Source organism: Camellia sinensis, chromosome 11 (assembly GCF_055761805.1).
Source record: "Camellia sinensis isolate YWXY chromosome 11, ASM5576180v1, whole genome shotgun sequence".
NCBI lineage: Eukaryota > Viridiplantae > Streptophyta > Magnoliopsida > Ericales > Theaceae > Camellia > Camellia sinensis.
The window spans coordinates 165,653,686-165,725,774 of NC_138971.1; the positions used below are offsets into that span (position 1 = coordinate 165,653,686).

A 72,089-nucleotide genomic window follows, 5' to 3' on the forward strand; every position below is an offset into this window, starting at 1 on the left:
AAGACCTTGATTTCTGCTTTGTGGTTTGTAGGAAATCAAGTATTCAACCACATTCAATAAAAAAAAAAAAAAAATCCCGCACGTGCGGTATTGTGCACGCACATGCGGCAACATCTGAAAAAATCAATGTTGCACACTGCTTAATAAGCAAGTACGGAGAGAGCCGCGTTGACCACGCCGCATGTGCGGCTTGACTCCCATACGTGCGGGACGCCGATTTTCAAAAAAAAAAAAAAATTAGCGAGGGGTGAAATCGCAGCACCTGCGGCCGGGGCCCCACACATGCGAGAAATTTGGCAAAATTCAAATCGCACACTGCTTTAAAAGCAGGTGCGTGGGCCAAGTGCGGGAATTTTGGTGTGAAAAAAATAATAATAATAAATAAATAAAAATAAAAATTATTATTTGTTTTGTTTTATTCTTATTATTTTCATTTATTTCATTTTTAATTTATTGAAGTAAAATAAATTCTAAATAAATACATAAATCAATTTTAAAAATAAATCAATAAATATACAATTATTTTACTTATAATTTATATATATATATATATATTTAAAAAAAATCATATTTTATTATTATTATTATTATTTTATTTTTATTTTAATTTTTTTCCTATTTTCTATTTTCGTACCAAAAAAAAAAAAACTTATCTGCACAAGTTGACCCTCACTTTCCCAACTCTCTCCATCTTCCTCATCATCATCCTTCTTCTTCTTCTCTCTCTCTCTCTCTCTCTCTCTCTCTCTCTCTCTCTAAACCCCACACACACCCACAAACTCCACCAACGTCACCATCACCAACTTTTCTTTTTCTTTCTTCTTCCTCACCACAATCATCTCACCGCCGGCATCACTTCTCTCTCCGTCCGACGAACCTCCGGCGACCACCATTTTTTCCGGCGAACCTCCATTCTTTTTCTCTCTTTCTCCACTTTTTCAAGGTAATTTTTTTCCCTTTATGTGAAGATTTGTGGATGTAGGAATCAATTTGTGGAGTTTTTGATTTTGTTTTCATTTTTATTTGATCTAGTGTTTATCCAAAAATAAAAAATAAAAATTGCTTAGCCATGTTTGTTGTTAGTTGTTTCTTCTTTCTTTTATTTTATTTTGTTTATTTAGCCATGCAGTAGTACACTAACTTAGCCATGTTTAGTTTGTTTGTTTATCTTTAAAAAAAAAAAAAAAAAAAAACACACACACAACACCAGAACCACAATCTGTCTGCGTATGAAGAAGATGAGAGCCGCACGTGCGGCCCTCTATGGTGCACGTGCAGACCAAGCTTAAAAAAAAAAAAAAAAAAAAAAAACCTCATAAATAATGGTACTAACAATAATCCTAATTTAGTTTTTTTTTATTTGTTATATTTGTTTAAGTTAAATTGCTTCGTAGTGATTCTGGTTAGTTTAATTAGTTAGTGGAATTTGGTTTTATTTTTATTTTTATTATACTTGTGTAGTTAGTGATGTTATTTTTATCTTATTCTATGATGTCATTATTCATATAATTATTAAGTAGTTTAGTTTTTATTTTATTTTATTTTCTGAAGTTTTATTTAATTTTCTTCTCTTCAATTAAATAAATAAATAAATAAAATGTTTATTTTTGGTTGTTTTATTCTTTACTTTAGTCTATTTTGTAGTTTAGTTATTTTATAGTATAGTTAATTTAATTCAATGTCATTTTACTTCATTTATTTAATTAATTTCGTTTTTATATATTAAAAAAAATTTAAAAAAAACAGTGAGAATTGCATGTGGTACATTAGTGGGCAAACTTGTGCTTTCATATTTTATTTTATTCTCATGATTGGTTCCACGGGTTTGTGTCTATTTGCCTTTAGTGTGTGCAGGATATGAGTCGACGTGTATCTGCTCGGGCCTCCAAGAGGGCCAGAGGTTCCACCTCTTTGGCGCTACCACCGCCACCGTCACCACCACCCTCGCCAACACCACCGAGTGACTTGCCCCGGCCAGAATGGGCTTCACGCCCTCTTCACAAGCTCACGCAGTTCAATATGCTATTTTTTCAGCGTGACGCAGACACTACTTGGGCCGTTAAGCAGCTCTGCCTCCGGCAACAGTTGGGCATTTGCGCTGTGACAACGCCCACTTATCCTCGTCTGGTATGACTATTCTACCAGAACTTGTATGAGACACCCATCGCGGATGGACTGCTCTCTAACATTGACGGTCAGGCTGTCCACATCACCTCATCCATGATTGCCACAGTGTTGGGGTTTCTCGCCAAGCCCGAATATCAACCCTTCCCGGAAGTTGAGGATCGACAGCCCATACATAGCCTCATCCAGCAATACTTCCCGGGGGCCCACGATGACCTCAGTTTCACATGCTTGCGGCGGAGCAAGCTGCCTAGCCGCTTGCTATTCCTTGATTCCGTGGTCCATAAGAATGTCCTTCCACTTGGGCATCGAGCTAAGCGACGATTAGAGTTTGTTCGGGTTCTACACGGGTATCAGCATGGCTATCAAGTCCCGCTTGAGCATATCATCTAGATGCACTTGCAGAAATTTCTACGGGAGGCAGTTCGGCCTGATCCTATGTAGAACCTAACTTGGCCACTACCATTTGCCAATTTGTTGACACTTGTGTTTGAGTTGAACCACCTCCCCATTGTTGAGGATCAGGAGATTGATAGAGTGTATCCGACTTTCGGCCAGCGAGAATGGCAGCATAGCATATCTCGCATCCGGCAGCCGGTTGGGGCCCCAGTTGATGAGGCCCAGGACCCCGTACATGACCGCCCAGCTCATCTTGTTCCCCCAGTGCCTCCCCAAGGGACCCCACTCTACATGACTCACTTGGAGTACTTACAGCTTCAACACTCTGTGGATCAGGTCCACAGTACTCTTCGTGATCACCACCAGAGTCTCATGGAGTTGCGCACGGATTCTTAGGCGCATTGAGACTACACTCAGTCGCGCTTCGACCAGCTACACGCCGACAACCTCGCCATCCGGCAACAGGTTCAGGATGACGCCTTTGAGACGCGCTCTTTGATGCACGCCTTGTTTGCCCAGCATTTCCCGCCCCCATCACCACCAGCTTCCCCGTAGTACCCGCCTGTATATTGCTTTGTCTCTTTTATTTTTCTTTTTATTTTTATTTTTTTTTAGTTCTTTCTTTTCTTCAAAAAAAAAAAAAGTGTGCAGTGTGTCTATGTTACTCTCTGCCTACCTAGATGTGCACCTACAATTCTTGTAATATTCTCTCATTTCTCTTTACTTTTCCATTAAGGACAATGTCATATTCAAGTTGGGGGATGAGGGTTATATTTTCTTTTGTACATTTCTATTTGGCTCATAATTCATGCTTATACCTGTTTCACTTGATTGCATTACTTCACTTGATGTGACTTTTTGCTAGTAGGGTGATGATATTTGTGTATGTTAATTGGAGAGCATAGTAGACTTGTATGAAAAGATTTATTGGGTAGATACTTGCATGCGATGTTTGCACGAGGAGAGTTGTCTGTGTTTGTGGTATTAGTACACTTGTCATGAGTATGCCTTAATTCACATGAACACACTATCATAGCGGTGATCTTTTTATTATAATCCCTGGTGTACATCATTGATAATAGCTAGAGTTGCAGAAAAGAATAAATGAGGAGCCAAGATTCTTAAAAAAAAAAAAAAAAAACACTTGACTTGTTTGGGTTCATAGCCTTTTTAACTCGAGTTATTAAGTCCGTAGGGGTGTTTCTACACCTAATGCCCTAAAACCGTCTGGTTTGGGAGTCATTGGCCCAAAACTTGCTACATGGGTTGATTAGAAAGCTTAATGGATCAAGACATTGCACAGTCATAAAAAAAAAAAAAAAAACTTTTGAGAATCTTGGCTGCAGTAGGTTAGTTTTTCTGTATATGTTGGGTGTTATTATGAGTTACACTGGGCTATTATAGTGGATAGTTAACTAATATGGATGTTGCACTTTACATCGAGGGTACTCATGACTTGTCTCCTAGCATGCACAAGTATAGGGAACTTTACTTTCGTATTAACTGAATTGTGGTTTCAACTCAATAGGTTCCTTCATGCTTGTCCACTGTGCCTTTAATGACTCATGATGTCTCAATATCACACTGTAGTAGCACATAAGTTGATTGTTAGGTGGAGTAGTGTGGTCATTTGTTGTTGAGTATATATGAATATGTTAATGTTTGTGGGTATCATTTCTGGAAACCCTCATGAGACTTTACTCGTCCACTTGGGGTAACCTTGTGGTTTAAAGGCTTGTTGCATATGCTAAATGCAACTGTTTTCCCACGAAAGAGGAAATAGATAGATTTTGTTTAATTTTATTTTATTTTACTTGCTTGAGGACTAGCAAGTAGTAAGTTAGGGGATGTGATTAAGGTCGAAATGTACATCATTGAGGCCGTTAATTAGAATCTCTTAACTTCACTTGCTGGTCAAACTGTATACTTTATGTATGTTGAATGTCAATCAGGTTGTACATCGTCGGAGCATAAAATGGGTAAAAAGACAGAATTTGGACAGAGTTGACTTTCTCGCACGTGCGTTGACTTTTTCTGGGAAAGTCAAAGCGATGTTTTAAACCTGTTTGGAAGGGAGTAGAAGTATAAGAAAGCAAGGAAAATGCTGGAAGAGGGTTCTGAACTTGTTTTGACCAAAAGAGAGAGGCTAGGGTTTGGAAGGGAAGAGAAACAAAAAGCTTCAAGAATGTCTCCCATGGTGGTTTCTTCTCCATCTACCTCCTTCCACTCCTCCATGACTGGCTAGTCTCCTTTTCTAGGGTTTTGATGAAACCCTAACCATGTAATTATTTAGTTTTATTTTGATTTTTAATTATGTAAAGGTTTGAACATTTGTATGGTGATTTAGAATTTTCTTATATATATTTTTCATTATCTCTTCAAATATTTGACTTTCTGTGATTGTTAAATGTTATCCATACATGAGTTTTCTATTCCTTCACATTCAAGGTATGAGACGAACCATGCTACGAGGAACGAGTCGTATCACTACCTTAGTTTAGAGTGAACGATTCGTATTACTTGAGATGGTTCGTGCTCGTACATTGAATGTGATGATCTTCTTGTTAAATGCTTTGAGCTTGTAGTTGCGAAGCATTAATCCGTTCAAACCATAGCATAATTGATTTCAATTGGAAACCCTAATTACGTGGCTAGTGGTGGACTCTTTGCCCTAGTTTTTCCCCCAATTCAGTAAACCCAATTTCATTTATTAATGATAATTTAATTCCTTAGTTTAATCTATTTGTTATTAATTTAGGCAATGAACAATCAATCTTTTTATCAAAATTAATTTAGGAATTTAACAATTAAATTAGTTTAATTTCACAATTGTCCCTGTGGATTGATACCTGGACTTGCCATTATTCTAAAAGAATTTGGTGTAGTTTAGTATTAAATTTTGGTGTGTTCAACGACCCATCAACGGCTTTTCGGGTGAATTGTCCAACCGATTTCGGGTCGGCCACCGACGGTCATGAACGGATGTGCTTCGATTCTGGGGCGGTTATTCCTTTGTTTTGTCGGGAATGTCATCTTTGTTGGAAATGGTAGAAAAATTCTAGGTAAAACCAGAATTTTTTTCTCAAGTTTGGTCTATTTTTTAGGTGGGCCCCGAGCGTCGATTTACTCGGGTCAAAGTGGTAACGTGTTCTATGCCGCGTTGTGATTCACGTGGTATATTTGGTTACTCAAAACCATTACCGAGTGAATGGGAAATTGAAGCCAAAGTGTGCTCCATGGAAATGGAGTTTTTGTGGAAATTCCTTAAGGTTGTAAATTGGCTTGTCCCACATTGATTTGGTGGGAAGTTTTGAAAGGGTTTATAAGGCTTGGGTTAGATACTTGGGGTGTGCCCCAAGGGGTACCCAAGTGTTTTAGAGGGAGAGGTTATGGGCAAAATGGGCTAGACCCATTGGACCCAAAAATCACCACGCGTGCGCGCGCCGCCGCCGCTATCCGTCTGATGGGGCTAGGCTAGGCTGGGCTTGGGCGCGGGTGCGTGGTGTGTGGTTGGGTTGGGCTTGTTCGGCCCAATATTAATCTTTTTGGGTCAAAAACATTTGAATTTAATTTTATTTTTTGGTAAAATAAAATCCAGAATTCAAATTAAACTAGTTTGGATTTACTGTTCAATCCAAACAGGGCCCTTCCCGTTTTCAAACAGAATTAAACTGGTTTGGATTTACTGTTCATCCAAACAGAGTCCTTCCCATTTTTTATCTGTTTGAATTATTAACCCAACAGATTCAAATCTGTTTAAATTTGAAACTAACAGGTTTCATACCTATTCAATTCAAAACCAAAAGCCACCTTTACATCTATAAATAGACTAGCCTCCCATTTGGATTTCACTCCAATTTTCGTACTCCATCCTCTGCTTTAAATCTCTGCATTTTGCTGCATTTTATTTCTAAAAGAAAGAGTGTAAACACTGTGTGTGTTCGACGAACGATTAAATTGTAGTGCTGCTTTTATTCGTTGATAAGATCATTTTATCCTGGGAGATAGGCGTCCAAATTCTGAAAGCACCGTGGAGAGGACGAATCTGTCTTAAGATTGTTGGACAATCTTCACTGTATTTAAAAGATTTAATTCTATTGTGTACAAAACAACAACTAGAATTTAAAGAAATAAAGAAAATGAGAGAATTTATTTGATTACAAAAATCAAACTTGAAATAATAAATAAATAAATAAATAAAGATTTTATTTTGATACAAAAACAAAATTAAAATCTGATTAAATAAACAAAAACAAACAGAATAAAAATTAAACAACTTACTTGGTTAATTTCTTTTGAATAACTATCTGATCAAGTCCAGTGTTTAACACTGTGTCCTTAAGACAGATTCGTCCTCTCCACTGTGCTTTCAGAATTTGGACGTCTATCTCCCAGGATAAAATGATCTTATCAACGAATAAAAGCAGCACTATAATTTAATCGTTCGTTGAACACACAAAGTGTTTACACTCTTTCTTTCAGAAATAAAATGCAGCAAAATGCAAAGATTTAAAGCAGAGGATGGAGTACGAAAATTGGTGTGAAATCCAAATGGGAGGCTAGTCTATTTATAGATGTAAAGGTGGCTCTTGGTTTTGAATTGAACAGGTATGAAACCTGTTCGTTTCAAATTTAAACAGATTTGAATCTGTTGGGTTAATAATTCAAACAGATAAAAAACGGGAAGGGCTCTGTCTGGATGAACAGTAAATCCAAACCAGTTTAATTCTGTTTGAAAACGGGAAGGGCCCTGTTTGGATTGAACAGTAAATCCAAACCAGTTTAATTTGAATTCTGGATTTTATTTTACCAAAAAATAAAATTAAATTCAAATATTTTTGACCCAAAAAGATTAATATTGGGCCGAACAAGCCCAACCCAGCCACACACCACCCACCCGCACCCGCGCCCAAGCCCAGCCCAGCCCGCCCGACCGACCGGACGAACTGCGGCGGCGGCGCGCGCGCGTGTGGTGATTTTTGGGTCCAATGGGTCTAGCCCATTTTGCCCATAACCTCTCCCTCTAAAACACTTGGGTACCCCTTGGGGCACACCCCAAGTATCTAACCCAAGCCTTATAAACCCTTTCAAAACTTCCCACCAAATCAATGTAGGACAAGCCAATTTACAACCTTAAGGAATTTCCACCAAAACTCCATTTCCATGGAGCACACTTTGGCTTCAATTTCCCATTCACTCAGTAATGGTTTTGAGCAACCAAATATACCACGTGAATCACAACGCGGCATAAAACGCGTTACCACTTTGACCCGAGTAAATCGACACTCGGGGCCCACCTAAAAAATAGACCAAACTTGAGAAAAAATTCTGGTTTTACCCAGAATTTTTCTACCATTTCCAACAATCCCCCACATGAATGGAATTTGATGACAACGGAAATGCAACAATATGCAGACTTTAACGAAAGAGTATAAGTCGAAAATATCTTGCATCAGGATAGGTAGTTTTCGGCCTTGAACCTTCCCTAGTGATAACCTATCGGACTTACTGGCTAACCAATGGACGCGATGCCTTGAATTGTTCAGCCGTTTGTGTAAGCCAAGACAATAGATTTCACACAAAATATCTTCTAACACATCGCGGTTCTCACTGTTGTGTTCATTTTGGCCTTGAACGCGCCTGGTTTTCATAAGTGTTTCTAGAGAATTTAGCCTTTTCTTTCTCATAAAACCGGCCCCAGTGCAACACTCATATAGGTGATTCTTATTGTGAGTATCTCCTTATACTCGTCTTGATTTTATACCTTAATCAAGATATAAGTAATCATTAAAAGCAAAGCTTATCCTTATACCCCTGCAGACAACATATGTTACAGATATCACTCTCACCATAGGAATAGGTAGGAATTTTAATCCCTTGGTGATTTCTGGCGAGCCATACATAACTTAGTTGTCCCTTTGAACTTAGTTCTTGGGATCTCCAGTCATATAAGTAGGGTTACTAGTATGACGACTCTTATGTAATAGGCTTTAATCCCATCCCCTTTGATGAACTATACACTAGCTCTTTTGTCAAACCTTTTGTTAACGGATCCGCAATATTCTCTTTAGATTTTATATAATCTATTGAGATTATTTCGTTTGACAACAATTGCCTTACGGTATTATGTCGACGACGAATATGTCGCGACTTACCATTATACATGTGATTTTGTGCCCTACCTATTGCAGATTGACTATCACAATGATTGCAAATAGCTGGCACAGGTTTCGGCCACATTGGAATGTCTTCTAAGAAGTGACGAAGCCATTCTGCTTCTTCTCCTGCTTTGTCCAAAGCAATAAACTCAGATTCCATTGTGGATCGTGCAATGCAAGTTTGTTTCGTGGACTTCCAAGAAACAGCAACGCCTCCTAGAGTAAAGACATATCCACTAGTGGATTTTGAATCTTTAGTATCCGATATCCAATTGGCATCACAATAACCTTCAAGTACTGCTGGATATCGAGTAAAGTTCAAACCATGATCACGAGTAAATTTTAGATATCTAAGAACACGAATAATCGCTTTCCAATGGTCTTCTCCAGGGTTACTAGTGTACCTACTCAATTTACTGATAGCATAAGCTATATCAGGACGAGTGCAATTCATTAGGTACATTAGGCTTCCAATGATTTGGGAGTATTTTAACTGAGACACTGTACCACCTTTATTTTTCGATAAATAAAGACTGATGTCTACAGGTGTTCTAGCTAAATTCAAATCATCCTTGATAAATTTATCAAGAATTTTCTCAATATAATGAGATTGAGATAATGCATATCCGTCAGATGTTTTAGTAATTTTCATTCCTAATATAACATCTGCGACCCCCATATCTTTCATATCAAATCTTTTGTTAAGCATTTGCTTAGTTGATTTGATCATGTTTTGACTGCTTCTAATGATAAGCATGTCATCCACATAAAGACAAACTATGACATATCATTGGTCAGTGCTTTTAACATAGACGCATTTGTCACATTCGTTTATCTTAAACCCATTAGTAAGCATTGAATGATCAAATTTTTCATGCCATTGCTTAGGTGCTTGTTTTAATCCATAAAGGGATTTTACAAGTCGACAAACTTTCTTTTCTTGCCCTGATACAACAAACCCTTCGGGTTGTTCCATATAGATCTCTTCATTTAGATCACCGTTTAAGAAAGCTGTCTTAACATCCATTTGATGTATTTCTAAATTAAACAACGCTGCTATAGCAATAAGCATGCGGATGGATGTTATTCTTGTCACAGGGAAATATGTGTCAAAATAATCCAGACCTTCTTTTTGTCTGTAACCTTTAACTACAAGTCTTACTTTATACTTGTCAATTTAACCATCTGCTTTCATTTTTCTCTTGAATATCCATTTATATCCAAGAGGTTTAGAACCTGGTGAAAGATCCACCAATTCCCAAGTATGATTTTGCATAATGGATTCAATTTCATTACTAACAGCCTCTTTCCACAAAGGTGCTTCAGGACCTGTCATTGCTGCCTTAAAGCTTTGAGGTTCATTTTCTAACAAGTATGTCAGAAAATCTAGACCAAAGGATTTTGATGTTCTTGCTCACTTACTTCGTCTTGGTTCATCAGTTAAATCCTGTTGGTTGAGACCATTACTAGTCTCTTGTGTTTGATTGTCATTAGTCTCTTGACTTTGTGTACAATCATAAGTTCTTTTCTGTGAATTTAATTCCTGTCCTTTCTTATAAGGAAAGACATGTTCAAAAAACACACCATTCCTTGACTCTATAATAGTGTTCACATTTATATCAAGTATTTCTGATTTATAAGTCAGAAACCGATATGCACTACTATTCTGAGCATAACCAATAAACACACAGTCTATTGTTTTTGGTCCAATCTTAGTCTTTTTAGGAACAAGAACTTCAACTTTTGCCAAACACCCCCACACTTTTAAGTATTTGTAGGAAGGCGGTCGACCTTTCCATAATTCATAAGGAGTGCTGTTGGTTTTCTTGTGGGGTATTCTATTAAGAACATAATTAGCAGACAATATTGCTTCCCCCCACAAGTTCTGTGGTAAACCTGAACTTAGTAACATGGCATTCATCATTTCTTTTAGGGTTCTATTCTTCCTTTCAGCAATTCCATTTTGCTGTGGAGAATAAGGGGCTGTAGTTTGGTGAATAATGCCATGTTGAGCACAAAATTCATTTAATGGTGCATCATATTCACCACCCCTATCACTTCTAACCATTTTAATGGTTTTACCAAGTTGATTTTCAACTTCTGTTTTGTAGAGTTTAAACATTTCTAAGGCTTCATCTTTACTTCTAAGTAAATAAACATAACAATATCTTGTGCAATCATCGATAAACGTTATGAAATACTTTTTGCCTCCTCTAGTTTGAATAAATTTTAGATCACATACATCAGTATGAATTAATTCTAGAGGTTCAATTTTCCTTTCAACCGATTTAAATGGAGTCTTAGTTAGTTTCGCTTCTACACAAATTTCACATTTATGATTAGGATTAATTTCAAACTTTGGTATATAATCTAAACCAATTAATCTACGCAAAGCATCAAAATTCACATGTCCTAATCTACCATGCCATAAATTTGACTCAAGAATATAAACAAAAGATGTGTTATTCTTATTCATAGCAACTTTCGGTACAACTGTCATTACATTCAACTTAAAGAGACCATCACTTATGTATCCCTTACCAACATACATACCACTCTTTGTTAATACAAATTTATCAGACTCAAATACAAGTCTAAAACCATTTTTACTTAACAAAGACCCAGAAACTAAATTCTTCCGGATGTCAGGTACATGTTGTACGTTGTTGAGGGTCAATTCTTTCCCTGATGTCATTTTCAAGATCACTTTCCCTTGTCCAGCCACAGTAGAAGTAGAAGAATTTCCCATAAAAAGTTGTTCACCATTTGCAGCCTCATTGTAGGAAGTGAACATCTTCTTGTCCGCACATATGTGACGAGTTGCTCCAGTGTCAACCCACCACTCTTTGGGATTTCCAACCAAGTTAGCCTCAGACACCATAGCAGAAAGGTTGATGTCATTCACTCCGTCAGAGATGTAATCCAATTCTGTTACATTGGCCTGATTGGTGGTCTTCATACTTGTATTTCCATGATCCTTCTTAGGGCGGCGGTAGTCAGAAGCTCGATGTCCAGTTTTGCTGTCATGACCCGAACCCGCCTCTATGGGTTAAGGACATAACCGGCCAGCAATCTTGAGATTACCTACGGCCTTAGACCAAAACAGACATAACTTGTCAGAGTAAAGGGGCCAAACGGAAGCAATAAATAAAAACTTTGTCCATAGAGCTGTGCTTACATGCACATCAACAGACCATATTCAGTTACGTTAATAACCCACATCAAAAGTACGGTTTCACAAAATTCATTACAGACAAGATCAACCAAAACGAGTCAACCTATGACAGACTATTTACAGATATACATAAAGTCTTTGCCGGCAAGACAAAACATAATTACATAGCAAAAGGCAAGGGTAGGTCTCAAGAGTGAGACGCAAGGCTGACTTCCTCAAAACTCAGATTTTTCCTAGCGGACTTCACTGGGGCTGGGTTTGGACTTCCCTTGGCTCACCTACAAACACATGAATGAGCGTGAGCGATAGCCCAGTGAATAATATCAAATGTAGAAGTTACACAAAAATGTAGAACAACATGTTCCAAACGGCCTTGGGCCCAATTCATACTTCTATTCATGGCAAAACGGCATTCGGCCCATTCACTTATGTCAAAACGGCCTTCGGCCCATTCATTTCTGTCAAAATGGCCTTCGGCCCATTCATTCATGTCAAAACGGCCTTTGGCCCACTTGTTCATGTCAAAACGACCTTCGGCCTACTCATTCATGTCAAAACGGCCTTTGGCCTACTCGTTCATGTCAAAACGGCCTTTGGCCTACTCGTTCATGTCGAAACGATCTTCGGCCTACTCATTCATGTCAAAACGGCCTTTGGCCTACTCGTTCATGTCAAAACGACCTTCGGCCTACTCATTCATGTCAAAACGGCCTTCGGTCCATTCATTCACATCAAAACGACCTTCGGTCCATTCATTTATATCAAAACGACCTTTGGTCTATTCATTTATATCAAAACGACCTTTGGTCCATTCATTCACATCAAAACGACCTCCGGTCCATTCATTTATTCCTGTCAGGCTTTTGTTCACAATCCCAGTTAACAACTCGTAAAGTTTATAAGGGAATAAACAATTGGGCATTGACAAGCTTTCAGATATTGAGATTACTCACAGTGAACGGTTTGTGGATTCGCCCTGGAGCTTGACCCTACACATTCCACGAACACCGAAGGGTCATTAATAATTCAATCCGTTCTTTAATTCACATATTCCTCTTTAGGCCTTATTCCTATCTCATTAACTCATTTACAATGCTTAACATATGCCTAAGAGTGCTTACAAGTGAAAGAGAACAGAAAATGAAACACAGAACGCATGAACAAAATTCCAGAAAACAGGGTCCCCGCTCGAGCGTCAACTTAGCCGCTCGAGCGGACCCTTAAGGCCTGCAAAAGTACTGGTTGCATGAAAAATGTGCTCGAGCGTGGAATAGAGCGCTCGAGCTGAAGGCCCGTCTACAAAACTCCACGCTCGAGCGTGAGGTATCCCGCTCGAGCGGACATCCAACTCTGCAAAAGTGCTGGGAGCACGATTTTCCCGCTCGAGCGGCCATTACCCCGCTCGAGCGGACATCAAAATTCTGGGTTTCCCAGAATGTGTTCTTGAGCTCCAAATCGGTTTTCCAGCTACATTACTTGCATGCAATGGCTCAAATCTCAATATAATCATACTAACATGGCACCAATGCAAGATTATAACATTATGAAGCTCAATTTCTTGATTTATCCGTATGCATGTCCCAAAATATGTCAAACTCAACATCAATATAACAAATTCATGCATTCAAGCTCATATCTTCTCAATTTGTACATGCATGTGATGAATCAGCCACATTCTCAACTTAGATGACACAAATGGTGATCAAAACATGAGTTTCAACTAAAACTCTACATGAATCATGTGTTTCAAGCTCAAACATGCAAATTCAAAGTAATTTCTTACATGCATGAGTTCTAAGAATTCAAACTCAACAAAAATCAACTTATTACAAGCTCTTGATCACAAACAACTCTTGAACTCACCAGATTACAAGTTCAATTCATAATTTCAAGAGTCAATGGCTTACCTAGAAGTCCAATTCTTCAATCTATGGTCCAATTTGAGTTGGACTTCAAGATTCCAAGCCCTCAAGATCAAACACAGATTTTTCTCTCTTCTCTCTCTCTAATGGCCGGCCCTCTCCTCTCCTTAGAGTGTATAACAGCCAAGTGAGAATTAGAGAGGGAGTTTAATTGAGTAGTGCTCATATACAACAAGCCCCCACTAAGTCACAATATAATAGTAGAGAGTAATTGGGCACCCATTTTACCAACTTAATCTGGTCCAAATCAATTTTTCAATTAAATTTCACCGTAGGCTCTAAAAATTATGTCAATCACAATGGCGCAATCAATTTCGGGTTCTGTGGCCGATAAGGCCTCCAATTTAATTTCCGAAGCGGTAAAATCAAACAGATATTCCTACGGTGAACAAATAGAAATTCAAAACCACATATTTTCACATAATGGCATACAAAACCATAACAAACACATAATCGTATACACATTAGGGACCAATTAGCATAATACAGAACAGGGGCATCACATTTGCCACAGTTATAGCATTTTCCTTTGAACTTCTTGCTACTATCGCCTTATTTAGGACCATCTCCAATAAACTTTCTCTTTTTGTTATGTGGTTTATGAACTTGTTCAACCACATTAGCCTTGGACTCAATGGGATTTTTCCCATTCCTCTTTTCAGCCTTTCGGTTATCTTCCTCAATTCTTAATCTTACAATCAACTCATCCATGGTCATCTCTTTACGTTTATGTTTTAAATAATTTTTGAAATCTTTCCAAGCCGGTGGTAACTTTTCCACTAAAGCAGCGACTTGGAATGACTCGCTAAGAGACATACCTTCTAAATGAATATCATGCAAAATTATTTGAAAACTTTGAACTTGAGATATTACTGTTTGGGAGTCTACCATAACAAAATCCAGAAATTTACCGACGACAAATTTATTCGTGCCGGCATCTTCTGTCTTGTATTTCTTCTCCAAAGAATTCCACAATTCTTTTGCTGTTTTCAGAGGACTGTATACATTATACAGCATATTGTCAAGGCCATTTAGGATGTAGTTTCTGCACAGGAAATCTGAATGTTTCCAAGCATTTACAGCGACAACAACTTGCCGATCACTTTCACCCTCTTTAAGTGCTGGAGCCTCTTCATGGAGAAACCGGGCCAAATTAAGAGTCGTAAGATAGAACAGCATCTTCTGCTGCCATCTCTTAAACTCGGTACCGTTAAATTTTTCCGGTTTTTCTCCATGATTGATTGGTACATGAACATGGTTCTGGATAGGGCCCGATGTAGGTGTAACAATAGGAGTACCACTGCCAGATGCAGTTTCAGTTGTAGTAGCCATAATCTCTGATTACAAAAATCAGAAAAAATTAAAACACAAATTAATTTTCTAATTACTAAAACCAGAAAATAAATTATAACAACAAAATAATTTTATTTTCCTTGTTACTAAAACTAGAAAAATAATATATCACAATAATTTTCTGTAATACCAAATAACATTCTGCAATTGTTAATGACACCAGTATATTACTACTAGTTGTCAAAGAAAAGAGACAGTATATTACTACTATCTGTCAAATAGCATAAACCACTATGTTTTTCCAACCAGAATATTACTTTGAAAACACAGAAAATTAAATACAATGAAGATACCAAAAAAGGTTTCTGTCTTAAGATTGTTGGATAATCTTCACTGTATTTAAAAGATTTAATTCTATTGTGTACAAAACAACAACTAGAATTTAAAGAAATAAAGAAAAGGAGAGAATTTATTTGATTACAAAAATCAAACTTGAAATAATAAATAAATAAATAAAAACAGATTTTATTTTGTTACAAAAATAAAATTAAAATCTGATTAAATAAACAAAAAAAAATAGAATAAAAATTAAACAACTTACATGGTTAACAATCTTCACTGTATTTAAAAGATTAATTCTATTGTGTACAAAACAACAACTAGAATTTAAAGAAATAATGAAAATGAGAGAATTTATTTGATTACAAAAATCAAACTTGAAATAATAAATAAATAAATAAAAACAGATTTTATTTTGTTACAAAAACAAAATTAAAATCTGATTAAATAAACAAAAAAAAAAACAGAATAAAAATTAAACAACTTACTTGGTTAATTTCTTTTGAATAACTATCTAATCAAGTCCAGTGTTTAACACTGTGTCCGTAAGACAGATTCGTCCTCTCCACGGTGCTTTCAGAATTTGGACGTCTATTTCCCAAGATAAAATGATCTTATCAACGAATAAAAGCAGCACTACAATTTAATCGTTCGTCGAACACACAAAGTGTTTACACTCTTTCTTTCAGAAATAAAATGCAGCAAAATGCAGAGATTTAAAGCAGAGGATGGAGTACGAAAATTGGAGTGAAATCCAAATGGGAGGCTAGTCTATTTATAGATGTAAAGGTGGCTCTTGGTTTTGAATTGAACAGGTATGAACCTGTTCGTTTCAAATTTAAACAGATTTGAATCTATTGGGTTAATAATTCAAACAGATAAAAAACGGGAAGGGCTCTGTTTGGATGAACAGTAAATCCAAACCAGTTTAATTCTGTTTGAAAACAGGAAGGGCCCTGTTTGGATTGAACAGTAAATCCAAACCAGTTTAATTTGAATTCTGGATTTTATTTTACCAAAAAATAAAATTAAATTCAAATATTTTTGACCCAAAAAGATTAATATTAGGCCGAACAAGCCCAACCCAACCCGACAAGACGAACGGCGGCGGCGGCGCGCGCGCGTGGTGATTTTTGGGTCCAATGGGTCTAGCCCATTTTGCCCATAACCTCTCCCTCTAAAACACTTGGGTACCCCTTGGAGCACACCTCAAGTATCTAACCCAAGCCTTATAAACCCTTTCAAAACTTTCCACCAAATCAATGTGGGACAAGCCAATTTACAACCTTAAGGAATTTCCACCAAAACTCCATTTCCATAGAGCACAATTTGGCTTCAATTTCCCATTCATTCGGTAATGGTTTTGAGCAACCAAATATACCACGTGAATCACAACGCGGCATAGAACGCGTTACCACTTTGATCCGAGTAAATCGACGCTCGGGGCCCACCTAAAAAATAGACTAAACTTGAGAAAAAAATTCTGGTTGGAAAAACAAATAGTGATTTTTGCTATTTGACAGATAGTAGTAATATACTGTCTCTTTTCTTTGACAACTAGTAGTAATATACTGGTGTCATTAACAATTGCAGAATATTATTTGGTATTACAGAAAATTATTGTGATATTTTATTTTTCTAGTTTTAGTAACAAGGAAAATAAAATTATTTTGTTGTTATAATTTATTTTCTGGTTTTAGTAACTAGAAAATTAATTTGTGTTTTAATTTTTTCTGATTTTTGTAATCAGAGATTATGGCTACTACAACTGAAACTGCATCTGGCAGTGGTACTCCTATTGTTACACCTACATCGGGCCCTATCCAGAACCATGTTCATGTATCAATCAATCATGGAGAAAAACCGGAAAAAATTTAACGGTACCGAGTTTAAGAGATGGCAGCAGAAGATGCTGTTCTATCTTACGACTCTTAATTTGGCCCAGTTTCTCCATGAAGAGGCTCCAGCACTTAAAGAGGGTGAAAGTGAACGGCAAGTTGTTGCCGCTGTAGATGCTTGGAAACATTCAGATTTCCTGTGCAGAAACTACATCTTAAATGGCCTTGACAATATGCTGTATAATGTATACAGTCCTCTGAAAACAGCAAAAGAATTGTGGAATTCTTTGGAGAAGAAATAAAAGACAGAAGATGCCGGCACGAAGAAATTTGTCGTCGATAAATTTTTGGATTTTGTTATGGTAGACTCCCAAACGATAATATCTCAAGTTCAAAGTTTTCAAATAATTTTACATGATATTCATTCAGAAGGTATGTCTCTTAGCGAGTCATTCTAAGTCGCTGCTTTAGTGGAAAAGTTACCACCGGCTTGGAAAGATTTCAAAAATTATCTAAAACATAAACATAAAGAGATGACCATGGATGAGTTGATTGTAAGATTAAGAATTGAGGAAGATAACCGAAAGGCTGAAAAGAGGAATGGGAAAAATCCTATTGAGTCCAAGGCTAATGTGGTTGAATAAGTTCATAAACTACATAACAAAAATAGAAAGTTTACTAGAGATGGTCCTAAACAAGGCGATAGTAGCAAGAAGTTCAAAGGAAAATGCTATAACTGTGGCAAAACTGGACATCGAGCTTCTGACTGCCGCCGCCCTAAGAAGGATCATGGAAATACAAGTAAGAAGGCCACCAATCAGGCCAATGTAACAGAATTGGATTACATCTCTGACGGAGTGAATGACATCAACCTTTCTGCTGTGGTGTTTGAGGCTAACTTGGTTGGAAATCCCAAAGAGTGGTGGGTTGACACTGGAGCAACTCGTCACATATGTGCGGACAAGAAGATGTTCACTTCCTACAATGAGACTGCAAATGGTGAACAACTTTTTATGATAAATTCTTCTACTTCTACTGTGGCTGGACAAGGGAAAGTGATCTTGAAGATGACATCAGGGAAAAAACTGACCCTCAACAGCGTACTGCATGTACCTGACATCCGGAAGAATTTAGTTTTTGGGTCTTTGTTAAGTAAAAATGGTTTTAGACTTGTATTTGAGTCTGATAAATTTGTATTAACAAAGAGTGGTATGTATGTTGGTAAGGGATACATGAGTGATGGTCTCTTTAAGTTGAATGTAATGACAGTTGTACCAAAAGTTGCTATGAATAAGAATAACACATCTTTTGTTTATATTCTTGAGTCAAATTTATGGCATTGTAGATTAGGACATGTGAATTTTGATGCTTTGCGTAGATTAGTTGGTTTAGATTATATACCAAAATTTGAAATTAATCCTAATCATAAATGTGAAATTTGTGTAGAAGCGAAACTAACTAAGGCTCCATTTAAATCGGTTGAAAGGAAAACCGAACATATAGAATTAATTCATACTGATGTATGTGATCTAAAATTTATTCAAACTAGAGGAGGCAAAAAGTATTTCATAACTTTTATCGATGATTGCACAAGATATTGTTATGTTTATTTACTTAGAAGTAAAGATGAAACCTTAGAAATGTTTAAACTCTACAAAACAGAAGTTGAAAATCAACTTGGTAAAACCATTAAAATGGTTAGAAGTGATAGGGGTGGTGAATATGATGCACCATTAAATGAATTTTGTGCTCAACATGGCATTATTCACCAAACTACAGCCATTCATTCTCCACAGCAAAATAAAATTGCTGAAAGGAAGAATAGAACCCTAAAAGAAATGATGAATACCATGTTACTAAGTTCAGGTTTACCACAGAACTTGTGGGGGGAAGCAATATTGTCTGCTAATTATGTTCTTAATAGAATACCCCACAAGAAAACCAACAGCACTCCTTATGAATTATGGAAAGGTCGACCGCCTTCCTACAAATACTTAAAAGTGTGGGGGTGTTTGGCAAAAATTGAAGTTCTTGTTCCTAAAAAGACTAAGATTGGACCAAAAACAGTAGACTGTGTGTTTATTGGTTATGCTCAGAATAGTAGTGCATATCGGTTTCTGACTTATAAATCAGAAATACCTGATATAAATGTGAACACTATTATAGAGTCAAGGAATGGTGTGTTTTTTGAACATGTCTTTCCTTATAAGAAAGGACAGGAATTAAATTCACAGAAAAGAACTTATGATTGTACACAAAGTCAAGAGACTAATGACAATCAAACACAAGAGACTAGTAATGGTCTCAACCAACAGGATTTAACTGATGAACCAAGACGAAGTAAGAGAGCAAGAACATCAAAATCCTTTGGTTCAGATTTTTTGACATACTTGTTAGAAAATGAACCTCAAAGCTTTAAGGCAGCAATGACAGGTCCTGAAACACCTTTGTGGAAAGAGGCTGTTAATAATGAAATTGAATCCATTATGCAAAATCATACTTGGGAATTGGTGGATCTTCCACCAGGTTCTAAACCTCTTGGATATAAATGGATATTCAAGAGAAAATGAAAGCAGATGGTTCAATTGACAAGTATAAAGCAAGACTTGTAGTTAAAGGTTACAGACAAAAAGAAGGTCTGGATTATTTTGACACATATTCCCCTGTGACAAGAATAACATCCATCCACATGCTTATTGCTATAGCAGTGTTGTTTAATTTAGAAATACATCAAATGGATGTTAAGACAGCTTTCTTAAACGGTGATCTAAATGAAGAGATCTATATGGAACAACCCGAAGGGTTTGTTGTATCAGGGTAAGAAAAGAAAGTTTGTCGACTTGTAAAATCCATTTATGGATTAAAACAAGCACCTAAGTAATGGCATGAAAAATTTGATCATGCAATGCTTACTAATGGGTTTAAGATAAACGAATGTGACAAATGCGTCTATGTTAAAAACACTGACCAAGGATATGTCATAGTTTGTCTTTATGTGGATGACATGCTTATCATTGGAAGCAGTCAAAACATGATAAAATCAACTAAGCAAATGCTTAACAAAAGATTTGATATGAAAGATATGGGGGTCGTAGATGTTATATTAGAAATGAAAATCACTAAAACATCTGACGGATATGCATTATCTCAATCTCATTATATTGAGAAAATTATTGATAAATTTATCAAGGATGATTTGAATTTAGCTAGAACACCTGTAGACATCAGTCTTTATTTATCGAAAAATAAAGGTGATACAATGTCTCAGTTAAAATACTCCCAAATCATTGGAAACCTAATGTACCTAATGAATTGCACTCGTCCTGATATAGCTTATGCTATCAGTAAATTGAGTAGGTACACTAGTAACCCTGGAGAAGACCATTGGAAAGCGATCGTTCGGGTTCTTAGATATCTAAGTGTACTACCCCTCACCACTGCTTACCGATAAACATTGATTACCGTTAAACTGAACTGATTATGACTGATAATTGAACTGATTAAAGTACCGAACTGACTGATTGAAAACTGGAACTGAATTGACTGAGTATGTATGTTAATTTGTATTCTATCTGTTTGATTGTTTATTTGATCTGTTCACGTTTTATGTTTAAACTGCTAATTGAAGGCCTTATCGGCGGCCGAACCGGGAATTGATTGATGTTTTATGATCCTCATAATTAATGTGATTTTATGGTATATTTGTCTGAAAACTGATTAGGTATGATTAAATTAGATTAAAATGAGTTAATTGCATAGGTTGGACTAATTACCTTAATGCCACTTAAGTGCCCACTACCTATACACCTTTGAGCCCATTGCACTTAAACAACATAATTTCATCAGCCATTTCCCTTGTCATTGCCGACTAGAGAGAGAGAGTAAGAGGAAAGAGTGATTCAACTTGATTCATCTTTAGAATTGCTTGGAAACTTGAAGAATTGCTTGATAATTGAAGTGTAGATTGCTAAATTGAGCTCCTAGTCTTGCATTGGAGACCTAAGGTAGAGTAATTACCCTCTTGTTTATCTTGTTCTTGCATGATTCATGTCAAAATTGAGAATTGAGCCATGGATTAGTTCTAGCATGTTGAAATAGAGCATAATTCATGCATGCATGTTAGTATGGTTGGATTTTGAGTTGAGTTCATGGCAAATTGTTACATGCATGTCCATGTTTTGAGTGTAGGCCATGTTTTCATCTTGTTTGTGAATCAATTAGCTCACTAGAGTATGTTTTGAAGCTTGAAAGTTATTTAAAGATCATGCATGTCATGTTTGAGGATTGTTCTTGAAAATTGGTTTGAAATTGGATTTGAATTAAACACCCTTGGGCTTTGATTTCTCAAATTGAGTTTTGAATCATGTTATTCCATGTGTTTACAAGTGTTTTTCCAGAAATTAGCCCAAGAGGATTGGTTTTGAGTTGTTAACAATTTGGTTTTTGGCTTGGAGGTGCAATCTGGAATTTCCAGATTTTGCACTTCCGCTCGAGCGGGAGAAGTGCCGCTCGAGCGTGGAATCCGAGCATCCAGCATCTTGCACTATTTTATAGTCCGCTCGAGCGGAGGATTGGGCGCTCGAGCGGAGGCACGTGTCTCAAGCTCGAGCGGGCATCGAGCGCCCGTCGAGCGGAGATTTCACCCATCCAGTACTTTTGCAGTACGCTCGAGCGGGGTATTGTACGCTCTAGCGTGTAACTTTGTCGCATGTCCGCTCGAGTGGGGAAACCTGCGCTCCAGCGGGACTTTGTTTTCTGAAAATTCTGAAATTGCTTTTTGAGTACATATTTGCATCCTCATCCCATTCTAGGCATTCTTAGGCCTAGTTTAAGACATCTTATTGAGGGCATAGATGTAGAACACACCGAGGCAAATTAGGGATTAAGTATTTATCTTTCCCAGCTGTGTAGCTTAGTGTGTTCAATCTGTTGACTGTGTAGGGTTGGCGACTGGGGAGGCACGCTCTAGCATACTGTAGCCCAAACTCTGTGAGTAACGATTGTGTAAAGATATGTTCACAAACGATTATCTTCTGAACAACTGAACTGTACTGTTTTCTGAACTGATTACTGTTAATTGAATGAATGTATGTCCTATATTCTGAACTGTATTGTGGCATCCTTAGCACCTACTGTTTACTGTTACTGTGACAGAAATCTCTGTCGGTTCTCTTGTTGGAACCACTACTGTTACTGACTGATGGTCATCATTTACTGCTCGGTCTTTCAAAACCTACTGTTTACTGTACTGTAATGCTAATGGGTGTACCACATATGACTGTACTGACTGAACAACTGAAATACTGTTTAAATGAACTATTTTCATACTGTAAGGACATTCATTCTTAACCTCTTTACGCATTATGTTATTCACTGGGCTTTAGCTCACTGCTCATATATATATGTAGGTGTTCAGGCACCAGACCGCGGCTAGAAGCGTTAGGGTTACTCCAGTTTTGTCAAGCCAACTACTGTGCCTCACTGCGAGGTTCCGAGCCTATCATGCTAAGGCTTAGGGGTGTTTTAGGATTCCCCCTTCTGTACTGTCTTACTATTTTGTAATAACCAAATGGACTGTATAGACTGAATGTTTACTGTACTGTCATGTAAGGGATGGAGTCCCTAATCTGAATGATTGTATATATTGTGCATACTACTCTGTACTGATTATGTGTATATGTATGGAAAGTCTTTTTGCATACAGACTGTCACAGCTCATTGGGCATTGTTTAATTACTGTATTGGCTTCCGCCAGGCCCTGTACTCTGTTTTACTGTACTACTGTTAAGCAGGCCTTCGGTAATCTCGGATTACTGGCCGGTTACGGTGCTAAACCCATAGGGCCGGGTTTGGGTCATGACACTAAGATTTACTCGTGATCATGGTTTGAACTTTACTCGATATCCAGCAGTACTCGAAGGTTATTGTGATGCCAATTGGATATCGGATACTAAAGATTCAAAATCCACTAGTGGATATGTCTTTACTGTAGGAGGCGCTGCTGTTTCTTGGAAGTCCACGAAACAAACTTGCATTGCACGATCCACAATGAAATCTGAGTTCATTGCTTTGGACAAAGCAGGAGAAGAAGCAGAATGGCTTCGTCACTTCTTAGAAGACATTCCAATGTGGCCGAAACCTGTGCCAGCTATTTGCAATCATTGTGATAGTCAATCTGCAATAGGCAGGGCACAGAATCACATGTATAATGGTAAGTCGCGACATATTCGTCGTCGACATAATACCATAAGGCAATTGTTGTCAAACGGAATAATCTCAATAGATTATATAAAATCTAAAGAGAATATTGCGGATCCGTTAACAAAAGGTTTGACAAAAGACGTAGTGTATAGTTCATCAAAGGGGATGGGATTAAAGCCTATTACATAAGAGTCGTCATAATGGTAACCCTACTTATATGACTGGAGATCCCAAGAACTAAGTTCAAAGGGACAACTAAGTTATGTATGGCTCGCCAGAAATCACCAAGGGATTAAAAATTCCCTACCCATTCCTATGGTGAGAGTGATATCTGCAACATATGTTGTCTGCAGGGGTATAAGGATAAGCTTTGCTTTTAATGATTACTTATATCTTGATTAAGGCATAAAATCAAGATGAGTATAAGGAGATACTCACAATAAGAATCACCTATATGAGTGTTGAACTGGGGCTGGTTCTATGAGAATGAAGAGGCTAAATTCTCTAGAAACACTTATGAAAACCAGGCGCGTTCAAGGCCAAAATGAACACAACAGTGAGAATCACGATGTGTTAGAAGATATTTTGGGTGAAATCTATTGTCTTGGCTTACACAAACGGCTAAACAATTCAAGGCATCGCGTCCATTGGTTAGCCAGTAAGTCCGATAGGTTATCACTAAGGAAGGTTCAAGGCCGAAAACTACCTATCCTGATGCAAGATATTTTCGACTTATACTCTTTCATAAAAGTCTGCATATTGTTGCATTTCCGTTGTCATCAAATTCCATTCATGTGGGGGATTGTTGGAAATGGTAGAAAAATTCTGGTTACCCAGAATTTTTTTCTCAAGTTTGGTCTATTTTTTAGGTGGGCCCCGAGCGTCAATTTACTCGGGTCAAAGTGGTAACGCGTTCTATGCCGCGTTGTGATTCACGTGGTATATTTGGTTGCTCAAAACCATTACCGAGTGAATAGGAAATTGAAGTCAAAGTGTGCTCCATAGAAATAGAGTTTTGGTGGAAATTCCTTAAGGTTGTAAATTGGCTTGTCCCACATTGATTTGGTAGGAAGTTTTGAAAGGGTTTATAAGGCTTGGGTTAGATATTTGGGGTGTGCCCCAAGGGATACCCAAGTGTTTTAGAGGGAGACGTTATGGGCAAAATGGGCTAGACCCATTGGACCCAAAAATCACCACGCGCGCACGCAGCTGCCGCCGTCCGTCCGGTCGAGCTGGGCTGGGCTGGGCTTGGGTGCGGGTGCGTGGTGTGTAGTTGGGTTGGGCTTGTTCGGCCCAATATTAATCTTTTTGGGTCAAAAACATTTGAATTTTATTTTATTTTTTAGTAAAATAAAATCTAGAATTCAAATTAAACTGGTTTGGATTTACTGTTCAATCCAAACAGGGCCCTTCCCGTTTTCAAACAGAATTAAACTGGTTTGGATTTACTGTTCATCCAAACAGAGCCCTTCCCGTTTTTTATCTGTTTGAATTATTAACCCAACAGATTCAAATCTGTTTAAATTTGAAACGAACAGGTTTCATGCCTGTTCAATTCAAAACCAAAAGCCACCTTTACATCTATAAATAGACTAGCCTCCCATTTGGATTTCACTCCAATTTTCGTACTCCATCCTCTGTTTTAAATCTCTGTATTTTGCTACATTTTATTTCTGAAAGAAAGAGTGTAAACACTTTGTGTGTTCGACGAACGATCAAATTGTAGTGCTGCTTTTATTCGTTGATAAGATCATTTTATCCTGGGAGATAGACGTCCAAATTCTGAAAGCACCGTGGAGAGGACGAATCTGTCTTAAGATTGTTGGACAATCTTCACTGTATTTAAAAGATTTAATTCTATTGTGTACAAAACAACAACTAGAATTTAAAGAAATAAAGAAAAGGAGAGAATTTATTTGATTACAAAAATCAAACTTGAAATAATAAATAAATAAATAAAATTAGATTTTAATTTTGTTACAATAATCAAATAAATTCTCTCATTTTCTTTATTTCTTTAAATTCTAGTTGTTGTTTTGTACACAATAGAATTAAATCTTTTAAATACAGTGAAGATTGTCCAACAATCTTTGTATTAGGTAGATGTTAGTAAACATCCCAAGAAGCTTTGAAAGATTTCGATTGGTGAACTTGATTCATCCCATGTTTCGTTACAAGCTATGTTATGTATTGTTTGATAAAGATGGAACCCATTTGTTGGACCATTTAGAACTCAACCTGAAATTGCTAAAATGATTAAAACATCGCTAAGACTTGAGCTAAATAAAAGACTAAACGATTTAAGCCAATGAAAATTTTTCTACTTAATGACCGAATAAGTAACACTTAATTTACCAGAATCATATTGTTTGGAACCTTTAAAAACAGTGAAAGTGACCGATTATGATATGTTGAATTACGAATCTGGAAGAATTATTCCCCCTCAAAAAACAAAAAAAAAAAAAAATGAGAGATGTAATGGGAAATAAGAGAATAAATTTCGTCAAAATGACAAACATATATTTCTTAAAGAACATTTGGGGACATAAGAATTTCGGTCTGCTAATTGTTATGGTTTGAGAAAGCTTAAAATTTAGCCCTAAGATACCATGTGTCAAGTTATCAAAATCAAATATCTATATATATGTATATACAGGTCTAAGATTTAGAATAAGTATGAAGACAATGTAATTTGAATTACTTATGTAAATGTAACCTTAAGTAGATAAGAAAGCTAATAAGGAAGCTAATGACCGCGTAAAACGTAGACTTGTTGTGAATCGAATCACCACTTTGAAATGATAGTGTGAGTTAGATTGTCAAAACGGTAATTTTAATTTCACAGAAGTATGTAAAGTTCTGCTCTGATCTGTATGATTGTCTGCCACTTCACGAGAGCAAGCCAACATCTGTTACTCAATAGGCTCAATGAATTTCTTAGAAATATGCTTCTGTTTGAAATCCAATGTGTTCCTCTGTTTTGAAATTACCATCATAATTGGTATCCAAAATGTTTGTTTGAAACTGAGACCATTAATATGTGATTACAATTCTATATAATTCAGAAATTTTTATTATAGATCAGCAAGTGAAATCTTATATGAAGGATTTAACATGTCAATAGCGAAATATTTTAATATGTTTGAAAAATAAGGAGAATCATGAACATTCCTTAAAAGAAATCTCCTACTATTGGAAGTATATAAACTATAGATTAATGAGTTAAAGTATATAAGTTATGTGATTGATGTCAATAGAAACGATAATGAATCGCCAATTTGGGTTATTAACCACTAAGTGATTGAGAATAAGTTCAACTTGTGTGGAGAAAGTTCAATGAAAAGAAGTTACCTAGGGGAGGAAATGAAGTGAGACCAAGTTATATGACTGATTTTCGGTACAAGTATCTTAAGTTTGGAGGACCAAACGTCCTAAGGAGGAAAGGCTGTAACGACCCCATCACGTATAATGATTAGTATTTGATTAATTAAGAGGATTTGAAATTTAATTACCGAGTATTATAATTTAATTTGGGATTTATGAGAATTGTTGGATCTGACTCGTATATGATTCTATTAAAGATTTATTTTGGAATTAGAAATTAAGGGTCCAAATGGCTTAAGGAAGTGAAGTTAAGAAGTTGAATCAATTTAATCTTAATTATGGACCCATTTGGGAGTTAATTAAATATTCGTTTCAGTTTAGTAAAATTGAGATTCGATTAATTAGATCCTAATTGGAGTTAATCAAGTTAATTAAATTATGAAGATTGAGAATTGTAATTATTACCAATTAAATTTATTTATGGGTGTCTAATTTGAATATATAATTTAATTGACAAAAATTTGGAATCTAATCAGAAGTTAAAGGCCTAGATTATTTAAGAAAACAAAATTGAGGAGGATAATAAGTTCAATTTAATAATTGGAGCATTTTGGGATATTGATTAAAAATCTGATTCAGATTGATAAATTTAGTTATGATTGATTGGGAGTTATTTGAAGTCAATTAGACTAATTAAGCTATGTAGAAATTTATCGGTCACGATCAAGTATGGTTAATTGTGGTTTAATTAAATTAAAGCGTAATTGGTGTGCCAAACTAATCATAATTAATTAAGTTGGTATGCAATTAGTAAATTAAGTTAATTCTAAATAATTACATAATTAAGAAGAAGAGTTAGGACAATGGTGCAAAATATAGAATTCTTTTGCTAGAGGGTGCGTTTGGCTACATGTGAGGAGAGAGAGAATGAGTGCTCAATTTGTTGTTGGTGGGAACTATGAATTGAAAAACACTATAAGAAAGGAGAGAGAGAGAGAGAGAGAACCGTACGGTGAGAGAGGAAGAAAGGTTCTGGAGAAGTGAAGTCACGAAAGGAGAAGGAAGATAGGAAGAATAAAGAAGAAGAGGGTTTTGTGGAATACTAAAATTGAAGTAAAAAATTATGAAAAATTCATCTTAAGGTAAGAAATTTCATCCTCTTTCTAGTGTTGTTTACTTAATCTAAACAAAAATTGATTGAAGGTGGATTTTGAGAAGATTCAAAATAAAGATTTGAGGATTAATTATAATTTCATAGAAATTAGATTTGTATGTTAAATCAAGTTGGATTGAAAAACATGAGTTATGATTCTTTTAATTTGTTAAATTTGGGATCAATTTAGAGAATTATTCTTGGATTAAGTTTTATAAATTACATCCAACAAAGGTTTATTAAAGATTTGGCCCATACAAATGAGTTAGGTTAATGATTATGGAAATCAATTTAGAATTATTTATGTTGCATTTAATTTTTGTAATCTTGCATGAATTTGGGTCTTATTCCTACATGCATGTAATTTGGAAGAATTAAAGAATAAATATGGGTTTTGATTTTAATTATTAACCCATGCATGTAATGTAATCCAAGAGTTTGACTCAAATTAAACATATTTTGAAACATTTATGACTATGAATTAAATTGAGGTTAAAATAAATTGAGTTAAGCTTGAGATTAAGGAAATGAGTTTGGGAAAATTTATCAAGTAAGTTAAATTTGTGTTATTCCTCATGAATTTGGACTTCATCTTTACATGCATTAATGAATCTTTAAGAAAGTTGGGGAATTAATTTCATGTTTGGGTATAAGGAGAGCAAGTTTTGGGAAATTATGAATTCATGAACATTTTGAACTTAATATTGAATTAAATGAATTTTGGATGTAATTGGTTTGAATTTTGACCATAATTTCACACATGCAAATATTTTCTAAGAGTTTTATAACTTTAACTTAATGTTTTAGATAATCCTCCATGCATCATGAATTAAGAAAGTCATGGAATTAGTCTTATGAATTTTGTAAGAAATAAGGTTTTAAGTAAGAAATTAAGTAGGCTCATAGTTGTGAAAATTAATTTGGAAAATTAATTGTTTTGATTTGATTTTGTAGTATTTTCTTGTAATACATGAGTTTTAAGGGAATTGAGCCATTCAAGTTCATATTTGAAGAGACAAAGGAAATGTTTTAAAAAAATCAAGTTTATGAAATTTTGGAATTAATCCTAAAGTTTTAATTTTATAATTAGATTTTTATTTAATCCATGTATGTGATGTAATTTAAGAATTTTATTCAATTTAGATACATTTTAGGACACCCATGATTATAAATTAAGTATTTGGTTAAAAATTGAGTTAAGTTGAATTTCTAAGAAATTGATTTGTGTAATTCACAGTTAAGTTGATTTTGTTATTAATAGTAAAATTGGATCTATTTGTATTACATACATCATGGAATTTCAAGAGGTTGGGAAGTCTAATTTATATTTTAGAATTGTGGGTTGATATAAAGAAGATGAATTAAAACTAAATTTGGGCAATTTGAGCATGATTTTGAATGAATGTGTCATGACCCGAACCCGCCCCTATGGGTTAAGGACATAACCGGCCAGTAATCTTGAGATTACCTACGGCCTCAGACCAAAACAGACATAACTTGTCAGAGTACAGGGGCCAAACGGAAGCAATAAATAAAAAAAAAACTTTGTCCATAGAGCCGTGCTTATATACACATCAACAGACCATATTCAGTTACGTTAATAACCCACATCAAAAGTACAGTTTCACAAAATTCATCACAGACAAGATTATCCAAAACGAGTCAACCTATGACAGACTATTTACAGGTATACATAAAGTCCTTGCCGGCAAGACAGAATATAATTGCATAGCAAAAAGGCAAGGGTAGGTCTCAAGAGTGAGACGCAAGGCTGACTTCCTCAAAACTCGGATTTTTCCTAGCAGACTTCACTGGGGCTGGGTTTGGACTTCCCTTGGCTCACCTACAAACACATGAATGAGCATGAGCGATAGCTCAGTAAATAATATCAAATGCAGAAATTACATAACAATGTAGAACAACATGTCCCAAACGGCCTTTGGCCCAATTCACATTTCTACTTACATATATATATGTATATATTTATACAAAATTCAGATCAAGTGACTGTAGTTCCAACATATTGGCCTTTGGTCCATTCAGGTTTCCATTCTTGTCGAAACGGCCTTCGGCCCATTCATTTATGTCAAAATGGCCTTTAGCCCATTCATTTACGTCAAAACGGCCTTCGGCCCACTCATTCATGTCAAAATGGCCTTTAGCCCATTCATTTACGTCAAAACGGCCTTCGGCCCACTCATTCATGTCAAAATGGCCTTTAGCCCATTCATTTACGTCAAAACGGCCTTCGGCCCACTCATTCATGACAGAACGACCTTCGGTCCATTCATATAGGTCAAAACGACCTTCGGTCCGCTCATTTACATCAAAACGACCTTTGGTCCATTCATTCACATCAAAATGACCTTTGGTCCATTCATTTACATCAAAACGACCTTCGGTCCATTCATTCTTATCAAAACGACCTTCGGTCCATTCATTGATTCCTGTCAGACTCTTGTCCACAATTCCAATTAACAACTCATAAAGTTTATAAAGGAATAACAATTGGACATTGACAAGCTTTCAAATATTGATATTACTCACAATGATCGGCTTGTGGATTTGCCCTGGAGCTTGACCCTACACGTTTCATGAACACAAAAGGGTCATTAACAGTTCAATCCGTTCTTTAATTCACATATTCCTCTTTAGGCTTTATTATTATCTCATTAACTCATTTACAATGCTCAACATATGCCTAAGAGTGCTTGCAAGTGAAAGAGAACGGAAAACAGAACACAAAATGCAAAAACAGGATTTCAGAAAATAGGGTCCCCGCTCGAGCGTGGACTTCCCCGCTCGAGCGAACCCTTAGGTCTGCAAAAGTACTGGTTGCCTTCAATTCCAGCTCGAGCGTGAACTCGGCCGCTCGAGCGTACTGCCTGTCTACATAGCTCCCCGCTCGAGCGTCAAATTCCCCCGCTCGAGCGGGAACCAAAAATGCTGGGAGCTCGTTTTCTCCGCTCGAGCGGTACTTCACCCGCTCGAGCGGACATCGAAAATCTGGGTTTTCCAGATTGAGTTCTTGAGCTTCATCTCGACATTCAAAGGCTCTAAATGCATGATTTCGGTCCAAACTTCACATAATCATGTACTAACATGGTACAAACATAGAATTACAACATATTGAAGCTCAATTTCATAATTTATCTACATGCATGGCTCATTTTCCACCAACTCATTACCAATGTAACCATTTCATGCATTCAAAGCTTCTACTTCCATGGATTGTACATGCATGTGACATATAACCTTCATTCTCATCTCATATGATGAAAGGATGGTCAAATACATGGATTTCAACCAAAATTGCAACATGAGTCATGTAATTCAAGCTCAAATATGCAAATTCAAAACAATACATACATGCATGCATATATAATCTTCAAATTCATCAAAACCAACTCCTTTCATGTTCTAGATTACAAATTAATCTTCAATTCACGAAATCACAACTCAAATTCATGAGTTAGGGGTTGGTTACTCACCTAGGAGCTTTAATCTTCCAAATTCTAGTCAATTCTTGAGTTAAATCTTCAAATTCCCAAGCTAGAGCCAAAAATTGCTCAAGTCTCTTCCTTTCTCTCTCTATAGCCGACCTCTCTCTCACTCTCAATTGTCTAACTCAGATTTTGAGTTTTAAGAGAGCTAAAGAAGAGTGCAATGCAAATATACAGCAAGCCTCACTAACAAATATTTTAATATAAAATAATGGGGTACTTAATTTATCAATTTAATCATTTTAAATTGACCAGAATCAATCTTCAATTAAATTTCACCGTAGGCTCTAAAAATTATGCCAATCACAATGGCATAGTCAGTTTAGGGTTCTGTGGCCGATAAGGCCCTCAATTTAATTTCCAAAGCAGGTTATTCAAACAGATATTCCTACGATGAACAGATAAAACTTCAAAATCATATATATTCGCATAATGGCACACAAAATCATATCAAAACATATAATCACATTGGCATTTGGGACCAAATAGCATAATACAGAACAGGGGTGTCACAGAATGTTTTCTAATTGAAAGTGTTTACTAAATTATACAATGGTTCTTCATTTTTGTGTATCAAAAATACACGTTTTGAGGCTTTGAATATCAAATTTGAACTTCAATTGCAATTATGAAAATTCTAGAATTCACGTTGTCCGCTCGAGCGAGGAAAGTCTCGCTCGAGCATGAAAATCGAGCTCCCAGAAGTTGTTCAAATTTTACAGTCCGCTCGAGCGACCAAAGTGGCGCTCGAGCGAAGACCCCATTTTCAGCATACTTTGGAAAATTGCATTTAGTTCAGATTTTTATTCTCATCTCTTTCCAAAGCATTCTAGACATGATTTATGACTCAATAAAGATTAATAAGCTACCAATCAACATAAATTAGTTAGTTAAAGAATGAATCATTGATCTAGTGGTAATTGTTTAAGAAACCAAGTAAAAGATTAATCTATTTGGAAAATAAGGACTTAGTAATGAAAGAATATGTGAAATAAGAACCCGTTTTATTTGAATGAGAAAGAATAAGCGTAGTAGAATTTCGGACTATTTAGACGGAAAAAGACTAGAAAAGTCAAGTTTGATCAATGAAGTAATATTGTATTTCAATGTGTATATGTTATGTACTTGTATAGGTCACGCGCCATTGTCTTCTGATTTATCTGATATGTCCAGTCCGTCTGATTTACTTCTGCGGCTATCTGTGAGTAATAACATAGTAAAGCTATGTTCAACCTTATTTATTTTCTGTATGATGAAATAAGAATTGTTTTTTGAAATGTTATGTTCTGTACAACGAATGATTGTCCAATTTCTAATATGTATTCGTGACATCCTTAATATCATGTGATATGTGTTGGCTATTACCCGGTATCGGAGGTTCCATCATGGAACTTAATCTGTCTACACTCTATTACCCGTACCGGAGGCTCCATCATGGGGCTCAGCGTGTTTATTCTCTGTTACCCGGATCCGGAGGTTCCTTTATGGAACTGGTTATTCGTAACCCTCACGTGTCTGCATCTGTTCTGTATCTGCTCTGTTAGCGCTTATGGATGTATTACGTATACTTACGCATGACTTATGATTTCTGTATATAATCTGGACAAATTATGAATTTGATACGAAACTGAATTATGAATTCTGAATCTGTACGGACTCATTCATTAAAACCCTTTACTTTGTTATTATTCATTGGGCTCTAGCTCACTGAATTATTTATGTATATAGGTGATCAGGCGCGTGACCAGGCTTAGAGGCATCTGCCTAGAATCTGTTTTTGTCAGCCAACCTATGTGCCTCCCGTGGAGGTTCTGGATATGACAAGTGATTATCGCTATGTGATTTAAAGTTTAAGTTCTATTTTTTTGTTTGGTTAAACAAGTCTTGTGTATTTTGAAAAAGGGGCTAAGTCCTTTTTGTTTGATCTGTATATATATTATGACGTAGGGATCATGTGTATATATGTATATAAAAAGTTTTAAAATTTTTCTGTCTCATATAAGTCTGCACGGCTCAATGGACGTTGTATATTGTCATTTGATTCCGCTAGCCCCTAATATTATGTTAATCTGTCTCAGAGGCCTTCGATAATCCCAGGATTACTGGCCGATTACGATGCTAAACCTATAGGGGCGGGTTTGGGTCGTGACATACATGTCCGCTCGAGTGAAGAAAGTTGCGCTTGAGTAGGACCCATGTTTTCAGTAATTTTTGTTAAGTGTCTCCAAATACATTTTAGCATCCTCATTGCATCCTAAGCATTCCTAGGCCAAGGTTAAGACATAATAATGAGAACAAGTAGTAGAAACACACCAAGATAAGAAAGGATTAAGATAATAATTCCGAGTGTGTAATTCAGTATGTGTTCGTTCTATAACTGTGTAGGTCACGTGTCATAGGATGTCTGATTTGCCCATTCTGTCTGTTTGCTTTGGAGCCATCTGTGAGTAATAACTTAGTAAAGTTATGTTCAACTCTAATTATTTTCTGCATGATGAAATAATATCTATTCTATGAAATGTTATGTTCTGTATAATGAATGATTGTCCAAATTCTGATAAGTATTCGGGGCTCAAGTAAGTTATATGTTCCTGGTCCGAAGATTCCTTTATGGAACTGACAAGTTATCTGTACTCAGCCGGAGGTTCCTTTATGGAATTGACAAGTTATTCGTACTCGGTCTGGAAGTTCTTTTATGAAACTGACAAGTTATCCGTACCCGGCCGGAGGTTCCTTTATGAAACTGACAAGTATGATCTTCGATGCCTCGTTTGTGATCTGTTAGCGCTAATGGATTTGAGATTAAGTATGTATTCTGATTTCTGCCATTGACTTGAACAAGAATATGAATATAAATCTGTTTCTAATACGAACTCTAATCTCTGATTATGTTATGGACATCGTTCATCAAACCCTTTACTCTGTTATTATTCACTAGGCTTTCGCTCACCGTTTATATTATGTATGTAGGTGAACATACGCGTGACCAGGCCTAAGTTACTGTCTGGCGAGTCTTAGAGTCAGCCAACCATCGTGCCTCCCATGGAGGTTCCCTTTTGAGATATGATCAAGCTTTTGAGTCTTGGGGCCTTTTGTACTTTCTGATGTTTATGTTTTGTTTGAACATGTTTTTGAAGTTCTATATATGTGGCTTTGGTGACGTAAAACTAATGCATTTATGACATCACACACATATATATATATATATATATAAGTTTGTTTTAAAGATTTCTGTTTCATATACATTAACACAGCTCTATGGACAATGTATATTTCTATATTTGCTTCCGCTGCCCCTTATTATATGTCATTCTGTTAAGAGGCCTTTGGTAATCCAATGATTACTAGCCGATTACGATGCTAAACCTATAGGGGCGAGTTTGGGTCATAACAAGTAGCATCAGAGAGAAGATCCACGTCTAGAGGAGTGAGACGAGTCTGAGGACCAACGGGAGTAGAGATAGTCTTACAATCGGTTAGACCAGTACGTGCCAGAAGATCGGATGAATATTTGACTTGTGACAAAAAATAACCATTGAAATCATGAGAGATTTCAAGCCCTAAGAAATAATTAAGAGTACCAAGGTCATTCATCGCAAACTGGCGATTGAGAAACTGTTTGAGGCTAAGAATACCAGCCACGTCATCACCGGCGATAATCATATCATCCACTTAAAGAAAAAGAAGAGTGGTGCCCTGAGGAGTGGTCCGAACAAATAGAGCGGAGTCATATAAGCTGGAGGTGAAGCCAAAGTCATGGCTAGCAGAATTGAATTTTGCAAACCACCGTGGGGCTTGTTTGAGACCATAGAGAGTACTTGTAGTTTGCAAACCTTATGAGCCGGATAAGCAGACCCAGGGGGAGGTTACATGTAGACATCCTCAAGAAGATCACCATTAAGGAAGGCATTTTTTACATCCATCTGAAAGAGATCCCAATGGCGAGCAGCAGCAGCAACAAGTAAGCTACGCACAGAGGTAAGCCGAGCAACCAGAGCAAAAGTCTCCTCATAATCAATGCCATATTTCTGGGTGAAGCCTTTTGCAATAAGACGGGTTTTATAGCGCTCAATAGTGCCATCAGAATGGGTCTTGATTTTGTATACTCATCTGCAGCCAATCGCAGTCTTTCCAGGAGGAAGATCAATAATATCCCAGGTATGAGTTTTGTCTAAAGCCTGTAATTCATCAGTCATAGCTTGCTGCTAAAGAGGATTAGTACAAGTCTCACGATAGGAGGTGGATTCATAAGTAGAAAATGTAGTAGACCCAACAATATAATCATGAAGATAAACAGGTGGTTAAGTTACCCGATGTGAACGACCGGTGGGAGGAGGATCTGGTAGGGTGATAAGAGACTCAACGGGACCATTAGAAAGAGCAGTCGGGACAGGACCAAGTATAGGCAAAGGTGTATCTAGAGAGGAGGAACCTGCATCAAAGGCATTAGAGAAGAGATCGATAAAAGGATTAGTAAATAGAATGAAAGTAGAAAATGATGATAAGTGGAACGAGGATAAGGATGAAAACATTTTATGCTCCCAAAAAATACATGACGAGAGACACGAAGACGTTTGGAGATAGGATCCCAACAACGATAGCCTTTATGTTCAATTCTATACCCAAGAAAGCAACAAAGACGATAACGGGGTTCAAGTTTGGTGTGTTCAGGAGGTTGGAGGAGAACAAAGCATGCAGACCCAAAAACCCAAAGATTTGTGTATGGAGGACTAATGCCATGCAAATGTGCATAAGGAGCTTGGTTATGGGTAGTAGGAGTGGAAACACAATTGATAGTGTAACCAACAGTATAAATAGCTTCCCCTCAAAAATATTCAAGACACGAGGAAGAGATAAGAAGGGCTCGAGTAGTGTCAAGAATATGCCTATGCTTCCATTCCACACGACCATTTTGTTGGGATGTGCCAGCACAGGAACAATGAGGCTGAGTACCGTGACGCTGAAGGAAAGAGAGAAAATCAAGATCCCTATATTCCATAGCATTATCAGATCAAATTTTTTTAATGTTTTTAGAAAACTGGGTTTGGACCATGTTTGTAAAATTGTAATAAAGTTGTTTGAGTTCTGATCGACATTTCATGAGAAATAACCATATAAAACGTGAAAAATCATCAACAAAAACAACAAATTAACATGATCCTCCCATAGTGGTAGTAAGTGATGGTCCCCAAATATCAGAATGGATAAGATCAAATGGTGTATGAGAAACAGAAGTACTTGCATTAAATGATAAAACAGGTTGGTTTGCAAGTTGGCAAGATAAACAATCCAAAGTATCGGGAATGACATGACTTAATTGACTAGTAAAAACTAAAGATTTTGATCGACTAACAGAAATATGTCCTAAACGACAATGCCAAATATTAAAAAGAGACATGATAGAAGCAGATGTCAGGGTAGCTATCGGGATGGAGTCTGGAACATGAATATGAATGAGCTCATAAAGACGTCTATGCTTATGGCGGATCCCAAGAGGTTATCCTATCTGAGGGTCCTGTACCAAACAACCATTAGTAGAAAATGTGACAATTAGACCAAGCTCACATAATTGACTAATAGAAATAAGATTTAAAGTGAGAACATGAATAAGATAAACATTTGATAAGGATAGATGAGAGGTGTAAATATAACCAATATGACTTACAGACATAAGAGAACTATCCGTAGCATGAATGAAGGGAATAGGAGAAGATGAAGAAATAGAAAAAAATAGAGTAGAACTAGAAGTCATATGATTGCAACATGTTGAGTCAAAATACCAGGGAGATGTACCTGAAGTCATAGACAAAGCAGTAGAAGGAGGTGTATCAGAGGTGGTCAGAAACTATTCAAATATGGCTTTAACATCGGTTTGGGAAAAGACAGGAGCGGCTGGATCTAAAGGCTCAAAAAATTCCTCAGAGGTATCAGCAGTAGTACGATGAGCAGGCAGAGATCTAAATTGATTCCCGGGATGTTGTGAACGACCTTGTGATAAAGTCCCATGAGTAGTAGATGAGTGGTCTGGATTGCGAAAATAAACTTGTTGCAGATGACCAAGACTAATCTTGTTGCAGTACCAACAGGATTTGACTGGGCAATGAAGCAAAAGATGAGTAGAATGAAGGCCTCAATTTTGACAATAATTGCAAGTAGTGGGCCGCTAGGTGGTTGGTGCAGAGGAACTTAGTGATTGGAGAATGACAAGAACTGTATCCACATGATGAGTCTGCAGAGGGCCAAGACGAGTCTCCGCAAATAATAACTTAGAAATAGCCAGCTCAAGAGTGGGCAATGGAGTGCGATAAAACAGAGATGCACACATGGGCTCAAACTGGGTAGTAAGAGCCATGAGAAACAAAACCAATCGTTGGTGATTACAATATTGAGTGAATAAAGTAACATCTTCAATATGAGGCCAGACAGGTTCAGAGAGAGCGAGCTGGTCCCAAACAGAACATATCTGAGAAAGGAAATTATTAACAGACTGACCAGGCTCTTGGCACAAGCGATAAAGTTGACTTTAAAGCTGATACTGATGAGCAAGACTAGTAGTCTGATAATGTTCTGTCAAAAAATCCCAAATGTCTTTGGCAAGAGTAGTAACAGAATCAAGTTGAAAATGACCAAATTGTAAACTGATAGAGGTAACAGAAGTATTCCGAAGCTAAGTGATAATATGGTAATTCTTACTGTCCCAATCCTCCAAATGATCTGCATATGTGGCAGCTGTTTCATGAACCTCTTTCATTGGTTGAACCACATTCCCAGTGATAATGCGCCAGAGTTTCTTCCCTTTCAAAAAACCAAACATGGCCTGGGCCCATAACACGTAGTTAGAGATTGGATAAGAAGTATTATGACGATCCATAACGGTGGTTTGGTGAAGTAAAATAGAGAAAAACAGTGCTATAGGAGCAAAAATCAACAAAACAGAGCATACTAGTGAGTTCGGAAAGTCGAAAATAGCTGGGAAAAGGGTCTGGTGTGCAGAGATAACGTCAGCAGGGGTTGGATGACGTCAGCAGGTGCGCGGCTCACGTTAGCAGAAAGTGCAAGGCGCACGATAACAGCAGAGGTGCCAACAGATGCGCGGCGCATGTTAGCAAGAGGATACGTGGTGCACGATAGCAGTAGATGCATGCGGCGTACTGTAGTGATGACGCTAACGCGCTTAGGGCTGACATCAGCAACGATTGTAGCAGAGGGACGCACGCGTGAAAGCCTTCTTTTGGGGCGTGGTTGGTGGCTCTGGAATCATCTGGAAGAGACGAAGATGATGGTTGTCACAGGTTTGTGTTTATGGCCACTGGAATCGTCTGAAAATAATGATGAAGCAATGCTGGAACAAAGATAATAAAGTGTATGGATGATGGAATGAATGTTGTAGTGCCACTATATACGAGACTAAGCACAAAAAAAAGGCTATAGGTATAGAACCTAGTGCTCTGATACCATGTTAGAATAGTTGAAAGAAATATAGAAAATGTGCATTTGTATTATATGAATTGAATTGAATACAATAGAAGAGCCTGTATTTATAGGTTGAACACAAACCTAGATAAATATAGAAGGAGATAGAGATAGAGAGAGATATAGATAGAAGGAGATAGAGATAGAGAGAGATAGAGATAAGCTATATCTATAATACAAGAAGATAAGTATAAATTTAAATTTAATATATACATTAACAAGTGTGTTGGCCTCTTAACCTCTTTTAGATAATATCATCTTTCTACTTTTTTACATATTTTTTAAAAAAAGTCAAAAAAAAATCAAAAAAATTAACTTTTAACCTATTTCCCAAAACAACTCGTTATTATTAACTTTGATTATTTATTGATCTGATTTACTATTTTAAAATTTCAGTTACAATTCTGAATTGAAGATTGTCTTAAAAACAAGAGTGTAGAAGTTGCAGTAAATTTCGAATGCCAATTTAACTATTTAGGGTTCGTTTGGGATGTGTGTTGACTCTTCGACTATTTTAGCTTGGGGTTAAAAAGTCTCGTTTGAGATAGGTTTTTTGGCGTAAGAGAAAAAATAAAATGATTATGAATTGGATGTGACATTTTGTCTTATTTGACTAAAATAACCTATTTGTCCTATATGTCTATTTTAACTCAAACACTCATCCCAAACGGGGACTTAGAATTGATAAGCTCTAACTTAACAAAATTATACCAATTGCTAAATATTCATTTATATGTCAAATCTCTCTGCCCCATTTTTATAGTCTTCATTTTCAAAAAAATTCTAACCTTTTAATGAGATAGTTAACCATTACACTTGAATTCAAATTTTAAAAAATTAATTTTATTTTATTTTATTTTAATTTATAAATCTATTTATAATTATTTATGATGAATAATTTTAAAAGCTTTTAAATTTTAAATTTTAATTCTTTAAAATGGACATAGGTAAGAAAAAAAATAGAATAATAAAATAATAAAATGAAATCGAGGGGACTATTATATAAAATTTTACAAAATTGTAATAAATTCTTTTAAATTTTGTAGAACTTAGGACCAATTTTCTAAAAGGCCATAACTTCTCTCTAGTTCAAATCTGATTGGGGAATTGCTGTTGGGCCTTTATAAGTCCACCACGAAACTCATATCGATAATTCAAATTGTTAAGCCTCATCAAGTATTTAATTTTTACAAAAAATCACGATAATTAGATATCGATAACAACTTAATTAAATCATATTTGTGTCTATAATTTTTAAAATAAATTATTTATACAAATATAATTTGATTAAGTGACTATTGATATACAATCAATATAATTTTTTATAAAAATAAAATACATGATAAATTCTATATATTAAATGATTTGGATCATCGATCCGAATTTCGTATTGGGCCACGAAAGCCAAAAAGCACCCTCCAATACTAACACCAACACCATAGGGAATCCCTTTTTTCCTTTACATCTTCTCTCTCCAAATCAAAGCAAACGGAGATAAAACCTTTTCAAACTTACATTTTTCAATCATACCCAACCCAACCTAGCGTGAAAATTCTATTTCCACACACTTACATACTTCAGTAGATATATTATTTCTTAGTACACACACTTATTAATTTGATTATTAATTAATTTTTCTTAATCTACACAATAAATATTCGATTTTACCCTTTACTCATACTATTGTATACACACCAACTCCTCCTTTCACACACTTGTTGAGTAAACCATTGCAGACTTGTTAAGCAATTCGAGAGTTCTTTGGCACTGCAGGATCCTTATCTGACTCGGCAATGACCTCCATAACCCTAACAACACATACAAATATATGTATGTAAGAATATGAAGTCACAAAATATATGTATATATACAGTATATAATGAAGTACTGGGAATCCTCTTTCTCTCTCCTTTTTTGTTTTTGTTTTTGTTTTTTTGCTCAAACCCTAGAGAGAGAAGATTGTTGTGTTATTTTGTTTTCATTATTTGTGGGCTTGTTTTGTTTTAGAGGTGTGAAGGACATGTGGTCTTTTTTTTCTTTTTCTTTTTTTGTACAATGTTTTTGTTTTGTTTGATGATGGCACATACCTACGGAAACCGAATATAATGAAATAATTCGGTATTAGTTGTCCGATTAAAAATTACAAACAAAAAAAAAGAAGTTATGCATGAAAAAATTAAAGTTGTGTTTAGTGTGGTGTTTAGTTAGAGTTTTCAAAAATTGATTCTCCACTACTTTTGAAAACACATCTTCCCAGTCATTCTCCCGGACGTCCGGCTGATTGATTGGAATAGTTTTCGTATTTTTTTTGGGCACTTATTATTTTTTTATTTTAAATAAAAAATATTTTCAGAATTTTTTTAAAATTTTTTAAAACCATGGAAAAAAAAATAGGCCGTGGTATTTTTTTATTTTAAATTGAAAATATTTTTAAAAATTAAAAAAAAAAAATTGAAACCGTGGCCGGGTTGACCGGTTCACCGGTTTTCAATAAATAGGCCGGTTTTTCCATTTGGCCGGTTTAAGGGGGCTGACCGGACCAGAACCCCATCCGGTCACCGGTTCAACCGGCCGGTCCGGTCTGGTTTTTAAAACCATGGTGTAGAGTATGTAATAAGGAAAGAGGTAACAATGAAAAAATTAAGATTTAGTTTTGAAAAATGTTTGAGGCCACAAAATTAGTGACTCAAATGTTTCGAAAACTGTTAAAACGACGTCATTTTGGCTTGTTTTGCGCCCAAAACGACGTCGTTTTGACAATTTTGAACCATTCGAACCACTGAATTTCGGGTCACCAACCATTGCTGCTTAGTTTTTGTACTCAAAATGTGTACATTGAGATTTTTTTTTTATTTTTAAAAGATATGTATAAAAAATATTTTTATATAATATTATGAGGATTGATGAATGTTAATAATTTAATTATCATTAAAATAATTTTTTATTAATAATATACTGAGATAATTAGGGGGTGGAAATAGGATTTCCCTCAACCCAGCTGCTTGATTTTTGATTCCAAGTGTGTCTCTGTTGCTCTCTCTTGATTCCTTTCTTCTCCGCGATGCGATGGTTACACACAAATCTCCTTCCAAGTCCGATCCTCTCTAGCTCTCTACAAACCCAGTAAAAAAGCTTGGCAAACCAAAGCCCCAGCGATTCGATTCACAATCATTTCAATTTTTGTTCTATTTTTTCAAGTTTTTTCATTCTCAATACTACTGTAAAACAAATCAAAGCAAGCAAAAGGGGAGGATAGGAGAGGAGAAGAGAGAGAGAGAGAGAGAGAGACACACACATACACACACACACACAGAGCATGGGGAGTCTATTCGCATGGTTGTTGTTCTTCTTCATCCTCATCGCTCTTCTCGCCATTGTCGTTTACCAGGTCAATTCTCCAAAACCCTCCTGCAAATTCTCTAATATAACTATGTATTTTCATATTTGTATGGTTAATTGAATATATTAATCACATATTTGCAATTTCAGGATTCTTAAGTTAGGGTTTTTTTTTTTTTTTTTACTTTTTATGTTGTATATTTTTTTGGGGAATATATATAATTGGAAATCCTCATATGTATATATTTTATCCTTCATCCTATTGAATTTTACATGATTAGGGATTGTTTAATGGAAAATGCTATACAAACAAACCAACCAACAAACTCTCTTTTACAAACATTTCTTACAAACTGATGTGGTATCTAGTGATAAAACTTTGGAAAGTGAAATGGGATCCAATAAGCTAACATGAAAGGTTCCACATTAATTTGTAAAGAAAGTTTATAAACTTTGTTTGTTTGTTTGTATTTAAGTTAGTGTATTTGGTTCTCTAGAATAAATAAAGGGTAGAATGGAATGGAATGCTCATTCCAAGCCTCCCTATGGAATGACCATTCAGTTATTATGGTGAATTTTGCAACGCATTTCCATTTATATTTTAGTGAACCAAACGTGAGAATAGATATTTTAATGGAATGATCATTCTATTCTACACCTTCATTCCAGTAAACAAAATACTACCTAAATACATTCTTTATAATCTCGCGTTATTAGCCATGAACTTCAGAGCTTAATTAGAAAATCAACAGATTGAGTTGTTGAAAAATATCCATATTCTCATATTCACACACATTTGATTACATTATTGTTTATGATTTTGAAGAAAACTATTTGTGCCATCGTGGATGAATTTTCACATTATATGAGCTCACAAAGGTAATACGTATTTTTAGCTATACATTTTATTTGCCTTGCATATCCAATGCAGTGATTGGTTCGATAGATTTTTTAAGTTTATTGCAGTCTCTAGTTTTTTTATTTTTTATTATTTTTTATTTTTTATTTTTTATAGAAATCAGGTAATTTTCTTGCATTTGCTGATCCTTACTATGATATTGTCTTTCTCAGTTTCTAATGTTGGCAATAGGGTGTCAATTGGATTTCATGTTCTACTATTTATTAGAAGATGTAGAATTCATTCCCCTGTTAAGGAGTAATAATAGTGGTCTGGATCCTTGCTACCTGTTAGCTCTTGGGGAATGAGACAACATAATGTAGTCACAGATATCAAATTCTCTTTTAAAAATGCTTTTGTCTTAGGGATTTCTTAATCTACTGACCATAAACAATTTGACATTACTTGTGCTGCCTTTTGTGGCTACTTCACGTGACAGAGATGGTACATGCAACTAATAAGTGAGTACAAGAGCTTTGCCTTTTGCTAGTTTTTGTGCTTCCACCATCATATATATATATATATATTGTGTTACATGGACTCAGATACACACGGGCAGAGCCAGGATTCCATAATTGAGGGGGCCAAAAGCAAGACATTGACAAGGCGAAGTGGACGAGTCAGGACAGATTTAAATGGTTTTGATAATTATTAAAATCAATAAAACACCTAAGCTAATAAGTGATGAGAACCCTCTAAATGTGTTCCAAAAATTTGAACTATAATGATTCACTACTACAAAAATGAAGTAACATCATATAATTCACCTAGTACATGAATGGTATTGAGTTATAGATTACAATCAGTATACAGATTTTTGAAGTTGTTTCATACTAATGAGTGAAAGAGGGAAATAATTAAGTGAGTACATACCCCTAAAAGGTGCATAATGTATCCCTTTCGTAGCTACAACACAATGGTTCGTGACAAAATCACAATGATTTATAACTTTTCTCACAAAAATAGTTTGTAACATTTTAATATTCATTACATATCCACAATGGCTTGTAACTAAGATTTTTTTTTTTATGGTGCAACCCTTCTTAACATAATGACAAGAGAGACAAACAGGAAAAGATAAAAAAAAATGGGAGAATATCTGAATGGAAAGAAAGAATGAAATTTCTATTGATTGAATGAGAGAAAGAGGAATGAGAAATAATTAATTGTTTTAAGGAAAAAATGCCCTTTTTTATGTTGTGACCCTTCTTAACATAATGACAAGAGAGACAAAGAGGAAAAGATTAAAAAAAAAAAAAAAAAATGGGTGAAAATTTGAATGAAAAGAAAGAAAAAATTTTATGTTGACTGAATGAGAGAAAGAGTGAACAAGAAATGATTAATTATTATTTGGAAAAATATGAAATTTCTATCTCTCATCCATGTGAGAGGCTGGAAATGTTTCTTTACTAGCAATTGTGAATTTTGTCTACTTCAAACATTGAGAAAAAAACAAAAACAAAAAAGAGTATTCAAGTGTGGTAATTGGTTATAGGTGTTGCACTCATATCCTACATCCATATTCTTGTCATTTCCGGTGGGCACAAATACTTTGGGTGAAATAGAAGAGTTCATATAACACCGTACACAAGATATTTAGATATTATCAAAAAAATAAACATGGGTCAATAAACTAGTTGAACGTCTAAAGCAATTTATTAGAGTTTTTGTTTTCCAAAACAAAAGTTGAAGTTACGTACAAAAAGAAGTTATACATAGTTTCAAAAAGTCGTATGGGGAATTGAGCAAGCACTATAGTGTCATCATTTTTAATTGCTCACCGCTTTTTGTGGTATGAAAGAATTTGGAATCTAACAGTTAAGAGTTTTCGTGCAGCTCATGTGTTTGGCTGATTTGGAGTTCGATTACATCAACCCATATGATTCTGCATCTCGGATAAACAAGATGGTTTTGCCAGAGTATTTCACCCAAGGAGTCTTGTGTTTGCTCTATCTAATAACTGGGCATTGGTTTATGTCGCTTTTGAGTGCTCCATACCTGTACTACAATGTGAGATTGTAAGTTTTCATCTTTACCCTAAATTCAGGTCGGATCTAAGTCTAAATGTGAGTGGTAACACACTACTGATGCATGCAAACATATATATGAGAGAGAGAGAGAGGGAGAGAGAGAGAGAGAGAGAGAGTATCAATTATCCACCATCTACAGTAATGGGATTCGGCTTAACACAATTATATAAGTAGCACAGGCATGTCTTTAATTTATTCCTTTGTCTTGTAGCATGTTTTTTGCACTATGTGTATTTGCTTCTCATGCAATGAGGTATATATTTAGTTTTCAATTTCAATGCTTGCATCATTTAACCTACTTTATATTTTATTGTATATGAATCGCTTGAAAAGAATTATGTGCATAGATAGTTTCCCAACACCTTAGATACCTCATTGGGATCAAGATTCGGTGGATTCAGAGAAGTCATATGAGAGGTCTTAAAGTAAAAAAAATAAAGAATTGATTGAACTCATCTGACATTTTTCCTGCAAGTTGATGACAGTTGCTGCGTGTTCTTACTTCTTAAGTCATAATTTGTGCTTCAGATGCGAACCTCATACAACATGCAGAATTGAAGACTTTTGTGTAGAAAATATAGGCTTTGTTTTACTTTCCCATGTAATTGTGACCAAAGTTGTAACTACCATACCATTTACCGTACCCTTTTTTTCATTGGTACGGCAGTACCAATGCATTTTGGCCTACCATCTCAGATTTATCACCTATCCCTTTCAGCTTTTGAAATGTATTACCAAATCAATTACCTTCCCAACTGGTTGTGTCTTCACATCAAATGTGTTATCACAACATTGATTTTTTAATTTCAAGCTAACCTTGCTTTGAAAGGAATCCTATTCAACTGCCTACATGCCGGGCAACAGTTAGAAAGGTCTTCTCCTCAACAGATTTTGTATAGGCCTAGGCAGCAGCATAGTTTTAGACAGACCAAGTTCATCATTTTTCCACTTACTAGCCCTGAAGTATAGGCTGCCGCTGATGTTTCGTCTTTTTATGTTAATATATTTTGGTAAGTAAATGTTATTTGTATTATTCTTTCAGGGTCAAGTGATGAATTTCATGTCTAGAATTACTAAATGAACTTTTCCTGATGTGCAGCCATGATACATGTTTTTCTTCAAGAAAGGTTTTCCCTTTTTATCCCAAATGATTATTTGGGAAAAAAGAAAAAGGAATGAACAATGGTTATTTGGGTTATGATGTCCCGCTATTATATAATTTGAATAAAGAAAAATTATCCAAGATTGTTAGCTTTTATCTCATGCATGTATTTAACCCGCAATATAATGACTTTGCCAGACAAAGCAACATTCTTGTTATGCTTATATGTTAATAGCCAACTTTTATTTGTCATTGATATGGTGGTATGGCATTCTTGGATATTTGATTTGACTATGGATCAAACTACTCATGCTTAGTCGTCCCTTCCTCTGTTTAGGTACAATCAAAGAAAGCACCTGGTAGATGTAACTGAGATTTTCAACTTGCTTAATTGGGAAAAGAAGCAACGACTTTTCAAACTTGGCTACCTCATATTTCTCCTCTTCATCTCCTTATTTTGGTATGTTGCACAAGACAAGTCTCCTCCTTTCAGAAACTATTCTTTCAATTATTCAAACTAGTAAAGCATTACAATTTTCCCGGTTCTTATGGTTTAGGATGATTTGGAGCGCATTGGAAGAGGACGAGCGGGATTTCTAACTTACATTCTCACACTGAAAGGAGAAAGCATTGGGTGCCATGAGCAACCAATGCCTGTTTTGGAGCAATAGAACCCATGATGCTGTTTTATTTTTTTGAGGCTAGGTCCAATGTATTTGATGTAATTTGAAGTGTTGCAGAGTTTATTGTTAGGCTACCCCTGGTTTCAGATTTGATTGTGATGCCATTTTCTTGTAGTGTTGTATGATTGGCAGATATTTGTTGATTTTTGTCCAATGAACGGTTTGGGGCAAGTGTTAATTGAAAGAATTGTAACCTGAGCTTTTTATTTGACTCATCTTTTTTTTTTTTTTCTTTCTTTTTTTTTAGCATAACTATTGAAGTGGTCTGAGAACAGCTCTGTTGCCACCCTTCTTCCTGCATTTTATGTGAAAGGTGATCTTTTGATTTACTTTGATGGAGACATTAAGCAGTGTTTGGAAAGAGATATGTGTTTCTTTTATTTTTATTTTATTTTTCTTTTAATCATAAGGAGATATCATACTCATGTACACAGCTTGACGTATGCCTTGTGCTGCCCTGCAATTACTAAATTATTTCCCCTTTAATATGATTCTGAGTGTAATGATTCCTGATAGGAAAACTTTTCTGTGATTTTTTTTCAAGAAAATGTATTTTTTATGTTTTATTTTGTCTTTTAATATTTTGGTAAATTGGACAGCTTAGAGCATTCAACATTCTCAGTAAAATCTGCATCTTCGTTTTTGTGCCTCCAATACAAGTTAGCTATGCAAATAAATTATTTAAAAAAAAAATGCGTACATTATGATTTGGGCAGGTTTTGAGCTAATTACTTTAGAGCAAATAGCTGTTTTTTTTTTTTTTTTTTTTTTTTTTTTGTGGAAAAAATAGTAAATAGCTTATTGAAATGCTTTTAATTAAACAAATGACATGTCACATTATTTTTGTACAAAATTTCATATTCTCTTTTTTAAATTAACCAAGTGACTTGAGCTTGTTTGCCTTATTAAAAGATGATCTGAAGCTTGTTCATTATATAAACAAATCAAGCTTAAATATATTTTAAAATTTATTAAAATTTTAAATTAAACATAAATAAGTTAATTCTATAAATTTTTATGCATTATAAAAAACTAAGTTATCAAAGTTCCCAAAATTCATATTTCACTTGTTAAAAACTCTTTAAAAAATCGATTTAGGATTCGTTTGGGATGTGAATTAGGCCAAGTTTGACAAGTTGAAAAAAAATCAAAAAGTTACTCAAAAAGTTAAAAAGTTATCACTATTCACCAAAAATAAAAAATTACGGCTGCACAACTCTCAATCATAATTTTCTCCTCCATACTAATTTATATAATTTTTTAATACACATTTTTCCATAAAAAGTCAAAAAGTTAACTTAAATATTTTTTTCCTCAATTTTTTAGTCTAAAAAGACAAAAAATGCATTTATTTAAGACACCCCAAACAACCCCTTGGTTTTTTGATTTTTTTAGCTATTTTACCTTGGATTAAAAAGTCTTGTTTGAGATAGGTTTTTTGATTTTTTTGACTTTTATAAGGAAAAAAATAAAATAATTATAGTTTAGATGTGATATTTTGTTTTATTAATTTTTTTGCATTTTTTTTTTTTGTGTGGCTAAAATAGTTTTTTAATCCCAACTTTTGGCATGCCAAACGAGCACTTAGGTCTTATTTGATAACTATATATTTTACTCTAAAAATTCAAAAATCATCGGGTTCGTTTGGTTTGAATTTCGGAAAAATTTTTGGGAAATTTTCTCTATAAATAAGTTTTTAAAAGTAATGAAACCAAACAAATTTTTTCAAAAAAAATTTCTCAAAACTTGTAAATCAAACAAGTTTTTCAAACAAATCTCTCTCTCACACACATCAAATCAATCACTTTTTCCAAAACTCTCTCTCAAAATAATTTTTCAAAACATCTTTTGAAAAAAACCAAACCATACAACTTTTCGTACTTTTTATCTCTAAAACACATATCTCAAACACAAACCAAACATACCCATCATAAGTTATCACATCAATTTCTCTATTTTTTTTACTTTTTTTTTATTTATAAAAAACTAAGAAAAATATTAAAATTACGTGTTTCTAACTAAACAAGATAATTTTAAACTCATTTTAAAAAAATTAAAATTTTAAAATCAAACTATTAAATAACCTATAAATTATAATCCAATCCAACTCAGACTCGATAGTCCAATCTGTGTCGCTTCGCTTCCATTGTTGAAGTGAAGGCAGCAGCAATTCCACCATTGAAGCCCTCGAACCGAGATCTGGTAATGACTCTATCTCTCTCTCTCTCTCTCTCTCTCTCTCTCCCCCCCACCTCCATCGCCGCGAAACCCTCTCCCCTCTCCCCCTCTGCAACTCTATGTGCCCTGATTACAAATTTTGTGGGCTTTATTTCCTTTTTGTGTGTGTGTGTGTGTGTTAATTATGTGAAATTATAAACCAATTCCTTAATTTGATGATAATCGATTAATCGATTCTATTCCATTATTAATCATGTGAATGTTTAATATATATATATATATATATATTCCTGTTGACTGCCATTAATTATCGAAACCGTTGTTTTCTAGATCAAAATATATAATATGTATGCTTCAATGCTTGTGTGTTTAAAAGAGATACACATGATCATGGATTTTCCACTTTCAATTTGGGAACTCATTTTGGATTTCTATGATGTAGAAGACAAAACAAGACAGTGCCTTTAGGTTAACTACATTCTTTTAAATTGATTGTCACACCCAAAAAAAAAAAAAAAAATATTCTAAGGATCATTGTTCTGGATGTATCATATGCTCGAAATTCATATGAGTTGGCAAAATTCACATGTATCATATGTCGTTTAAATTGTTGGTTCTCCTTTGCAATGCCAGTGCTTCACTGACCTAGTAGAAGAGGATTTAAAACGGACAATGACCACCACCTTCTTGGTTGTTAAGGATTGCCTCCTTATTTTATGGGCTTTGATTAAAGGAAAAATGGTAATGACTGCCCAATGGGTGGCCATTAGACTCGATGTATGTGTAAAAAATGTATAGAAATTTGTGAAAAGTGTATTAAAATTCTAACTATTTCGGCATTATCTTCACCTTCACAACAGCCTGTGGGGGCTGTCATTAGCATGTCCCTTAATTAAAAAGACAAACATATGAATTCTTTGATCCTCTCTAGTTTTGTTTTTATTTTTCCTTCTTTTTCCATTTGTTCCTTCTTGTTGGATTTCTTTGTTGTAAGCGAACTGACTGTCATAAAATGGAGGTCTGAGGGTGCAGGGTGGTAGCTTCTTATGTAGTTTTGCTTGAGGAGGGATAGATGGTAGGGTTGAAGTCAAAGTTGTTTTGGTGGTGTATGTTGCTTTGTTCATTACACGACTAAGCAACAGTGTTTATGGTAAAAGAGTTCTGCAAAGGTCTTTTCAAATCATTTCGTTGCGATTAGAGGCCATTTTCCCACGGTAGTGTTGACAAAATATGCATAATTCCACGATAGAAAGCAATAGATATTGCCATTTTAGGTACAAAACCTTTGGGTAATATATATACACAAAAATAAATAAATAAATAAATAAGTTGATCAGAGTTATCAAGTATCTAAGAATGTAGAGCATCAACTTCAGTGTTTATAATGGTTTAGCTCCATTTTGTTATTTTATTTGAAACATCTTGATCTGTATAGGTATGATTGTTTTTTGATGCTCCTATCTCGTATTGGTTTATATTGCAGGTCATACTCCTAAGTTGCTCCTACATCATGGTTAACGTAATCAAAGGACAGTTCATTTCATGGTAACTTTCTGTTTTTCACCTCGACCTTTATTTGGGGACTACATAGGCATGCTTTAGGAAAAGTTTGGCAACCACAGAGAGCTCACCAAGTGCTAAATTGGTTGTTTCTCGTTGTTGTAGTTTGTGCATGTATCCGCAGGTGTGTTTTTAAAATTTAAAAATAATGCTGGAGTGTTTTTGAAAATTAAAAATAATGCTGGAGTGTTTTTTGTTTTAAAGAATTTGAATTTGAAATCTTCCAAATGATTTCAATGATAAGGAGCTTGAAGCTGGGCCACTGTTAGAATTATCACCCAGATCAAATTTTAATGCCAATTTTAGTTGAGTTTTTTAACCACTAACCATGAAACCTGAACATAAGTGAGTTAAGAATCAAGAATATCGGAAACAAACAATGCAACAAGACAACTCCAGGATACAGATGAAAACCCTCAACAAAGGTGAAAACCAGAGTCACATTGCTGACTGCAATCCAACTTAAATCAAAACATGATTACGATGGTGGTACAAGAGACAAGACTTACCAATGCTTGCTCTAATTACTACCGGAATTTCAGAATCAGAGACAGTTACATAACCAAACTATACTAAATAATGTTATCATTCATACCACAGCTATTTATACTTGCATGATTTTGATTGTTGTTGATATGACAAGTACGGCATTAATTTTAATCCTTGTTAACAATCTGCTCTGCTTTCTTGCAGCGACATACCCATGGCACAATTCATCATAAACATGAACAAGTCACTACCCACATCACAGAAGTTCATAATACATGTCTTGGATAATACTCATCTTTTTGTGCAACCCCATGCGACGGAAATGATAAGAAGTGCTATTGCAGAGTTCAGAGACCAGAATTCCTATGAGAAGCCCGCTTGATTTAGGTTTATATCTCAAGATTCCATTATTCATATGCACTGTATAACTGTTTGAAAAGCTTATGTGAACTCACCAACATATAAATTATTTGCCTTTTCCATTTTGGTAGTGAATTGCATTTGTAAGACACACCAATTACAGTTCTTTCTTCTGAGGAAGCCGTGCTTCCTTTTAGAAATGGTCATGGATTATTGGTGGACAGAATTTTTTTCTCCGGGAAATGTAGTTTGATTATGATATGATTCATGAAGTTGGGATTTTACTGATACGAGGAGCTTGTGATTTTTAAATAAAATTTTACTTATTTATTAATTTTTTTATGAAACCATAAATTTCAAGTGTTGCACAAGGCACCTCATATCATATGTTCTCCTGGCTTGTTAGAGATGCCATTGGGGCAGGTTTGAACAGACTGACGAGAATCTTTTCATGCTCAATCTGAAGTGTAGATGGGGTTTGCCTGAACGGGCTTGTTCAACCTCGAGCTCGAGTTTAACTCAAGTAGTTTGGGTTAGGCTCAAATTGTTAGAATTTAACGCAACAAATTTATCTTTGGGTTTAGTATTGAATGGGCTTAAATCAATGTACTGTACTTTTTCAAAATAAAAATATATTAAGAAATAACAATCAAGGGGCATAAGATGAAAATTATTTTGATCCAAAGGCAACATAAAATCAAATTTGTGCGAGCTTTGTTTAGTTAAGTTTTTAAAATTTTAAAAAATTATTATAAATTAATTTGATAAAAATAAATATTAATTTTTTTTTAATTTTAAAAAATGAATTCTGCTTTATAAAAGAAAAAATATGTAAAATGTTTTTTTTTTTCCAATTTTTTTAACAATGTAGATTTTTGAAAATTTTACAAAAACAGATAGTATAAAAATTTTAAATGATCCGACGGCTATAATGAGTTCCCAGGCCGATCTTCATCATCCTCTTTCACCCAGCAAAGGTCTCTCTCTCTCCCTCTCTCTCTCTCTCTCTCTAGAATGGCAGTTTCTCTCCATACAACCAGTTCTACCTCTTGTCTACACTCCCGAAGTGGAGTTCCTCAGCCTTCCCCCAGGTTCACTCTCTCTCTCTCTCTCTCTGTATACATATAATGTATATGTGTGTATGTTGTATACATTTCATTGAATCTGGAATTGGAATTTTTTGTTTCCTTTGGCAGCTGTACGACCAAGGTTTTTATGGGATTGAAGCTTCAATCTCCGAGTAGTACGCTCATGCTTCTCAAATTATGTTCACTTTTTTTTTTTCACTTTAATTTTATAAATCTTAGTGTTTTCATCAAATTCTTGGCAGGTTCGTTTGGCATTGCAAAACCTAACTCGAATGTTGAATTCCACAATAAAGTTCATAAGAGCATCCAATCCAGGTATTCTGATATCTGGGTTTTCCTTTTCTTCCCCTAAATTTCGGGTTTTATTTTTTCATCATTATTGAATTATTCTAAAATTAGATTTGTATGTTTAATTCATTGTACTACCCCAAAATCGACATTGAATTTATCAGTATCGAAACAAATGTACAAAATTTTTAATTCATATATAAGAACACAGAATTTATTGAAGCTCTATTTTGTGGTTAGAAAAATAGAAACTTTTGCAAGTGTATTTGATTAAACAGTGAATGCTTAATTTTCATGTTTTTTATGGGTTTGATTCAAATTTTTGTGTATAAAGCTGCACAAACACAATTGACCTGCCAGATAAATTGTTGAACACGGTAGAGTTTGGGAGCAAGAAACTATGGTATTGCAGAGTCTAAGGGGAATGGGACAACAATTTGAATTCTGTATGAGTGGTGAAAAGAAAAACTAAAATGCTTGTGGAATGTTCTGCCATAGAATTAAGAATATTATTGTGGATGTATCAAGGACTAAAATTCTCGTGAAATAAGCTGCTACTGCTTCTTTTCTCTCCTGGCTTTTTGAATTTTTTGAATATTGGGTCAGTGAAGAAGGTATAAGCTGTGTTTTTCTCATCTTTCCTTGTCTGAAATTTTGTAAAGGTTGTCTATTATTCATGAGCAGTGCTAAATTGTAATTAATTCTTTGAATTTTTATCTTGGTGGATGCTTGTTATTGTGTTGATGTGTATTTCATATATTAAACTTTATTATTCTGTATATACTTGGACAACTTTTAGTCACATAACTCTCACTTGTTATTATGATTTTCATTCTTTTCTATGAGACATATTAGTATATAATTCAATGTTTTGGAAGAATCTGAATATAATTAAGCAAGTTCTTATGCAGACTATGTAAACTTATTTATTTTTTCGATTACGGACATAAGAATGAAATGCACTGTTTTCATTGAAATTTTGAAAATTTATTCTTTTACATCTATTAAACTTGTCTATCATAACTATTTTGTAACCTTAATAGTGTATCTAATATCTATATTGTCTTAAATATTGTATATATCTTTGTGCGACCACGTTCTACTCAAACTAGAGTGTTTATATGGGACTCTATACATTGACTCATTTCTCTATCTTCAGGACTTGTGATAGTAAACCAACACGAGCACGTATTGGAATGATGCCCATAGGTACACCAAGAGTGCCCTATAGAACTCCTGGTGAGGGAACTTGGCAATGGGTTGATCTGTGGAATGCCCTTGTAAGTCACTATCAGAGGCGGAGCGACGTGGGGCTCAGGGGGGTCACTGCCCCCCCTGACTTTTGAATTTTTTTTTTTTTTTTTTTTTTTTTTTTTTTTTATAAAGTGGGATCTAGCTTTTACACTCTGCAGTTAATACATAGCCCTCCCCAATAGGGAAGTGGATCCCCTCCTGCACTCTTCCCTCCACCCATCTTCCTGCACTTTCATCATACTCTGCCACCTCATCTAGTAATACAATCCAAGAGTCTTAATTAATCATAATTATATAAATTGCATCACAAGCCCTTTCACAAAACTTCTGTCCGTATTCTCTTCATACCACTACAAAGCTATTATTACAAACCTTCCATCACAATTAATTAAACTTAATATTATAAAATAATAATAATAATGAAAATTTGAATACTTAATTAATAATTATATTTGTTTAATTACAACAGTTAGAGTTGAAATAAAAGATAGTTTAGATTATATTTCTAAATTATAAAGTAAGTTAAATAGATTACATTCTTTTTTGGTTATTGCTTCTGAATAATCTATAATAAATTATAACCAGAGAATTGTCAGGATTAAAACTAAAATATCCTTAGAAAAGGCAAGTATCGATTACCAACAATTTTTGTTGAAAGAGTTAATATTAAATTAAATTCTCAAAATTTGCAATTGAAATTGATACCAGAGCCTGATTTCTCGGCCTTGCTAATAACATTTGTATGAGTGTTAAATATAGTGAAGAAATAGAATCTGATAACTTAAATAGTAATATTTCTTTACAAATAATAATAGAACAAAATAATACCTTGATTAAACTATTAATAGAAATTAGCAAAAAATCAGTTAAAAGTAAAAACCCTTAGTTCCCCATTTATTCACGAAATTAACCCTAGGACTGAATGGGTGATGAATGGATGAATGGTAGCTTGGTTGTTTACATTGAGAGAGATATTTTTTATGGCATTAACAATGATACTATTATGGAAAGATTTCAAAAGATGAAAACTCGTCGGGGTCAATTGTAAAAGTTTAAAATTAAATTTTTTTTTGTAATGAATATTAATTTTTAATGTTTAACATTAGCTCAAAAATTATTATTATGTTATCGTTATTGATTGGGGGGAAAAAATTTGAGATTGTAATTAATAAGTGCCCCCCCTATATTAAATTTCTGGCTCCGCCACCGGTCACTATGGCTACTTTCTCCAATTAAATTGTTGGCAATCTAGCTACAGAGTATTATCATGAGTGTGGCACTCTTTTTGAGAATTGTCTCTAGTCTAAATAACCAAGGACTAGGAGTCGCCTGGAACAGTATGTTGTAAGAAATTGTGTACTGATCTTTTTTTTACCCTAAATGTTTGTCTCTGCATGGTTGATGTTTCCGTAAAATTGTGTACTTATTTACACAAGTACACATTTGTTATATTCTTTAAGAAATTCACTGAATTCTTGGCGTGCAGTACCGTGAACGGGTTATCTTCATTGGGCAACATATAGATGAAAAATTTAGCAACCAAATACTGGTAACAATGTTGTACCTTGACAGTATTGATTCTTCCAAAAGGATGTATATGTATATCAATGGTCCTGGTGGAGATGTGAGTTATTCATAGATCATGTCTTTTATCATGTCTTCTACTAAAAAACATGATTCACTTTCTTATTGAACATGACTTTGTTTGCAGCTTACTCCAAGCATGGCTATCTACGACACAATGCAGAGCTTGAAAAGTCCTGTTGGGACCCATTGTGTGGGTTATGCCTATAATTTGGCAGGCTTTCTTCTTGCAGCTGGAGAAAAGGTAATACATACATACATATATATATATATACACACATATAAATACACTCACACTGATTAGTACTTGGCAAGTAAAATTTGGCTTCTGGGGACAATATAGCAATATTACAATAACATATGGTATAATGTGTGGGTATTGATACACCATACCAAATAGTCATTTGGCTGTTTTAAGTCATGATATTTGAACAGGAAGAAACCCTTTTGTCTATTTCTAACCAAATATCTGTTCCACAGACTTAAGTTTAGGGACTGTCAGCATATTAGTTACACATCAATGTATATATGATGAGTTGGATGGTTGATTATTGAATTAGGATACTCATTAACTTAGGAGATTGTGGTCTTGACTGTATTTTAACTCAGATGAATAAAAAATAAAAATAAAAACTGAATATCTTGGTTTTTTTGTCTCTAATAATTATTTCTTCTTATGAAGGGTAATCGCTTTGCGATGCCTCTTTCAAGAATTGCACTGCAATCTCCAGCTGGGGCTGCTCATGGTCAGGTATGTGACTGTATATTATCGTTGTCATAAGAATCTTGCTGTGGATAAGCTACCCTTGCATACATTCATGTATCTTTTGACAGGCTGATGACATTCGCAATGAAGCAAATGAGCTCCTCAGAATCAGAGATTACCTTTTTAATGAGTTGGCTAACAAGACAGGCCAGCCTGCTGAGAAGGTATGCTTATCACTGAACTCGTAATGTCATTCTGATTTTTTAAACTACTGTATCTTTATGTAATTAAGCAGATTAATAAGGACTTGAGTCAGATGAAGCGCTTCAACGCTGAGGAGGCTCTTGGGTATGGGCTCATTGATCGTGTAGTTCGGCCTCCATGTATTAAGGCAGACGCACCAAGAAAAGATGCAGGAACAGGTCTTGGTTAGTGAACTTCTTGTTTGTGCACCATATTGGCTGATGGTGGTTGTACAATTTTGATTACTAGTCACTTAGGCCAAATTTGACAAGTTGAAAAAAAGTCAAAAAGTCGAAAAGTAACTCAAAAAGTTAAAAAGTTATCACTATTCACCAAAAGTCAAAAATTACGGCCGTACAACTCTCAATCCTAATTTTCTCCTACACACTAATTTATATAATTTTTTAATACACATTCTTCCATAAAAAGTCAAAAAGTTAATCCAAACATCCATATTTTTTCCTCAATTTTTTAGTCCAAAAAGACAAAAAGTGCACTTATTTAGGACACCTTAAACAATCCCTTAATCAATAAGCTATTCAGAAAGTAAAGTTACACAAGTGTCTTTTGGTGATCAATTGATTAGTCTGAAATGAAACATTTTTTGTCAAAAGAAGTATTTATTTACAGAATTGAGTATGTACTGTTATCTCATTTTCGAGGGTTCCAGTGTAATGGTTTGTGTTGATGTTCGATGATCATAACTGATGAAATCCAAGGATTGGAATTATGGTTTCTATTAGTGTGAATTTCTTGCCTTCAGTTCATGGAGAGGCTCCTCATAATTATATTCATAAAAGGTGACTCTTATAAACTAATTAGTACATATACGGATATGCGACATTATATGACAATTTTTAAAAAATATAGGACACGATTCACTAATAACACATTAAAATTTTATATTTTTATAAAAATATAAATTTATTATATGTCAAATAAATGAATAATTTATTAAAAGGTAATTAAAAAAAGCAACAAAATACTAACTAAAATTAAAAGTGGTACAATTCAAAATTTAAACATCAAGATATCATTCGGGTAATAATTACATTTAAACATAGTTGTAATATCAAAAATACACACAAAAAAACAGACCTTTAATTTAATTGGTATCATATCAAATTTACATCTCAAAATAAATCAAACAACTAATTACGATAAGACAGATTTGGTTGTCCCTAAATGCGGACACTTCTGAAGAAAAAAAAAAATTAGAAAGAAAATAACAAATACTAAACCCCCATTCAAAAAGAGGGGAGTTTAAATTTGGAAAGAAAACTAGTAAACCATTTACAGCATAGACTAAAAAATGAAGCTTGAATGCTATCATATACAACTTCAGAGCCTAGAAATATATTGAATACCAATTAGTTAATACACATACTTGTGAAACGTCTCCTCCATTAACTGTTCTTCTTTCCATCCTTTTATGACCTTGGCAATGAATTCCTCAACTTTGCTCTCCAAGTCATTATCATATTCTTCTTCTTCTTCTTCTTCTTCTTCATCGTCATCTTCCCAGCCAACCACGTCATCACTACCATCATCATCATTATCTTCGTCGTAACCATCTGAATCATAGTAATCTCCATCATAATCAACATTTTCGTCATCATCATCATAATCCTCATGCTTGTAAACATTGTGTATCTCTTTGGTTTGTTCTTCCTCTAGTTCATCGAAAACATCTGTAGACGGTTTGTAACTTTGGGCAAAGAGGACACCTATTACAGTATTAAACATCGAAAACACAAAAAGATGACTAGAAGATAAGCCTAGAACCTTGTGATAGGATGACAAAGAAAGGTTCAAGAAAACCAGAGAAGTAGCTGCGCATAGAATGAGCGAAAGAATCACAAATACCCAAACAGGTTTCATTGTCCTTTTTGTTGTGTGTGGTTTTGGTTGATATGGGTTTCACTTGATAAAGAAGGGTTACCCTTTTATAGGTCTGTTTTCAAGTGATTTTAACCTGACTCGAAGTGTTTTTCTCAGCAAGTTATTTAAAGAATAATCTTAGCATACAATTGAGTGCAGAAGTTGATTAAGTCCATTCTAGAATTTTTAAAGCTTCTCAGCATAAATTAGGAAATTTCCCAGTATCTCTTGGGATGAAAAAACAAGTATCCAGTAGGAAAATTCATTCCATTATGATTGGCTTTAGATCCTCTGTTCCAACTTTCGGCTGCGTCTTGATATGTTGCCACGTTACCACCACTTAAGTGATTAGTTAAAAGAGTTCGACGGAGAGAAAATTTGTTCACACAACGTGGTGGAACCACTTCATTGGTTGGTGTATTATTCATGTGTGTGAACAAATTGGTACTCAGCTCGACGTGATAGAGTTTAGCACAAGATATAACTTGTTTGTTGTAATTTATAGAGTAAATTATCCTAACCTCCCTTGAAATTTGAAGAAAATATATTGAGCTACACAAGTTTATTATAATTATATTAGACTCTCTTAAGGTTTTAATACAATAACATTTCATTAGTTTTATGGATAGAAAAATGATGTTATCTTATCTTTTATACTAAATGTCAATTTTATTTTATTTTATCTTGGTATCTTCATAGCATGTCCATTAGTTTTGTTCACTTGGTCTTATTAGAAGGGAGATCGGTGTAATTATGTCAAACTTGTAGAGTTTATTATACTTTTTCTAAACTTCAAGCGTGATTATTTTAATTTATCTTTTTTTTTAGATAGTAATTTACCTTTTATTTAAGTTGAAAGTTAGAAGATCTATAAGTAGAACTTCAAACGCCCGTCTCCTAATTTTAGGATAGTTTTTTATCCCCAACTTATTAAGCTATTTTTACCACATAAATCAGACGGAAAAACTACATCAAATTATCACACACTAAAAAAAAAAAATTAAACTGCAGTAAACAACAAACAACAGTTGTGACAATTGATTTTTTTTTAGATGGTAATTGTGACGATTGATTTTAAGTGCTCATTATGTGGCAACATGTGGAAAATAACGAAGGATTCGATACCATTTAGCATTGTAATTTACTTTCAATTTTAGGATAGTTTTTTTTTTTTTTTTCCTTCAACTTGTAAACTATTTTTTACCACATAAATTGGACACAAAAGCTACGTCAAATGGTTCGACACAATTTTTAAAAAAAATAACAATAAATAATTTATTTAAATTGCAACAAACAACAATAGTGATTATTGATTTTTAAGTATTAATGAAGTGCCAAATTACCAATGTGAAAAATAAAAAAGATTCGATACCATTTAGCATGGAATATTTGTTTGGAGTTTTCTTAAGTGTGCAAGTGCACACCATGTGCCACTTACACAAAAAGTGTAAGTGTAAGGTGTAAGTATAAGTATAAGGTGTAAGTGTAAGGTGTAAGGTGTAAGTGGGTGTGCAACCTCAAAAAAGGTGTAAGTGTAAGGTTTAATTTTTTACAAAAAGTGTAAGTGTAAAGTGTAAGTGTAAGGTATAAGGTGTAAGGTGTAAGTTGCACACCATAACCAAACCCTATTTGTTTTGGTTGACCAAGTGACATTTAAGAGATACCTCACCACTTTCCTTTTCTTGGAAGAAAAGTTTTTTAAAAAAAATCACCATTTTAAGGGGGATGGAAAATGGGAAATATAAAAATGAGCCAACCTTTCTTGACTAAACAAGCTAAGATTAAACAAGTTGAAATGTAAACACTTCATATATGAGGTCAAATTAGTAATTCAACTGAATAAGTTATATTCAATATGGATATTCCCAAAAAAAAAAAATAATAAAATACCCCAATGCTAATATAGTGATATATGAATAGATATTAATATGGTAAACCAGAACTTCGTTTTGGGTCATAACCAGCTAATATTGGAAATGTAGAGTAAAATCATTGAGGATGGTTTTTGTGAGTCTACACCAAGTTTTCACACCAAAATATTCTAGATCCTCTTTCTTTGTTTTTCTTTTTTTTAATTATTATTATTATTTTTATATAGAAAAGCTAGAAAATCAGAAAATATGTGTTGAATATTATCCAGAATATTAATGTGTGGTCTGGATTCAATTATGTATAATGAAATTCTCACTTAAAATAAATTTCAACTACCTAATGTTGTTTGTGGATAAATTATTTGAATATCTAGAATTGCTATTGTTTTTAGGGCCTTGGATGTCTTGTGAATTTATTTATTTTATTTTTTTTAGAGAGCCTCTCCAATGTAGAGTTTTTTTTAGATCATGAGAAAATTTCGAATTTTTATAATCAGCCATAAATCTGGTTGTAAACAAAATAAATGAGTTTGAGCTAAATTTTTGAACTTATTTGGTAATTGAGCCGAACTCAAGTAAATTCAAACTCGACTCAACTAGAGTCGTGAACATAATTTTATACTCTTATTAATTTATTCTATCTCTCTGTATATGATTGGTGCTTGTACATTTTACATATTTAATTAATAAAATTATTAATATATGAGGATTATTATATATTTTACTCATAATGCATTCTTCTTCTTTTCCGCCTCTTAATATGCATAAATATTTTTTTCCCTCTTATAATTGAGTTGATTCAATCCAAGTTTGAATTTTTCAAATATTGGACAAACTAAACTAAAAATTAATCTTTCAAGCTTAAGGCTTCGTTTGGGAAGTGGATTGGCTTTTTGGCTATTTTAGCCTGGGGCTAAAAAGCCTGATTTGGGAAGGACTTTTAGCTTTTTTGACTTTTTTGTGAGAAAAAAATGTAATAATTATGGGTTGGATGTGATAATTTGTCTTATTAGACTAAAAAATCACAAAAATCACTTCCCAAACATAGGCTAAAGCTTGGCTTGAGCCTAAGTTAAAAAAGATTTAATAAATTAAACGTAAATATCTTAAAATGTTGTTCAATTTAACTCAACTTGTTTCCCATGTTACCTATAAATAATATGTATCAATTAAACTCAAGAGACACCAACAAAAATCGAACGCAAGACAAGCCCAGGATTCACTTGTGTGAACTAAACTTGAGGATTATGGGCAGCTCAAGTCTTCTATGACAAAAATCACCGACCCTTAGGCTTTACAAACTTTTGCCATGAAAGTTCAAAAGTTGATTAATAATATAACTTTCTATACTTGGGGATGATTTGAGGTTGACATATTCATATACTAATATTATTATTCATCACAACTTAATTAAGAAAATACGTTGTTGCCATTTGATTGATAATAATAAACTTAATGAGTAAGAATGAAATTCAGACTATGCAATAAATAAGAGGATCTATTGAAATAGAGGGAATTCGACTTTACCTGAATGATATGGCCACACAATTGCTCGGTAACTGATGTTATCATTGTCAATCATAGTTGTCACTCTTATTAACTGCACTTATTACCTTTATCAATTGGTGTGTCAACTAACATTCATCCAAGTAATGGCCGAATAATCTTTCAAATGACTTGTTAAACAATTGATACATATAATTTTAAACAATTCAAAGGAAACCAAATTAATAGATGTAGCATTAAACGGTTTGACACAATAATAGTGAAGCCTTTCTCCTTTTTATTATTATTACTCTCTCCGTCCCAAAATATTAGTCCCTTATTTTATTTTTTATTGTCCCAAAATATTAGTCCCTTTTCAAAAATCAAGTACAAAAATAATGTAAATTTTCTATTTTGCCATTCTTTTAAATTAATAAACAATATAAAAAGTACAATTATGACATTGATATTCTCAAAAAATTTACTATCAAAAGGGTAATTTTGAAAAATTAACTTTTTTCAAATGTAATAATTGTACTATCAAAAAAAGTTAGATTTCTCAAAAGGGACCATTATTTTGAGACGGAGGGAGTATTTATTTAATTATTTAAGTTTCGTTTGGCATTTGATTTTTGATTAAAAAAGCATAAAAAATAAAAATGACTATATAAGTTAATAAGACAAAATTATAATCATTACAATTTTTTCTTTCATAAAATTTAAAAAAAATCAAATCAAACAAGATTAAAAAAATTAAATTAAAAAAATCAAAAAAAAAAAAAAACTAAAAAAAAGTCAATGCACTAGTTACCTAAGAAATTAATGATTTGGTGGCAGACTTTTGATGGTGTCTGTGTCTGTGAAGCTTGCTTGACTCGTACACCTGTAATCATTTTGGGGGGGGGGGGGGGGGGGGGGGGGGGGGGGATTTATTCTCAGCACACATTAATAAAAAATTAAGAAAAAATTAAGAAGTCTACCAGCACGCTGTTTCGAAATTTCTAAGCGTGTTTTGGCAAGTGGGTTTGCATAGTTATTTTAGTCACAAAAAATAAAATAGGTTATTTTAGTTATAACAAACAAAATATCATATCCAACCCATAATCATTACATTCTTCTCTGATAAAAAAACTCAAAAAAGCTAAAAAGTCCTTCCCAAACCAAGCTTTTAAGCCCAGGCTAAAATAGTCAAAAAAGTCAAAAAGCTAACCCACTTCCCAAACCAAGCCTAAATAAGTTGCATTCTTTTTTTAAATGTTTTTGCTTTTAATAATTTTATTTTTTTTTTAATTTTTCAGTCCATGTAAAAAAAATTAAAAAGTAAAATTCTTTTGAAAATTAAAAAAAATCAAAATAAGTAAAAAAAAATACTTATTTTTTGTCTTTTCTAAACTATTTTGAATTTTTTTTTAAAATTAATTGTTCGATTCATCTCATAAAGTAGAATTTAGAAATTTTAAATTTTAAATTTTTTTTTTTACTAAAGGCGAAAATAAACAAAAAAATTACTAAAAAAACTCAAATAAATTTTTTTAAAAATTGATTAGTTAAAAAGTTGAGGAAAAAGTGTTTTTAATTTATATTTTTTGATTATATACAAGTATTTGTTTGGTGTGATTTATTATAAATTAAAAATTAATAACCCAAAAGTAGAAATCAAAATATCTCTACCTCAACTTTTATTTATTTAAATTGTTTTTTTTTTAAAAAAATTATATAAGCGATTTCTGCCAAATTAGTTGTAAACAAAATTTGTACTAAATAATTTGATACAAACTCTTTAATTAAAATTAAGTTATAATTTGCTCATTTAAGAACATCTCCAACGGTTCACCAAACCTGGCATCAAATTTGAAATTTGATGAAAAAGCCACTTTTTGAAGCTCCAACAATTTCACCAAACTGGTATCAAATTGAGAATTGAACAAAAAAATCATCAAACTGAGAACAAGATACAGATTTCAGCAAATTACTATTTATGATCGTTGGAGGACAGGAACCGGTCAACCAGCCGGTTGCCCAACCGGTCGACCACGAAAAGGTTCAAATAGTTCAAATGGGTAGCTTCAAACAATTCAAAAAATATATATATATATTTTTACCTTACCGGTCGACCACTAAAAGGTTCAAACAGTTCAAATAGGTAGGTTCAAACAATTCAAAAAATAAAATAAAATAAAATTTGTCTTACCAGTCGACCAACCGGTTGCCCCTGGAGCAGATTTAATGAAAATCAACCATTGAAGCATTCTATATCAAAATGAGAAAATGGTCATTTTTTTACTCAGATTTGATGAAAAATTAAGTGAACCGTTGGAGATGCTCTAAGTTGCAACAAACAACTAGATGTCATTTATATTTGGTTTGTCTACGAATTTTTATTCTCAGCACACATTAATAAAAAATTAAGAAGTCTACCAGCACGCTGTTTCGAAATTTCTAAGCCTGTGTTTTGGCAAGTGGGTTTGCATAGTTATTTTAGTCACAAAAAATAAAATAGGTTATTTTAGTCATAACAAACAAAATATCATATCCAACCCATAATCATTACATTCTTCTCTGATAAAAAAACTCAAAAAAGCTAAAAAGTCCTTCCCAAACCAAGTTTTTAAGCCCAGGCTAAAATAGTCAAAAAAGTCAAAAAGCTAACCCACTTCCCAAACCAAGCCTAAATAAGTTGCATTCTTTTTTTAAATGTTTTTGCTTTTAATAATTTTATTTTTTTTTTAATTTTTCAGTCCATGTAAAAAAAATTAAAAAGTAAAATTCTTTTGAAAATTTAAAAAAATCAAAATAAGTAAAAAAAAATACTTATTTTTTGTCTTTTCTAAACTATTTTGAATTTTTTTTTAAAATTAATTGTTCGATTCATCTCATAAAGTAGAATTTAGAAATTTTAAATTTTAAATTTTTTTTTTTACTAAAGGCGAAAATAAACAAAAAAATTACTAAAAAAACTCAAATAAATTTTTTTAAAAATTGATTAGTTAAAAAGTTGAGGAAAAAGTGTTTTTAATTTATATTTTTTGATTATATACAAGTATTTGTTTGGTGTGATTTATTATAAATTAAAAATTAATAACCCAAAAGTAGAAATCAAAATATCTCTACCTCAACTTTTATTTATTTAAATTGTTTTTTTTTAAAAAAAATTATATAAGCGATTTCTGCCAAATTAGTTGTAAACAAAATTTGTACTAAATAATTTGATACAAACTCTTTAATTAAAATTAAGTTATAATTTGCTCATTTAAGAACATCTCCAACGGTTCACCAAACCTGGCATCAAATTTGAAATTTGATGAAAAAGTCACTTTTTGAAGCTCCAACAATTTCACCAAACTGGTATCAAATTGAGAATTGAACAAAAAAATCATCAAACTGAGAACAAGATACAGATTTCAGCAAATTACTATTTATGATCGTTGGAGGACAGGAACCGGTCAACCAGCCGGTTGCCCAACCGGTCGACCACGAAAAGGTTCAAATAGTTCAAATGGGTAGCTTCAAACAATTCAAAAAATATATATATATATTTTTACCTTACCGGTCGACCACTAAAAGGTTCAAACAGTTCAAATAGATAGGTTCAAACAATTCAAAAAATAAAATAAAATAAAATTTGTCTTACCAGTCGACCAACCGGTTGCCCCTGGAGCAGATTTAATGAAAATCAACCATTGAAGCATTCTATATCAAAATGAGAAAATGGTCATTTTTTTACTCAGATTTGATGAAAAATTAAGTGAACCGTTGGAGATGCTCTAAGTTGCAACAAACAACTAGATGTCATTTATATTTGGTTTGTCTACGAATTTTTATGAAAAAATAATAAAATTTTAAATATTATGAGTTTATTATTATTATTTTTGAACTTTTAAATAATTCATATTCCTCCAATGTGTGAAATCAAAAGTCCTATAATTGTGCTAACCTCCAAACAAGCCACGACAAGCATAATGGTGTCGAAAGCCAACCAGTCTTTATTCTTTTACCCATTCTCCCTCTTATCCCTCCATGAGCAAGAACCTCCAACACCTCGAACATGCTTAGCACCATCTCTCATCTCAAACTCCCTAGCCATCACGCAATGAATGTACAAAATATTTTCTGAACTAAAATCTTATCAATGTCGTCACTATCATCACCTTCACCACTACACCACCGTCACAACCATCACACCTCCATTGCCTCACCACCTCACCTCCACCTCTGTTACACCGCCGCCACCCCCACTAATAAACTAATTAATACATTAGTTTTATGGACACAATCAAACACAAAAAAAAAAAATGTTTCTTCAGAAAATATTTTTTGAAAAAAAAAAACTATAAAATGTTTTGTTAAAAAATGTTTTACATAAAAAAACAAACCAGGCAGAAGATAAAGAATTAAAGAGGCCCAGTTAAAGACAACTTGAATATGTTATAAAGACATTTAAATTCGAATCACATTGCATGGGAAAAAGGTAACTCCAGGGGTAATGTAATGATGCACCAAAATATTCTACAGGACAAACCGTGGCTGAAAAAGCCTATCTAATTCACTAAAACTAATTAAACCTACAACACAAAAACAACACAAACCCCCCATCGGAAACAAATCAACATGCCGGTACTAATGATAAACAGTAACAAGAAGTTTACAGACAAACACGGTAGAGTGAGATGGCGTCAATTCGAGTTTTAATGGCCAATGCGGTCACTGGTCAGTAGTAGCAAACCTTGTAATGCATAAATCCACCGAGGCTCATTTAACAACTATCATCCAGGCAAAGTTAGATTAATATCAGTTGGCTTGTTCCTCGAATCTGGAGGCAATGGAGACCAGTTATCAACACGGAACGAAGAAGATGAGAGATTTGGCTTTGGGGTCGTTGAAGTGTGTTGAACACCAAATGTATCTTCTATCTCAGTGCTAGCGCTAGAAATAGGGATGGCAGCAGTTGGTTGTGTGGAAGTTGTTATGGATTCTGTTTTTTGTTTCTTGGGCTTTTGTTCGTGCTGGTTCCCAGCCAGAAAACTTCCTACAACGATCTGATTTGTAAAATAAAGGGCGCATATTACAATCCGTTTCAAGCTCACATCTCAAAAAAGGAATGTATCCACCATCATTATCACCTATGTATGCATTCTGCCAAGGTGTTGTGTTGTAGAAAACCATAATTTTTTTGCCCACAATTAACTGATGCCCTATAAAGCATGGGTAATTTGAAAATATTGCCATACAAATACGAGTATTGATACCGGTGCAGCTACACACATACTAGATATGCAAAACACTCTCGGCACGGCTTAGATACATTTCAAATACTTTTATAGGTACTTGGTGGATATAAATACAAATTTTTTTTTTTTTTTAAATATAGAGGTATTGGAACAGTTATATTGTGCATATTTTTTAAAAATTAAAAAATATAAGATATATTTGCAATTATCAATAATATTTAAAAAAATACTTAGGGTTCTTTTTTTTTTTGACAATTACAAAATTACTTTAATTAATTTTTGCATTTAATTTTTTAATTGTAAAAAATGTATTTGTTTATGAACATACCAAGACTATACTTGTGTCCTACCTTTTTAAATTTTTCAATATTTGCATACCCGTAATATCCCTGCACCCCTGCTTCCTAGGCAGCAGCTAGGCAAAGAAAGTAAGAAGAAGAGATGCCATACCTGCACAGGACTGGCAGCTACTAATAAACCGGCAACTCCACCTCCCACAACTCGTCCATCTGGGCTTGCTAAAGAAACACTCATGCCGCCTGATCTGTTCCTTATTCCTCCAGTCTCAGCTGGCATAAATGACCCAGTCAAGGACAGTATCTCAAAACGACCCTGAAAGAACAGCAGCAGCACGAAATGGTTGGTGTTCAAGTAGATGATAACAGAAAATAACCGAGCATGTAAAACAACCCGATACCCCGATGAGAGATTCAAATCTGAATGTTTCAACAGATTAAGCAGTAAAATCTTTGAAAATCCAATTAATAAAATAAATTACCCGCCTAAAAAAGAATAGCCTAATAAGTCTATATTTGGTGCATTAAGCTACCATGAAAAGGTACTCTTTCAGTACTGATTCCAAATAACAGTACCTAAGCCAATTCAGAATAAAATATTACGAAATGGCCTGTAGTTGTTTTTGTTATGGAGACTTTAGTTGATAAACCTTGTACACATTCAGCTGCAAATGAGGTAAATGTGAGCATGATAGGTGCACTAAATCAATTGTCTTGAAAGCTTACCAAGAAGAAACCTTTCAACATTTCAATATGTTAATTATTATATACAATCTGCTCCTGAAAAATCCAGGCAGCACACAACAATGCATTTATGTCGGGCAGTGTTAAAGGTTTTTTGGGCCTGTCTTTATTGGTTTTTGTGACTGGCTAAAGGTTGGTGGTGATACGAGGTTTTAGAGCTTGCAAATGGTATAACAAGGTGGCGGGATTTTTTTGGGTTCTGTTCACAGCATCAGCAAATGGCACTCAGTAGATTTTGGGAATCTTTTATTTTTGTCTTTGTATGATTTAAGGAGCGATGGAAAGGATCTAACAAGGTTTTAATGGTAAAACAAAGCTGCATCCTTTCTAGCTTGAAGGTGCAAAAAAATGAAGAGAAAGGCAAAAAGAAGAGAGAAAGAAGGGAAAAAAAACTCCAGGATGCTCCCTTAGGTAATCTTTGCCATAAGACCTAGTGTTAGGGGTCCATTACACAATCCAAAAAGAGCATCAAAGCTCATCAATTCTCTAAAGCAATCTCAATTGAAGACCTAGTGTTACGGGACACAATCCAAAAAGAGCATCAAAGCTCATCAATTCTCTAAAGCAATCTCAATTGAATTTGAAAAGGTATATAGCCATAGACTTCAAGACAACTTTCAACTAACTACGACTACAATAAATAGAAAAATTAGACTGACTCGTAAAACCCATCTATGAAACACTAATGCTATTAAATATAATCGGTTTGGTTTGGTTTATGAGAAAGGAGTTTGTACAACATTTTTCAGTGTTTCTCAAATTTCTTTCTTTTGCTCGAGTTCCAGAAACATTTCGGATATGTTTCTTAAGAGTTCCCTAAAAATTTCATAAGAGTTTGTCTCTGATTTGGAAACGAGTTTTACGAGGAAGCGAGTCTCGGCTCCCAAAAGGAGTTATGATTCAAACCCATAAACCAATATTGCAGCTCATTTCAAGAAAATTCTAAAATCACCAGAATACCCTTGATCCCACCTTTAAATTATACCAATTTCAAAAGTTCCTATCTTTCCATTTACCCTTTGTTGAGAATGGTATTAATTGCATCATGCAGCAATTTAAGTAGTAGTTATCCAAAAAGTAAAAAGAAACTACTAATGTGGCATGAAATAATTACTCAATCCATCAATCCTGTGCCCTCATGGATAAGAAATAAACACTAGCCATCAGATTAGAGTCACACCTTCCAGGATGGTAATATTTTTTATCCAATAAAGAAGTAGATGAAGCACTTATTACAGATACAATATTTTTAATTCCAATATACAGATGGAATAAAAACATGTAAAAGCAAGATTATAAATACTGGCTTTGGCAAGACTAACTCTACTGGACAAATACTCAAAAAAGGAAAAATGCCTCTACAAGTGCAGATGTTAATATATCTAGAAAAATTGACAAATTTCAAAAATCTCACTGGAAAACCCTAGATTTACTGATATTTTCTTGAAGCCTTAATTAACTGATATAAGATGATAATAGGTGGTGTTTGGGAAGTTTGAGACTTGGGTTTTTTTTGATTTTTTTCACAAAAAGACAAACTTTTTGCAAAACCAAAAAAAATATATCCAAACAAAATATCACATCCAACCCCATAATCATTTCACTTTTTCTTTCACAAACATCACATCCAACCACAAAAAAACCCAACTATCTTCCCAAACACAAAAAAAAATTTCTCCAATAATATCGTACAACTAAAAAAACCTACATAAAAACTCACTTCCCAAACACCCACATAATATTCATACAGTTGACTGGGTTATGCAAATTTTAGACAAATTCAATTCTATATTATGTAATGGATCTACCCACTAAAAGTTAAGAATTCTTCAAAAATGAAATGAAACAGAAGTAACCAAGATTGACTGTGTTGTGAAAGAAAGGACTAGATGCACAACCTCATATGTCAATGTACCACCAGAAGAATCAGGCTGACGAAGTGTGACACTTGAAATTACTCCATTTGCAGAAAGAATGCATATTGCACGAGGCCCTTGTTGAGAAAATGATATAACCTTCATTGTAACATCCTAAACAACGAAAAAGAAATCATCAATGCAGTAAATCAAATTAAACTTGTCCTTTGAATATAAAAATCATGGTAATAGTAGTTGACCAGAGAAGTTAATGACGTAGAACAAAATTCTATAAATTTTTTTTATTCCTTAATTTTATTATTATGGAATTAGATTTTAAATACTTTAGAATTTTAGTTTACTATTCTCTTAGGTTTCCTAATTTGTGCTGATTTAAGCTTCCTAGTTTATTTTAGAATTACTTTTCCTACAAATATTAGGTTTAGTTTATTATAAAGAAGCCTACAAGCAAATGTAATGGATTCATTCAATCAATAATATTTTAAAGAGTTTTTCGTCTATTTTCCTTGTGGATTCAAGGTTGTTCTGGTGGATTCAAGAATTCTCGTATACTAGAACGATATATAGCCCCTGTTTCGTCTACTATAATGATATCTAGTTCCTTCCTATACTACCGCTGTGCCAGTCAAAGATCCCGATCATACATTCCTCTTTCAATTTCCTCGTCTACTAGAACGATATCTAGTCCCTGTTTCCACTACTAGAACGATATCTAGTTTCTTCCTATACTACCGCTGTGTCAATTGGTAAACATCCTGATCATACATTCCTCTTTGAACTTCCTCCTCTTTTGACAAACATAAATATCCGAAGATATAACTATCAAAGCAATATTTTATCAAGTGATGCAAATAGGGGTCAAATCCACTTCAAGTCACAAATAAAAGAGTTTAAAGATGACATGTAAAGTTTTACGAATGACAATGGGACTGAAACATTGACAATTTTTGGAGGCAGTGCATGGAATGCTGGTCATGGTGCCAGTTTGCATATCTTTTTAGCCTATAAAAAGTTTAAAAAAAGAAAAGGAAGAAAGTCTTTGGACACCTTTAGTCCATGACAGCATGCATTGCCAATATCATCTTTGTTAAGAAATTATTGCTATATTTTTTTATTTTCTTTTTTTGTAAGTGAATTATTAACACCTTTCTCCTTTTCTGGTCCAGCCACTGTTTCCAAATAACTTTGGGTTAAAGCAAAATCATACGAGTTTTACATAATAACTTCAAAGATCTAAACCATTAGAGAAATAAGCCAGGAGAAAATTAGACATTATCTTTGGGAAAAAGGCACCAATTGCACCAACATTTACCTCTCCAGCATTGACAGTGATCATATGAGGTGTGAAATTAGCACCAACAGAGCATGAAACCCAATCACCTACGAAGAAACATTGCAGATCAGCAATATGAAACTTCCCCACTTAACAAAAATTTATTTATTTGCCAATTTAAAAAAAACAAAAAAATATAAAGTTGAGGAATGATTGCAAGGAGTCAGAATTTTATGTTACCCTCATAAAGCTTCCATATTCTACACATTTCATGAATAGTAAAACCAGGACACCAGACCCTAAATTATCAATCATAAAACAAGACAACAACCAAACGAACACATAAACCATCTAAACCTTTTAATTTTCTGCTTCGTTTTTGTTTACATGCGTTGCTAACTCAAACGAAAAGGGAACAAGGCCATTAGTTAAATATATGCCTAAGTTTCCTATTGGGCTCAGTAACGTAGTTAGATACACTACTACCAGTAAAAAAGGCATAGTTAAAGATAACTTCATTGGAAACTACATCAGCCAAAACTAACAAAAAGACCTAAGTTACTTAGACTATTATATTGAGTGGACACCACATTTGACAGGTTTCGTTTGGGACTTTCATACCACTTTTTCCTAAGTTAACGCAACATTAATAACAACGTATAGCATTTATGGACTACTTATAACTTAGTTACAAAAATATATGCATATACATAATATAATGTTGTTGTTC

The 72,089-nt window shown here is 34.3% G+C and overlaps 3 protein-coding genes across 4 annotated transcripts in view; 2 read left to right on the forward strand and 1 right to left on the reverse strand.

Moving 5' to 3' along the window:
* The first annotated feature begins 41,845 nt into the window (after positions 1-41,845).
* Positions 41,846-47,169, forward strand: LOC114273379 (protein cornichon homolog 4). Its single transcript, XM_028215153.2, has 4 exons — positions 41,846-42,290; positions 44,976-45,157; positions 46,609-46,731; positions 46,829-47,169. The coding sequence occupies exons 1-4, from the start codon at positions 42,219-42,221 to the stop codon at positions 46,869-46,871; spliced, it is 420 nt and encodes a 139-aa protein (XP_028070954.1). The 5' UTR covers positions 41,846-42,218; the 3' UTR covers positions 46,872-47,169.
* A 4,717-nt stretch (positions 47,170-51,886) lies between these two features.
* Positions 51,887-57,446, forward strand: LOC114273377 (ATP-dependent Clp protease proteolytic subunit-related protein 2, chloroplastic). Of its 2 annotated transcripts, none has more exons than XM_082896027.1 (9): positions 51,887-52,632; positions 52,738-52,784; positions 52,872-52,944; positions 54,077-54,197; positions 55,658-55,795; positions 55,883-55,999; positions 56,438-56,506; positions 56,590-56,685; positions 56,757-57,446. In XM_082896027.1, the coding sequence occupies exons 1-9, from the start codon at positions 52,556-52,558 to the stop codon at positions 56,892-56,894; spliced, it is 876 nt and encodes a 291-aa protein (XP_082752153.1). In that variant the 5' UTR covers positions 51,887-52,555; the 3' UTR covers positions 56,895-57,446. The 2 variants fall into 2 exon arrangements, with proteins under 2 accessions (XP_082752153.1, XP_082752154.1); XM_082896028.1 differs by having other exon boundaries at positions 52,738-52,781.
* Positions 57,447-66,346: 8,900 nt separating this feature from the next.
* LOC114273376 (AT-hook motif nuclear-localized protein 1) overlaps positions 66,347-72,089 on the reverse strand; it is a 9,374-nt gene continuing 3,631 nt past the window's right edge. Inside the window, exons 2-5 of the mRNA XM_028215142.2 lie at positions 71,399-71,466; positions 70,108-70,239; positions 67,620-67,781; positions 66,347-66,977 (exon numbers count right to left, since the gene is read on the reverse strand). Coding sequence (XP_028070943.2) covers positions 66,705-66,977; positions 67,620-67,781; positions 70,108-70,239; positions 71,399-71,466 — 635 coding nt within the window. The 3' untranslated portion in view covers positions 66,347-66,704. The remainder of the gene's footprint in view (positions 66,978-67,619; positions 67,782-70,107; positions 70,240-71,398; positions 71,467-72,089) is intronic.

What these genes read in the sequence shown, in the direction of transcription:
- LOC114273379 (XM_028215153.2), top strand. Translation starts at nt 42,219, where the DNA reads ATGGGGAGTCTATTCGCATGGTTGTTGTTCTTCTTCATCCTCATCGCT. An exon ending in CTGTACTACAATGTGAGATT is followed by an intron (nt 45,158 to 46,608) that starts GTAAGTTTTCAT and finishes TCCTCTGTTTAG; the next exon opens with GTACAATCAAAGAAAGCACC. An exon ending in CTCTTCATCTCCTTATTTTG is followed by an intron (nt 46,732 to 46,828) that starts GTATGTTGCACA and finishes CTTATGGTTTAG; the next exon opens with GATGATTTGGAGCGCATTGG.
- LOC114273377 (XM_082896027.1), top strand. Translation starts at nt 52,556, where the DNA reads ATGGCAGTTTCTCTCCATACAACCAGTTCTACCTCTTGTCTACACTCC. An exon ending in GAAGCTTCAATCTCCGAGTA is followed by an intron (nt 52,785 to 52,871) that starts GTACGCTCATGC and finishes AATTCTTGGCAG; the next exon opens with GTTCGTTTGGCATTGCAAAA. An exon ending in CAGGCCAGCCTGCTGAGAAG is followed by an intron (nt 56,686 to 56,756) that starts GTATGCTTATCA and finishes GTAATTAAGCAG; the next exon opens with ATTAATAAGGACTTGAGTCA.